General features: G+C 42.7%; 1 protein-coding gene across 1 annotated transcript; it reads right to left on the bottom strand.

Annotated features, from left to right (window-relative positions):
* Positions 1–16,693: 16,693 nt before the first annotated feature.
* Positions 16,694–62,685, bottom strand: LOC309544458 (tetraspanin-33-like). Its single transcript, XM_082243371.1, has 8 exons — positions 62,524–62,685; positions 57,594–57,651; positions 51,748–51,872; positions 32,857–32,931; positions 29,633–29,728; positions 25,388–25,516; positions 23,727–23,888; positions 16,694–16,934 (listed from the first exon to the last, which is right to left on the bottom strand). Exons 1-8 carry the CDS (start codon positions 62,578–62,580, stop codon positions 16,773–16,775), a joined length of 864 nt encoding a protein of 287 aa, XP_082099497.1. The 5' UTR covers positions 62,581–62,685; the 3' UTR covers positions 16,694–16,772.
* Between the last annotated feature and the right edge of the window lie 6,998 nt (positions 62,686–69,683).

The raw sequence follows: 69,683 nt of genomic DNA, 5'->3' as shown, positions 1-69,683 counted from the left end.
CTTACAAACAAAATGAAGGGTCTATAATTTTTATCATAGGTGGATTTTAAATGATCGTGACAGAATAGTAACCTAAAATCCAGAAAAAACACATAAAATAAATTCTATAAATTAACTTGCGGTTCAGTGACTGAAATAAATATTTGATCCCCAAGCAAAACATGACTTAGTATTTGGTTGAGAAACCCTTGTTGGTAAGCACAGACGTAAGATGTTATTATAGTTAGTGACCAGGTTGGCAACTTAAAGTTTCAGCTCCCTTCATAAATTTTCAATAGGATTAAGGTCTGGAGACTGGCTAGGCCACTCCATGACCTTAATGTGCTTCTTCTTGAGCCACTCCTTTGTTGCCTTGGCGGTATGTTTTGGGTCATTGTCATGGTGAAAGACCCATCCACGACCCATCTTCAGTGTTCTGGCTGAGGGAAAAATGTTCTCATCCAAGATTTTACAATACACGGCCCCATCCATTGGCCCCTCAATGCAGCAGAGTTGGTCTGTACCTATAGCAGAGAAGCAGCCCCAAAGCATAATGTTTCCACCCCTGTGCTTGACTGTGGGGATAGTGTTCTTAGGATCATAGTCAGCACTTTTCTTCCTACAAACAACACAAGTTCTCCTAAAGAAGGCATATGTAGTCATGCCAATGAACATCTAAATGAGAGAGGATGATTGGGAGAAAGTGCTGTGGTCAGATGAGATTAAAATTGAGATCTTTGGCAATAACTCGACTTGCCGTGTTTGGAGGAAGAAAAATGCTGACTATGACCCTAAGAACATCATCCCTACAGTATAGCACGGAGGTGGAAATATTATGCTTTGGGACTGTTTCTCCGCTAAAGGTACACACCGACTCTGCTGCATTGAGGTGCCAATGAACAGGGCCAATTCATTCTCTGGCTCGCCAATCGCATGGACAAACCAGTAGAATCACTATAGGGCGGCGGGAGGGGGGGACCGCCCGCCAGCTGTAAAAACAACCAAGCAGCTGAACAGCCACTAGGATTGTTTTTACTTTGCAGGCAAGCACCAGCAGAAAAGAATATCTGAATGATGTTTACAGCTGCAGGCATCATTCAGATATCTCCACTGAAAGCCCAGGATGTCATATGATGGTAATAAAACCCAATCTTTTATTTTATAAGTGTGTGCATATTTTTCCTTGTGAGACAGCCAGGAAGCTCCCACACCAAGGTATTTTGGTGGTGTCAGCAGGGGTGATGCTCTACCCAGGGCTCAGTGACAAACAGAGGACCCCAATTTTGTAGCACTACACAATAATGAAAAATAACAACATTGATGGATTCTCTGTGTTCTCTATGGCTCTGTCCCCTATTGACAGTGTTATACTGACAGCACTAAGCTGTATAGCCCTGACTGGTTCAAACAGTTGACCCTTTTATTCTGAGGGTAAATGCTGCTGTGCAATGTATTAGAGGAACCTTTCTAAAGATTTCAGATACATACATTAGTTGTGCTATGTTTAGATGACTAATATTTACCGGTAGATATTTCAGGCTCCGTTCACATGTCAGCGTATGGATCGCGGGCAGAACCGCTGCGGTTCTGCCCGCGATCCGGAGATTATTGCAAATCGCGGGATGCCTGTGCGTTGCCCGTTGATTTGCAATAGCCCCCCAAACGCTGAGCGATGTTGCGCGGGACGCATTACGCCCAAAAAAGTACAAGAGCTTCTTTGGAGCGCATTGCGTCCTGCGATTTTTTTTGCGCAATGTTCCCGCGATTCGGCAGGCGAAAATCGCGGTAACATCGCTCAGCGTTTGGGGGGCTATTGCAAATCAACGGGCAACGCATAGGCGTCCCGCGATTTGCAATAATCTCCGGATCGCGGGCGGAACCGCGGCGGTTCTGCCCGCGATCCATACGCTGACATGTGAACGGAGCCTTAGTGTTGCTGTTGTCACATATCTTTAATTTGTACACTAACCACACGGAATCTATTTTTGGTTTTACAGATATTGGTGGTGTTTAAAATGCATTGAAATCATTTCAGTAAATTTAAAACTGAACTAGATGACCAAAGGTGCTTTTTTAACCACTTTAGTACTGCGCTATAGCTGAAAGACAGCTACAGCAAAGCTCTCTAGTTCTGGGATGTCCTCCCAGAACTCTGCACTGTGCATCAGGCATGCTCTGTGACTGCTGTTTCCTTTGGACACAGCTGATCACAGATCACAGTAAAGGGCCAATCATAGCATCCCTTTACCATGTGATCAGCTGTGTCCAATCACAGCTGATCACATGTAAACAGACTTGCCGGTTGTCTGCAGTCCTTTCCTCATGCCCTGTGTTTGTGAAAGGAAAGGAGAGCCAATGAGCAGCAAGACTATAAGTACATTCTTTACACTGATAATTAGGGCAGTGATAATCACTGCCCTGATTATCACTGCAGCCCCTTCAGTGCCAATCAGTGCCCATCAGTGCAGCCTCATCAGCGCACTTCATTTTATAACAGAAACGAAAAAATATTTATTTTTTACAATTTTCTGTATTTTCTAGTTTTTTAAAGGAAAATAAATAACCCAGTAGTGATTATATACCACCAAAAGAAAGCCCTATCTGTCTTACAGAAATTATAAAAAATTCATGTAGGTATAATGTTGCATGACCACACAATTGTCATTCAAAGTGCGACAGAACTGAAAGCTGAAAATTGGCCTGGGCAGGAAGGGGGTGAAAGTGCCCGTTATTGAATTTGGTAATATCAGCAGGAGGCGCCAGAACCGTAAAGGTCCATAAGTATCACTGGATAGCAGTTACCGTAGTGGCAAATGAGGTTTCTTACTTTTTAACTGAGAGTGGAACATTCCTTCATTATCAGAAAATACGGAGGGTGAATGCATCTTGTACCTTATGTTAATTGCTCTTTCGACACTATCCCTTTATTTTAAATAAAACCTTAAAACCTCTACAAAATGTGTATAAAACCAATAACATCTCTATTAACCACTTTACCACTAAGCCTATTTTTGACACTTTTTGTTTACAAGTTTAAATCAGTATTTTATGCTAGAAAACTACTTAAAACCCGCAAACATTATATATATATATATATATATATATATATATATATATATATATATATTTAGCAAAGACTCTGGAGAATAAAATGGCGGTCATTGCAATATTTTTTGTCACGCGGTATTTGCGCAGCGGTCTTTCAAACGCCATTTTTTTGTAAAAATTACGAAAAATCACATTTCATTGCATTTAAAAAAAAACTAAGTAAAAAAAAACTGTAGTGAAGTTAGCCCATTTTTTTGTATATTGTGAAAGATGAAGTCATGCCGAGTAAATAGATACTCAACATGTTATGGTTTAAAATTGCGCACACCCGCGGAATGCCGACAAACTACGGTCAATAAAAATCTCCATAGGCGACGCTTTAAAATTTTTTAATGGTTACCAGTTTAGAGTTAGAGTGTAGCTCTTTTTTTAAATTATTGCTCACGTTCTGGCGATCGCGGCGATACCTCACATGTGTGGTTTGAACAGCGATTTCATTTGCGGCGCGACTTCCCTATACGTTTTCTTTCTTGCGCGAGCTAACGGCGACGGGGGCAGCTAAATTTTTTTTTTTCCTAATTTTTTATTTATTTTTTTTCATTTTAACACAGGTTTTTTCAAAAAAAGAAAATCTGATCACTTTTATTGCTGTCACAAGCAATGTAAACATCCCTTGTGACAGCAATATGCAGTGACAGGTACTCTTTATGGAGGGATCGAGGGTCTAAAAGACCCTAGACCCCTCCACTACACTTCCCTGTATTCAAAATGTTGAAAACTGCATTTTTGAATATTGCCACTTTTTGAATCTGCCGCCTTTAACAGTAACCTGGACGTGGCATCATGGACGCCGCCTCCGGGTTACGTCATCGGAGACCCGATCGAAGCCGCTGCCGGCTTTGATCGGGACTCCAGCGGGCGGACGTGCCGGCTGGGTGCTCGGGTCTCCCGGTGGGATGGGAGACCGGGGCAAAGCCGCGGAAGTCGGCGGGAGTGGGGGGACGTCCCCTCCAGCTCGCCGGGGTAACGATCTGGCTAGAGGCATCACCCCGGTACAACCACGCAAAGTCAGCCGACCTAGGTCTACGTCGCTAGACGTTAAGTGGTTAAACATCTAATAGGCAAAGCCTAGTTGAAATACACAAAATGTAACCATCTCTCAATTAATTATAGCTGAGATTTGGCATATGCAACCCTTACATGGCTTATACCAGTAGGATGAATGTGTTATGTGATTGAATTGCTTCTTCGGGACCCCCTCCTATATGTATATATATATATATATATATATATATATATATATATATATATATATATATATATATATGTATATATATATATATATATGTATATATATATATATATATATATATATGTATATATATATATATATATATGTATATATATATATATACAGTATGTTAGAAAAATGAGTACACCCCTCACATTTTTGTAAATATTTCATTATATCTTTTCATGTGACAATACTGAAGAAATTACACTTTGCTACAATGTAAAGTAGTGAGTGTACAGCTTGTATAACAGTGTAAATTTGCTGTCCCCTCAAAATAACTCAACACACAGCCATTAATGTCTAAACTGCTGACAACAAAAGTGAGTACAGCCTAAGTGAAGGTGTCCAAATTGGGCCCAATTAGCCGCTTTTCCTCCCATTTTTCCTCCCCGGTGTCATGTGACTTGTTAGTAATACAAGGTCTCAGGTGTGAATGGGGAACAGGTGTGTTAAATTTGGTGTTCACTCTCTCCTTCTGGCCACTGGAAGTTCAACATGGCACTTCATGGCAAAGAACTCTCTGAGGATCTAAAAAAAAGAATTGTTGCTCTACATAAAGATGGCCTAGGCATTAAGAAGATTGCCAAGACCCTGAAACTGAGCTGCAGCACGGTGGCCAAGACCATACAGCGGTTAACCAGGACAGGTTCCACTCAGAACAGGCCTCACTATGGTTGACCAAAGAGGCTGAGTGCACGTGCACGTGCTCAGCATCATATCCAGAGGCTGTTTTTGGGAAATAAACATATGAGTGCTGCCAACATTGATGCTGAGGTTGAAGGGGTGAGGGGTCAGCCTGTCAGTGCTCAGACCACACGCTGAATCAAATTGGTGTACATGGCTGTCGTCCCAGAAGGAAGCCTCTTCTAAAGATGATGCACAAGAAAGCCCGCAAACAGTTTGCTGAAGACAAGCAGACTAAGGACATGGATTACTGGAACCATGTCCTGTGGTCTGATGAGACCAAGACAAACTTATTTGGTTCAGATGATGTCAAGTGTGTGTGGCAGCAACCAGGTGACGAGTACAAAGATAATAGTGTCTTGCCTACAGTCAAGCATGGTGGTGGGAGTGTCATGGTCTGGGGCTGCATGAGTGCTGCCAGCACTGGGGAGCTACAGTTCATTGAGGGAACCATGAATGCCAACATGTACTGTGACATACTGAAGCAGAGCATGATCCTCTCCCTTCAGAGACTGGGCCGCAGGGCAATATTTCGACAAGATAATGACCCCAAACACACCTCCGAGACAACCACTGCCTTGCTAAAGAAGCTGACGGTAAAGGTTGACTGGCCAAGCATGTCTCCAGATCTAAACCCTATTTAGCATCTGTGGGGCATCCTCAAGCAGAAGGTGGAGGAGCGCAAGGTCTCTAACATCCCCCAGCTCCTTGATGTCGTCATGGAGGAGTGAAAGAGGACTCCAGTGGCAACCTATGAAGCTCTGGTGAACTCCATGCCCAACAGGGTTAAGGCAGTGCTGGAAAATAATGGTGGCCACACAAAATATTGACACTTTGGGACCAATTTGGACATTTTCACTTAGGGGTGTACTCACTTTTATTGCCAGCAGTTTAGACATAAATGGCTGTGTGTTGAGTTTTTTTGAGGGGACAGCAAAATTACACTGTTATACAAGCTGTACTCTCACTACTTTACATTGTAGCAAAGTGTCATTTCTTCAGTGTTGTCACATGAAAAGATATAATAAATATATATTTCACATATTTCCAAAAATGTGAGGGGTGTACTCACTTTTGTGAGATGCTGTATATGAACATCGGATGGTCCATTTAATAGTCAAATGGTTACTTCTGCATTAGAAGACAGATTGCCGTTAAAGCCAACACATGTTTAGTTGGTTGTCCCATTGGACTGGTGAGGCACCGCTGCACAGGGGATGGGAGAAGGTCTGAAGTAAGCAGATACTTCTCAGACAAAACTTCTCAGACAAAACTTTCACATAACTAAGTCTGTAGTATGTTGTCACTGGAGACATTGCCTTATCAATTTAAAGGAGAGAGAATATAACAGAGGCCTGCATAGATTTTTAGTTTATAAAAGCCTACAGTGGGGCAAACTTAACAAAAACCCATTGGGCACAGTTCTAAAATGGGTAACAGGGAAAGCGCAGATGTGCTCATTAGCATCCAATCAGTTTATATAAAATGAATTACAATTCAAAAATTTAAAGCAAACATATACTCATTACTAGGCAATATTACTGTTTGCTCTATTAACTACATTTTATTTTTTACTTTTTATGCCTTGGGCATATATTGCCTCAAAATAATAAAATAATAAAATACGGAAAATTTGCTAAGCATTTGCTAAACAAAGCCAAAAAAAAAACATATACTGTATATACTGTATATATCTTATATCAGAAGTTAAAAAAATGTTTTCTTGTACACACATTTACATTTTGTCACACAAATACATATAATACAAAAATCATTCATTAATCATTTACTTAATAATTAGTCCTTACCTGGCTGGTTGTGTAGAAAAATAAGAACAGATCTTGCCAAAAAAATAACTTCACTTCAATTCCATGCTACCCACCTGTATATGAATTTTATATACGTTTCACCAATGATTATACAGTGACAGAACTTTAAAGGAAAAAAGTTCTATGTAAATAATCCTTCTGAAAGTAACAGAGTGGAGCTGTTGATGGTGTACTGTTAACTGCAATGAAACAGTGAGCCGCTTTTGTCTACAGGAGAGTACAATGCTAGACACGCAATGTGTGTGACAGTACACCATCTCTATAACAACATGTGTTTTCTCTAAGGGACTGTTTAAATGAGCCTTTAGGGAGCTTCCGCCGATGATCTCAGTTCACATGCTTCTGTACACATACTTTGATAATGGTAAGCTTTGTAGGGAGGCAGGTTGGACCAGTTCTGATCTGGTCCGTTCATTATTGACCATGGTTTCCCTATTACCTAACTGACATCCTTCTTGCACTTGCTCTCCTTTAAAAGTCTGCGTAAATAATTGTTAGAAAGCCTAAATGTACCGTCACTGTCTCTTAAAGTGGTCCTAAAGGTAAAATAAAAAGATGACATATATGATAGTCTGCCATTAGCATTAACAAATCAGTCTTTGTTTTTCTGAGACCTCTTGTAACTTAGTTTTTTACCTGTTCATCCAGCCTGGTATTTTTCAACCTTCTTTAACAAACTAAGCTGTGTAATATCATTGACAGGGTTGAAACAAACCAATTCACACTGACAGGTGCACTTACAATGGTCAGCTTTTAATTACAATTAGCATACCTTATCCCAAAAGAAAAAAAAAAAGTGTTAAGGCTCGTACACACTTGACGAAAATCGGACGAAATATCCTCCGATTTTTCTCTCTCATGCTCAGCGGTCATAGCTGCTTTTAGTTAACAGTGCATAATGTTCACGAAATTTCTCGTATGATTTTTTTTTTTTTTTTGGGACATTTGTTCCTAGACTTCCGGGTCGTCAGCAACTTCAGATCATGCGTGGTCTTTCGTATCCGATTTTTTGCAGACGTACTGCATACACGTTAAACGAAAATTGGTCGTCCGGGGACTGACGATAAAAATGTTGGTGTTTGTCCCTCTGTTTTTTTTTCGTTGAAAATGTCGGCATCGGCTGCTGAAAGTTGTGTACACACTAGCCGAAAATCGTACGATTTTACCTCGGACGTTAATTTTTGGCAGATTTTCTACAAGTGTGTACCCCACTTTAGGCAGAGTCACGCCCTAATTAGTTGGTCACTTATGTAAAGTACACCAAACCTACTAGTTCATCTAACACTACCCACTCGAGACATTGCTGCTACCCAAGGGTGACTCTTTTGCTCTTCCATAGACAGAAGAGACACCATAAATCAGGAAGTTTGGTATTAAGCGGATTACCAGGTGAAAATAAAGAGAAAAAAAAGTGCCTAAAAAAAGGAAATCTAATGCAACCACCACATTTAAGAATTGGTAAGCTGCAATATATTACATTTTTGTTGTTTTGGATTTAGTACTGCTTTAATAATTACAATAATAATTTCACTTTTGCAATATGAGTGACTTCACAAGACAAATAACAATCATCAACTTTCTTACATTGAGTATATTATAAAGATACGATAAGAAGGTGTTCCAGTTATTTTTCTTTTCATCAGAATTGCAGGGATATACGTTTTAATTACTTTTTAAAGTGTTTTTTTTTTTTTTTTTGTTTGTTTGAATACAATGAAATCTATGAATCTAATGTTCCTTTTCATAGAAACATACACATGCAGTAGGTCCATTTCTGGCTGGAATCCAGTCATGAATTCTTGTGTTTGCATGAGGAAACTAGAGCAAACTACACTTTATTAGAACAATCTGTACACTTGCTTATTCATGCAGGTACCTAATCTGTTAATCATGACAGCAGCACAATCCAAAAAAATCATACTGATATAGGTCAGAAGCTTCAGTTATTGTTCAAACACCAGAATGAGGACATTTTTGATCTCAGTTATTTTGACTGTGGCATTATTGTTGGCACCAGATGGGCTGGGTTTAGTAGTTCTGTAACTGCTGATCTCTTTGCATTTTCATGTACAACAATCTTGTTTTTTGCACCGTTCTCTGTATGCTACGAAATCCAGGGAGTGGAAGTTCTGAGGTTGGAGAAGACTTGTAGATGACTAAAATGAAAATGGCCAGACTGGTTTGAGCTGACAGAATGGCTTCAGTAACTCAAAAAAAAACACGTTTTACAATTGCGGTGAGCAGAAAAGCATCACAGAATGCAGAACACGCTGAACCTTGAGGTAGATGGGCTACAACAGCAGAAACCCACATTGGGTTTCATTACTGTCAGCCAAGGACTAAAAGCTGAAGAGGGCACAGGCTGACCAGAACTGGACAGTTGACTAAAACACAATGTAGCCTAATCTGATGAGTCTGACTGAATTTCTTCTGAGGCAAACAGTAGGACAGTTACCAGATCTGATTTCAGTATAACATCTTTGGGATATGGCAAAATGTAAAATTCACTGCATGAGTGTACAGCTAGCAAACCTGCTAGCTATACATTTAGCTGTGTGATACAGTCTTTTTAACATGGACCAGAATCTCAAAGGAATGTTTATGGAAAGTGGAATCCATGTCATAAAGAACTGAGGCTGTTTTACCAGAAAAGTGAGGCCCTACATAGAATATCTAGTATTCTTAATAAATTGCTTGGTAAGTGTTATTCCACAATGAAACAAAAAAAGGTGAGTTACATAGTTACATAGTTAGTGAGGTTGAAAAAAGACATCAGTCCATCCAGTTCGACCTATGATGTGTGTTTGCTTTTAACCGTACATTGTATACCCCTGTATGTTGTGGTCTCTAAGGTGCCCATCTAATAGTTTTTTGAAACTATCAATGCTCCCTGCTGATACGACTGCTTGTGGAAGAGAATTCCACATCCTTACCGCTCTTACAGTGAAGAACCCCTTACACACTTTAAGGTTAAACCGCCTTTCCTCTAGTTTTAGTGAGTGGCCACGTGTCTTATTGTATCTCCTTTCTCTGAATAGTTTGTTCCTTATGCTAGGGTCACCAGTACAGTATTTGTACATTGATATCATATCCCCCCTCAATCGTCTCTTCTCCAGAGAGAATAGGTTCAGTGCTTGTAGTCTTTCCTCATAGCTGATGTCCTCCATTACCCTAATTATTTTTGTTGCCCTTCTCTGGACTCTTTCCAGTTCCAGCACATCCTTCCTGAGGACCGGTGCCCAGAACTGGACAGCATACTCCAGATGTGGCCGGACCAGAGTCTTGTAGAGCGGGAGAATAATCTCTTTATTTCTGGAGTGAATCCCCTTTTTTTATACATCCCAGTATTCTGTTGGCTTTGCTTGCAGCGGCTTGGCATTGCATGCCACTGCCAAGCCTGTTGTCTACCAGTACCCCCAAGTCTTTGTTAATAATACAGTTTTCATTAGTAAAGTCTTGTATGTGGTCCCTTAACATCCCCTCCAAAATCTTGCAGACTACAGATGTTAGGCTGACCGGCCTATAGTTACCCGGGATACATCTCGGGCCCTTTTTAAATATTGGTACCACGTTGGCTTTTTTCCAATCAGCTGGCACCATACCCGTCTGTAAACTATCCTTAAAGATCAAGAATAATGGTCTGGCAATCACCTGGCTGAGCTCTTTAAGAACCCTCGGGTGCAAGCCATCCGGTCCCGGTGATTTATTTATGTTAAGTTTCTCTAGTTTAGTTTTAAGTCTATCTTCAGTTAGCCATGGCGGCACTTCCTGAGGTGTGTTGTTTAGTTCGGCCTTACAAGCAAGGTTCGTGTAGCCCCCCGATTCTTTTGTGAAGACTGAAGAGAAGAAATTATTTAACATTTCCGCCTTTTCTCTGTCCTCAGTGGCCATATTTCCTTTGTCATCCTCTATGGGGCCAATGTGTTCTGGCCTCGCTTTCTTACTGTTTATATACTTAAAGAACTTCTTGGGGTTCTTTTTACTCTCCTCCGCTATATGTCTCTCGTGTTCTATTTAGCCGCCCTGATTTCGTTTTTACATTTCTTATTACACTCTTTGTAATGCTTAAATGCTGCCAATGACCCCTCAGTCTTGTATTTTTTGAAGGCCTTTTCTTTAGCACTAATATGCATTTTTATGTTGGAGTTTAGCCACCCAGGGTTTAATTTTGCTCTTTTAAATTTATTTCCCTTTGTAATCCACTGGTCAATCCCCTTGTTAAGTATGCTCTTGAAGCACTTCCATTTTTCCTCCGTGTTCTTTGTTCCCAGGGTTCTATCCCAATTGATATTTTCTAGCAGCGAGCGCAGTTTTGGGAAATTGGCTCTTTTGAAATACAGTGTCCTTATATTACCCCTGTGCTTCCTATTACTGTAATTAATACTGAAACTTATTGACCTATGGTCACTGTTTCCTAAGTTGCCCCGTATTTCTATATCTGTGAGCAGGTCTGTATTGTTGGTAATCAGTAGGTCAAGTATCGCATTGTTTCTTGTCGGTGCATTCACCATCTGACCCATAAAATTGTCCTGCAAAACATTTAGGAACTGCCTAGCCTTGGCTGAGTGTGTGGTTCCTTCTGCCCAGTCTATATCAGGATAATTAAAGTCCCCCATTATAATGACATTTCCCATCCTTGCTGCCAATCCTATCTGTAAAATGAGGTCCGCCTCCCCTTCCTCCCTCTGGTTGGGGGGCCTATAGCATACGCCCAATATTACCTTCCCCACCGTGCCTTCCCTTTGAAGCTCTACCCATAGGGATTCTGCCTCGTCCTTAGCTCCATTATTAAAATCATCCCTCATATTTATCTGTATACTGTTCTTAATATACAGACATACCCCTCCCCCTTTTTTACCTTCTTTATCTCTGCGATAAAGGGAATACCCCTGCATGGTCGCCATCCAGTCATGTGAGCTGTCAAACCAAGTCTTCTGTTATCCCCACAAAATCTAAGTCCTCCTCAAACATCAGTAGCTCCAGCTCTCCCATCTTTTTGGCCAGGGCTTCTGGCATTGGTAAACAAACCTCATAATTTTGACCGGTTACATATATCCTCATCTGATGATTTTAGGCTGCTCTCTTGATTTTTCCCCATACCCACCCTGGGTTTAGGAGCTCCGAACACCCTACCGCTAATGCTCCCATTTCTGCCCTCTGAATCTTGCTTTCCACTGGCTAATTCTACATCTGTACCCTCCCCCCGTCACCTAGTTTAAAAGCCCCTCTAACTTATCGGCCATCCTCTCACCCAGTACGGCTGCACCCTCCCCATTTAGGTGCAATCCGTCCCTACCAAAGAGCCGGTGGCCGACTGAGAAGTCGGCCCAGTTCTCCAGGAACCCGAAACCCTCCTTACTACACCAGCTCCTCAGCCACTTGTTAACTTCCCTAATCTCCCGCTGCCTCTCTGGTGTGGCTCGAGGTACAGGTAGTATTTCAGAAAATACTACCTTGGAGGTCCTACTCCTCAACTTAGCTCCTAAGTCCCTGAAATCGTTTAGGACTCTCCATCTTCCTCTGCCTATGTCATTGGTACCCATGTGTACCATGACAGCTGGGTCTTCCCCAGCCCCACCCAATAATCTGTCCACCCGATCCGCGAAGTGCCGAACCCGAGCGCCCGGCAAACAACAGACTGTTCGGCGCACACGCTCTTTGGGACAGATTACACTGTCTGTCCTTCTAATAATTGAGTCCCCTACCACCAGCACCTGTCTTTCCTTTCCCTTTCTCCCAGCCTCACTGGAGGAGTTCTTCCCCTGGCAGCGTGATTCTGCACTGATGGACCGGCAGGTGGTGCTGTGAAGCAGAGCAGAGGAGCAGAAAGCGCGGGATCAAGGGCTGCGTGCGTGTGCTAGAACCCCCCCCTCGAAATAAAGCGTGCGGCGAGCGGTGCGGTAACCCCCCTCCCTTGCTGCAGCGGCGGCATCCGGTGCTTGAAACCCCCCCCCAAGTAAAAGCGGGCGGCGAGCGGTGCGGTAACCCCCCCCTCCCTTGTTGCGGGCGGCTGTAAATCCTCCCTTGCGGCGAGTGGTGCGGGAACCCCCCTCCCCCCCCCACAGAGAGGGAGCAGAGGAGACTAGCAAAAGCTGACCAGCTGACCAGGAAGTGAGAGAGGGAGGCGGGTGCAGAGAGGAAGGCTGACCAACTGAGGGAGGAGGGAGGAATCACCGTCAGGAACTGCAAGTGACAGGCTTAAAGGGACACACACTAGGTAAGTAAGACTGGTGACTGAGATTGAACACTGACTGAGGGTGTAGTGTAGTACCTGAGTATCTGTGAGTACCTATTACTACCTGAGTGTTGGGAGTACCTATTACTACCTGAGTATCTGGGAGTACCTATTACTACCTGAGTGTCTGGGAGTACCTATTACTACCTGAGTATCTGGGAGTACCTATTACTACCTGAGTGTCTGGGAGTACCTATTACTACCTGAGTGTCTGGGAGTACCTATTACTACCTGAGTGTTGGGAGTACCTATTACTACCTGAGTATCTGGGAGTACCTATTACTACCTGAGTATCTGGGAGTACCTATTATTACCTGAGTATCTGGGAGTACCTATTACTACCTGAATATCTGGGAGAACCTATTACTACCTGAGTATCTGGGAGTACCTATTACTACCTGAGTGTCTGGGAGTACCTATTACTACCTGAGTGTCTGGAAAACCCTATTACTACCTGAGTGTCTGGGAGTACCTATTACTACCTGAGTGTTGGGAGTACCTATTACTACCTGAGTGTCTGGGAGTACCTATTACTACCTGAGTGTCTGGGAGTACCTATTACTACCTGAGTATCTGGGAGTACCTATTACTACCTGAGTGTCTGGGAGTACCTATTACTACCTGAGTGTCTGGGAGTACCTATTACTACCTGAGTATCTGGGAGTACCTATTACTAACTGAGTGTCTGGGAGTACCTATTACTACCTGAGTGTCTGGGAGTACCTATTACTACCTGAGTGTCTGGGAGTACCAATTACTGCCTGAGTGTCTGGGAGTACCTATTACTACCTGAGGGCCTGTGAGTATCTATTACTACCTGTGCGACTGACCGGGCTGTGTGTCTGAGTGTTGTGCGACTGGGAGTGTTGTGCGACTGGGAGTGTTGTGCGACTGACCGGGCTGTGAGATTGTGAGTGTTGTGCAACTGAGTGTCAAGTGAGGGTAGCGGAGTACCAGAGGGTGAGAAGGTAGAGTTAGGAAGCCAGGAAATAGCCACATAGGATAGACTTAAATCACTGAATCCCCATTAGATTAGATTAGTAGGTACAATGCCCGGCGGGTGTGGAGATGCGACTCAGTGTACATCTTGTGATATGTATGCGTTCCTCGGTCATGCGATCGAGGGCGAATACAAATGCGCAAAATGTAAGCAAGTTGCTTCCCTGGAAGCTCAGGTCCTGAATCTAGGGAAGCAGCTGGCAACACTGAGACGAATGTCCATACCGGAGGAGAGCCAGGATCGTACCAGTCAGGTGCAGGCAGGGGTCTGCACAGAGGTGGGCGGAGTATTGGAGGTGCAGGCATCAGAGCAGAATAGAGGGGTGACAGTTAGGAGGGGTAGAAGGGGACAAGGCAAGGAGGCTGATCCTGGGCTGGAGCACCCCAATAGATATGCCCCGTTGTGTGATGTTGGGAAACCAGTCAGCGACCAGCATTGCTGGAGCAGAGCAGAGTGAGTGAGTCTCTAGTTAATCCCCCCACACACTAGCCAGGTGCTTGCCCAGCTCGCATGCTGTATATATCATAAGGAAATAATTCCAGATGGTTGCACTTCCAAAAATCCTTTTATTGAAACTTCATATGACAAGTGGGTGACAGATGGAGCAGAGGACAAAGATGTAGACGTGTTTTGCGCAAATGTTAGCGCTTAGTCATTAAGTGTTTATTCTACATTTAACATTATTGATGGGAATGGAAGCTAGGGCCCAGTGCTAACTACTTAGGCACACGCTTTTCAAAATTGAAAATTGAAATTTTAAAACCTTTTTTAATGGTAAATATACATTTTAACATTGGTTTTAAATATTTATAAACTCACTTTAGGCTATTTCTATTTTTCTTTTTTGTCATATTATAACAAAGTTAAGAAAATTATCCATTATTATCTATCTTGTAGATCAGGGTTTCTCAACCAGGGTTCCATGGAACCCAAGGCTTCCTCCAGAGGTTGCTGGGGGTTCCTTGAGCAATGAGCAATTTCTGCCTCTCAGATAAGTTCCCACTGACACCATTCAGCGTTTTAGCTATCTGTAGGGGATAATTCTTCCCAAAAACCACAAGTTTAAGGACCATTCTTCCCACTGACCATCGCACTAATGTATCATGAGTTCTAGATATAGCATTTTTAGCAGGGGGTTCCCTGAAACCAGAAATTTATTTCAAGGGTTCCTCGGTGTTGAAAAGGTTGAGAAAGATTGTTCTATATGGATTGCAACAGTTTATAAATATAACTTAAAATTTCAAAAACCTTACTAAGAAATACAAAAAAAAAAGAGCTGTGTTTGACCACTCCTCTTTCGCATGTACTACTATTCCTTCGCATGTCCCGTACAATGGTAGAATTGACACAGCACAACTTCCCCAGCTTCAATTGATTGTAAAACAGACCTATCACAAACTTATTATGGGTCTGGTTTAGATCGACAAATTTGCAAATAAGAAGTCTCCCTCTTGTAAAATCGTGACATAATTGCAAATGTAGATATTGATAGAAATCACGTTTTTGCTTAGACTGGAGATTTAATGTACATAGGGTTATTGTTCATCAGCTTCTAATTCACAGTATTTTTTTCACGCTCTGTAAAACAGAGAAACAGAAACAAAGCTTTAGTTAACCACTTGACGACCGCCCGCCGCAGATTCACTGCGGCAGGCAGCAGCTCCTTGGCGAACCGACGTAGCTTTACGTTGCTCGCTCTCAGGAGGCTAGGGGGCGAGCGCGCACAGCTGGTGGCACGCTCCTGCCCCCGCTCATTAACCGGGGAGCCAGTACATGTGTCAGGTGGCTCCGATTGCCACCTGACACCGGCGAACGCTTCCCGCTGACAGAGAAGGACGGACTGCTGTTGTAAACACAGCTGTCCGTCCTTTTCCCTGCAATGATCACAGAGGCTATGTGATCCTGCTATATAGGATCGCATTTCTCTGTGATCATCTCACAAGCCCAACCCCCCCACAGTTAGAATCACTCCCCTAGGCTTACATTTAAGCCCTTGATCATCAATAGTATTAACCCCTTCCCTGCCAATGGCATTATTACAGTAACAATGCATATTTTTAGCACTGATTACTGTACTAATGTCACTGGTACCCCCAAAAGTGTCAAAAATGTCAGTTAGGGGTCCGATCTGTCCGCCACAATGTCGCAGTCCCGCAAAAAATCGCAGATCGCCGCCATTAGTAGTAAAGAAAAAAAAAAAAAAAACACTAAAAATGACATAAATCTTTCCCTTAGTTAGTAGACACAATAACTTTTGTGCAAACCAATCAAAGTATGCTTATTGCGATTATTTTTACCAAAAATATGTAGCAGAAAACAAATTGGCCTAAAATGTTAAAAGATTTTGATTTTGACATTTTTTTTTTTAGGGGGGGAAATGTTATATAGCAGAATGTGAAAAATATTGTTTTTATTTTCAAAATTATCGCTATTTTTTTTGTTTATAGCGCCACCAAAAGAAAGCTCCATTTGTGGGGAAAAAAAGGACGTCAATTGTATTTGGGTACAGTGTCGCACATTCGCGCAACTGTCTGTTAAAGTAACGCAGTGCCGAATCGCAAAATAGGGCCTGGTCATTAAGCAGGAAAATCTTCCGGTCTTAAAGTGGTTAAATAAAGACATCTTGTTTTAAATAGTTACAGGGTCCTGTTTATAAATAGGTCATGATTGAAAAATATGTTCTTGTTGACCATGCTACCCTGGTTATTCACAGTCCATCTGTATTTGCTCCATCTGTGGAACAAACTTTTCTTCTCTGGTTTTCTGTGTCATTTCACTAGATATCTCAGTTGCCATGCTTTTCTTTCTTTCCATTATGAAACTGATCTGGTAGATCTGCACAAAAGCCAGACAAGTCGCCAGAATCTAGGAAGGAAGATAAATAATTTGTAAAGGCAGTACCAGTTTAACAGCATTTTAGTGAGATTTGCTAAATGTAAATACAGTAAACCCCCCTCCATTACGGGAATTACGTTCCGGACCCAGCAGCGAAAAGTGAAAATCCGCGAAATAGAAAAACCCTATTAAAATGCATTGTAGGCATGTTTTTTTACTGTCACTGTACGTGTAAAAGCATTTTAAGGTCTTTAACCACTTTAACACTAGCCACTGTGCTGCTACTGCGGCACAGTGGCTCATTATCGTCTAGCGACGTAGACCTACGTCGCTAGACTCCTCCCCTGTAGGCGGCGCTCCCGCTGTTTTCATTCACAGCGGGAGTCGGGCCAGGGGAAGAGCGGCGGCGATCGCCGCTGCTCTGCCCCGATCGTCGGGGAATCCAGTTTGGAGATCCGCCCGCCTGTGTAAACAGAGCGGGCGGATCTCCTCAGTGACAGGGAGTGACAGATCGGAGTGTTCAGCATAGCTGGACATCGGATCTGTCCCTGTCTCACACAGTCACCTCCCCCCCCCACACGTCAGTAAGCACCAGGCATACATTAACCCCTCCCTCTCCAATAGAGTTAACCCCTTCCCTGCCAGTGTCATTTTTACAGTAACAGTGCATATTTATAGCACTGATTACTGCAGTAATGTCACTGGTACCCCCAAAAGTGTCAAAAATGTCAGTCAAGGGTCCGATCTGTCCGCCGCAATGTCGCAGTCCCGCAAAAAAAAATCGCAGATCGCCGCCATTACGCGTTAAAAAAAAACACCAAAAATGACAGAAATCTTTCCCTTAGTTAGTAAACGCAATAACTTTTGCGCAAACCAATCAAAATACGCTTATTGCAATTTTTTTTACCAAACATGGGTAGCAGAAAAAAAATTGGCCAAAAATTTAAAAAAATTTTTACATCTTTTTTGGGGGGAATTTCATATAAAAAAATGTTAAAAATATTGTTATTTTTTCAAAATAAATGCTCTTTTTTTGTTTATAGCGCAAAAAGTAACAATTGCACAGGTGATCAAACACCACCAAAAGAAAGCTCTGTTTGTGGGAAAAAAAGGACGTAAATTTCGTTTGGGTACGGCGTCGCATGACCGCGCAATTGTCAGTTAAAGTCGCACAGCGCCGAATCGCAAAAAGTGGCCCAGACGTAAGACAGCAAAATGCTCTAGTGGTAAAGTGGTTAAACACACTTTTAAAACAATAGAAACTCATTTAAACACATAAAAGATACTGAGAGACATAGCAAGAGCTATGGAAAACACTAAAATATTTCATTTTTAATGATTTATATAGTAAAATAACATTACAAAAAAAATGCAATATACCGGGACTGCAAAAACTGAACCGCGATGGAGCGGGGGTTTACTGTATTCACCAAATAAAATAGGTTTTGCAGCACATTTATTTAACTTTTACTAAAAAAAGATGTATTAGCAAGGCACGGACAAACGCAAACACTGCATAGCAAGTACCACAATTTGCACTAAGTGGGATTGTAGAATCCTGCACTCCACCCAATCAAAGGCCCATACCTCTTATGCTTTTATCTACGGATGTGGAGAAGGACTTTGATCAGTTGGACTGGCAATTCCTGCAATCTATTTTCACTCACATTGGCTTGGGACACCGTATGATGGCATGGATCTCTGCCCTATACTATTTTCCCATGGCTGCAATGAGGGTAAAAAATACCAGATCTGACTATTTTCCTTTATCTAATGGTACCAAGCAAATGTGCCCCTTTTTCCCCTCTAATCTTTATTTTGATCCTTGAACCCTTTTTATGTAAGGTAAGATCTGATCCAGCGTATAGAAAGCTTCTAATTTCAACCACGGAACACAAGATCGCCGTGTATGCTGATGATCTTCTCTTCTTCCTCACAGATCCTGAATCCCGCTTCCTGCCCTACTAGATCTCTTTAAACAGTACAGAGATCTGTCCAATTTTAAAATTAACTATTCAAAAGCCGAGGCCCTGATTGTTACAATTTTTTTGATAGGTTAACCAGATTGAAAAAAATCTCCCCCTGAAGTATTTGAGAACTAAAATGAATTCTGTAACATCTCCAAAATAAGCCCTTTTCTAACCGTTGAAACCACTAACCAACCATATCACTCCCTTACAATTCTAAATAGTACCATGCTAATTATAAGTGTTAGAGCAAATAAAAAAAAAAAAAAAAATATATATATATATATATATATATATATATATATATATATATATAATTTGATGTATACTAATAAAACCACAGTGCTCAATACATGAAAATCCACTAGCAGTATATATATAAAATATATATATATATATATATATATATATATATATATATATATTCAGATCTGTGCAAAAAAAAAAAATAGTCCATGCAATAAGGAAAAAAAAAAAAAATATGTAAAAACAACTAAAGTGATAGTAAAACAATGGTGAATGCAATCTCCCATTAACTGCTGTGCTCAACCAGTGCTTCTTGCTCCAAATTGATGTCTAAAACGAGTGTTCCACTTTCCATTAGTGTTCAAATTCAATCACCATGCCACCGCTATGTACCCTCCCCCCTTCCTAGGAATAATCTCACCTGAGGGATTGTGATCTCTACACTTAAGGCCCCTTTCACACATGCTGTCCGTTTGTCCGTTTTTCATCCATCCGTTGACGGATGAAAAACGGACATCAATGCATCTCTATGTAAAAACGGATGATAACAGATGATCATCTGTTAACATCCGTTTCCATCCGCTTCCGTCAATGTCCGTTTTTTTGAATGGATGAATGCCCTATTTTTCATCTGTCAAGAAAAAACGATCGGACGAAAAACGGATGACAACGGATGAAAACGGATGACAACGGATGAAAAACGGATAACAACGGATGAAAAACGGATAACCACTGACGAAAAACGGATGAAAAACGGATGACAACTGACGAAAAACGGATGAAAAATGGATGAAAAACTAATGAAAAACTGATACATTTTGACATGACTGAACTGATGAACTGAACGGACCGTATGTGTGAAAGGGGCCTAACTGAGATCAATGCACACCTTTTAACCTTCACTGGCTTTGAAATCCCCTGCCGTTACTTCCCTTACACATGGCTCCTGATGATCCGTGATATCCAAAGTGCATGTAGAAAAAACAACTAATAGTGCTTATTGCCTCCAAACAGACTTCAATTTATTAAATAAATGCAGGCTACTCACATTGCTTAGGTGCTTCCAGCACAACAAACTAAAACAAGTGCTGTTTAAAATCAGTGTTTTGAATATGCCGCTCACTTCTCACAAGCCTCGCAGACAATAATCAGATGTACAGCCCCACGCTCACTGTCCTGGCCCCTCCCCTACGCGTGTCGACCCAGGGTTACAACCACTTTAAAAATGTTCTCCAGTTGACATTGGTAGATCTTGGTAAAGATCCCATGGGCTGTTTGCTGCACGTTAATAAGGTACCATTGCACCACTATAGGAATTCACTGACTGCCCAAATGCTGAATGTGGCCCAGGCTTGCATTCCAGATCTGTGGAAGCAAACCACTCTACTGACCGTAAGCTACTGGTTTGCCAGTCTGAATGACATCAGATCCATGGAGAGTTAGATGTTTACATTACATAATAGAGAACATATATTTGGGGACACCTGGCTCCCATGAACGGCCTACACCTGTTCTTTTCAGTATTTAGACATTGACCCTGAATGTTTGGGTGAACTGATCCCACTGACCTGTTAGGACCCGATCCCTGATGCACTTTCTTCTTGCAGGCTTTGTGAGGGGGGTTAGGTAGTGGGAGAGTTTTTCCTTTTCAGCCCCTTTCAATCCCCTCGCTCACCCCTTCTCCCCCCTTTTTTCTCTTCTCCTTTACTTTTACCCCAATTACCTTTAGGATCCCCATTTCCTGATTCCTCCTGCCCCCCCCCCCCCGATATTTGTGTATTGGGAAATTGAAAAACTGTGTGTCTTGTGTTAATTTTGATAATTACTTTTCAGCTGTTTGCAGTCTTTCTACAACAAGCTAGGTATTTTTCCCACATGAGGATGTTGTGTGTATTTCTATTGCGAATTCCAGTCTATTCATTTGGATGTTATAAATTTCTGTAAGCTCATTTGTAAAATCAGTTTAAATTTTGCTTGGTTTTTGCATAATGTTTTTAATAAAGAATTTTAAAAATACAGCATCCTAACACAGTATAGTATATCTATTATCCAAAAAGTATTGAAAGCAGAAGCCCCAGCAATCAAAATACAATTGCAGGCAGATCAGAGGAGGACTGGGAATCTTTGGCTGGGGGGGGGGGGGGGAACACAACCAACTGGCTTCTTCATTACAAGGATAGATTTGTGTGGGCTTAGAAAAGTATACCATGCAAATGTGCCGTTGTTTCTTATTGATTGGTGGGCATAATGAATGATGGGTGCTTCTAAACTGCATTGTGAAAATTTGATAAAGAATGATGCAGTGCTAAAAAAAAAATTATTCTTCCTACTTCTAACATAAACAAATGCAAAATAAAAAATCTCAGTCACCTTAACCCAGTGGTGACCTAAAACTCCACATATTCAAAGTGTAATATATGACGGCGAATAACATCAAACAATAATGCACAGTAACAAATATTGCAATATTTGTCCTTGAAGTGGCCAAACAGCCAGACTTCGATGTTAAAGTGTACTGTCCACCTCCACGTGGAATAGTGCAGTTAGTCAGAACTTTTGCAAAGTGTTTGCCTATGATGAAGTTTGTATAATGTAACACTGGAAGGCTGGGCTGACGCTGCATATCTGATTTCTGCTGTATCACACAGTTCTCTTTGAGTTCAAGCCTGAGCAGTGATTACAGGTAAAGTGGGTCTTCACCCTAGAAATAAAAAATTAAAAGTCAGCAGCTACAAATACCGTAGCTGCTGATTTTTAATTATAGGACACTAAGGGCTCGTTCACACGTGTTTTAATACCACGTGTTTACGCTGCATTTATTCGGCATTATTAAAGACTTATACCCACCTGTCAATGTCTGCCATTAATATTACAATGGCATCACACAGTGCTGTTCACATAGGTGCAGTAGCATTGCGTTGTGACGTATTGTGTTAAAAACTAAGAAGCATGTTGCTTTCATGAGGCATCAGTTCTTGTCAATCACTTCTATTGATTTCAATGCCGATGCTCTATAACTGCACCTTAACAGTAGAGCATTTAAGGTGTGTTAGCGAAGCATTTTAAAATGTTAGCTGAGCGTTGGGAGGGGGGCAGGGGAGGTTCCTGTATATCCCAGAACGCACTAGGAAATGTTAAAACAAAACACTGACATGGATCTTCTAGAGTGGCATGAGGATGCTGTCTATGTGAGCAATGCAACCAAGAAATAGCTAGCAAGGAGTCCAAGAGCCCCAAAACACAGAGAGCAGTATCTCCCAAAACAGTCTTGCTTTATTCCATGATTGGTAAAAGCCAACATGGAACAACACCGATGGTTACCAGTAGATGACCAGCCGCAACCCTTGAGTATTCAGGATATACCAGGGGACCGGGATGTCAATGTGGTCCAAGTGATCCATGTTGGAGCAAATCCGCCTGCCGCAGCAAGGAAACGGAGGGATGCCTGTCACCGGAAGTCTGTGAACGCAGACACATAACATTGGAAAACACCAGGAATTCAAGCCGATTGCCAGGGTAACATGTTTCAGGGCATATGGGTTTTTACTGCGATTTTGGCTTTGTTTCAAATCTGTTTATTGTACATTTATGGTGCGTTTTTGGGTTGTCTGCAAAAATACAAAACGCAGTGCAGTTTTACCACGATCTTACTGTGATTCCCATTCATTTCAATAATGAGCTGCGTTTTTGGTGCTGTTTTCAAAACTGCACAGAAGATGCAGCATGCAGAACTTTTTAAAACATACTGCACCCATAATGCAGTGATGTGAAGAGTTCCAAAGTATTTAAATGAAAATGTTTTTCTTGCAAGGTAAAAACGCAGGAAAAACATATCAGTGTAAAAGGGCCCTAATATTCGCCTTCTCAGGTCATGGGCTTGGATAGGAGTAATCCATACTTCTCTTAAGAGGCCTTGATTACTAACGTGGTTACATATTTAGTTTACAAGTGGTCAAGTCCATAGTACCAAATGACTGGTAGTATATGGGTTCACAAAATGGGTAACTGTTCAAACCTACTGTATCTTAGGAATTTACAGTTCAGGATTTTGTTCCCAGCAAAAGGTACCAGAAGTGTGGGGTGTGCTGCAGTACCTCCTTTAATGCCATAACTGCCATTCTTCTGCTAGGGCCACAGGCCCTATCATGTGTGCCCCTCTGTGCAGGAACACAAACTCCACTTCATATTCTACATTTTCATCTTTCTGTAGACTCAGACCCTGAACTCACTCCTCCAACAGCATATATAGACCAAAATGGAACGTTCACACCAATGGGTGGCTTGAATCCAAAGAGGGCAGTCACCTCTGCTTACACAATGTGTAATGTGTTTATTGAGGCCAAAAATGTAATCGAATAGTAAATATAATAGGTGACAGGGAAAGGCAAATGGCAAATTGAAATAATTAAAATGTTTACATTTTGCTATATATACTTTTGGTTCGTGCAAAGGTTGGTCTGTGTCTTAGTGACTTTTAGTACTATTTCATCTTTACAACAAATTAGGAAATGCGTTCTTAAAATATTAACAACTGCACAAGAATACCAGAGCGAGTTTTCATTCAATACTTCCCTAATTCTTCAGATGGTAAAGTTAAAAAAAAAAATACCTCTAGAAGGATGAGTCCCATTGCAATGCCTCCCAGGAACAGCAAATTTCCTCTACCCCAGATCACAATCTTATCCAGGCACCCATCCACGAAGATCTGGTGTTCCACATGCCACCTCTTGAGATTCTGTGTCCCATATCCACACATTGTATTTATGACAGTCTGTAAAAATATTCATCAAGTTATTAAATTATTGTGTGCATAGCTATACAAATTTCCAACACTTTGTTGTTGTGTTTTGGAAAACTACTATCATGACTAACTGAAGAATGACAAAAACTGTTCTTAATTACAATACCATCTTAAAAGGACAGTGAGGACTGAGGCTAACATAATGAAATGTTTCCAGAGATATGCTATCACTTTCTTGTTGTTTTCCTTTGGGCTGTCCCTAGAACTTATTGAGCATTTCAGCTACAATATTTCATAAAAGTGAGTACACCGCTCACATTTTTGTAAATATTTTATTATATCTTGTCATGTTACAAGACTGAAAAAATTACACTTTGCTACAATGTAAAGTAGTGAGTGAACAGCTTGTATAATAATGTAAATTAGCTGTCCCCTCAAAATAACTCAACACACAGCCATCAATGTCTAAACCGCTGGCAACAAAAGTGAGTACACCCCTGAGTGAAAATGTCCAAATTGGGCCCAAAGTGGCAATATTTTGTGTGACTGCCATTATTTTCCAGCACTCCCTTAACCCTCTTGGGCATGGAGTTCACCAGAGCTTCACAGGTTGTCACTGGAGTCCTCTTCCACTCCTCCATGATGACATCACTGAGCTGGTCGATGTTAGAGACCTTGAGCTCCTCCACCTTCTATTTTCAGGATGCCCCACAGATGCTCAATAGGGTTTATGTCCGGAGACATGCTTGGCCAGTCCATCACCTTTACCCTCAGCTTCTTTAGCAAGGCAGTGGTCATCTTGGAGGCGTGTTTGGTGTCATTATGTTGGAATACTGCCCTGCAGCCCAGTCTCCGAAGGGAGGGGATCATGCTCTGCTTCAGTATGTCACAGTACATGTTGGCATTCATGATTCCCTCAATGAACTGTAGCTTTCCAGTGCTGCAGCACTCATGCAGCCCCAGACCATGACACTACAACCACCATGCTTGACTGTAGGCAAGACACACTTGTCTTTGTACTCCTTACCTTGTTGCCACCACACACGGTCTCATTAGACCACAGGACATGGTTCCATAAATCCAAGTCCTTAGTCTGCTTGTTTTTAGCAAACTGTTTGCGGCTTTCTTGTGCATCATCTTAAGAAGAGGCTTCCTTCTGGGATGACAGCCATGCACACCCATTTGATAGTTACATTAAAATGTAAAGACAACTAATGTTTACTGTGTTGACATTTTTACTGTTGTGCTAAGCGGAGCTGAGTAAAAACTTAGCATTGATGTACATAGGAGTATAAATTATGTTAGTAATGTTTGCATTGAAAAAAGGGTGAATCCTGCGCTATGGGATAATGAGAAAAATCTAAGATGCCGCTGTTCAAAATCTAGAGATTTCGTAATGGTCAATAAAATAGTACACAGCGCAAAAAAGGTATACTATATAAAGTGCTAATTGATTATTTGCATTAACCTTTTTATTGATATACATAAGAGTCTAAATAATGTTAGCAAAGGTTTGTTTCTTCAATTACCTGTCCTTCTTCTCTGATGCAGCAAGAGTATGGAACTCCACATCTTTCCAGACTTGGGTTGGTGTCTATACAGTAGAAGTATATGTTCAGTGACCAGTCTTTGTAGCTATTCACTCCACAGCATTCAAACTGTAACACAAACAATAAAATGTACAACTTAGATAATCATTGTGTTCATTTAATGTCTTTTTGTGTCTTTGTCTGAGGTATGCAAAACTGTCATGTAAAAATTATACTATATACCCGCCTTTCTCAACCTTTTCAACATAGAGGAACCTTTGAAATATCTTTCCAGTCTCAGGGAACCCCTGATAAAAAATAACTATACCTACAACATTGATACATTAGTGTGATGATCAGTTGGAAGAATGCTCCTTACACTTGTGGTCATTGGGAAGAATTACCCTGTTAAAAATAGCTAAAATTACCAATCAATCAATCAACCAATCATTAATAATCAATCATTGATCAATGGTGTCAGTAGGAACTTATCTGAGAGGCAGAAATAGTTCATTGCTAAAGGAACCCCTAGGAACATCTGGTGGAACCCTAGAATCTATGGAACCCTGGTTAAGAAACCCTGCTATATACACTGTATATGTACCAATTATTGCAGACACACAATGAGGCTCACAGGTTGCGTAGTATATATTCACTACACTATGGCTATGAAGGTAACAGCTAAGATTCTCACATATATTTCAGCATATTTATGTGGGGTTTATCATCTTAACACAATTATGTATACAATTAAAGCGGAGTTCAAGCCTTTTTTGTATTTATTAAAAGTCAGCAGCTACAAAAAGTGTATCTGCTGACTTTTAATAAACACACACTCACCTGTCCCAGGATCCAATGATGCGGCCGCCCGAAGCCTCGCTCCTCCCCGTCTACTCTCAGGGGTGCATCACTAGTGTGGGCACCCGGCTGTGACAGCTTGCGGCTTCACAGCCGGGTGCGCACTGCATATGTGCAAGTCGTACTGCGCATCCTGAATGACCGGGCAAACTTCTGGGACCTCTCACGTCATGCCAAATGTGGCATGTCAGGGGGTCAGGAGTACTTAAAGCGGAAGTTCCACGTTTGGGTGGAACTCCTCTTTAAGTTTATGTAAACCTAAAATGTATTTTTCAGCATCTTTGGCATCATACCTCGCTGTACACAGTTTTTTTAGGCAAATCATTTTTTGTGATTCTCTGACAAAGTATCTTACTTGAAGATCCTGCGCTTGCTTCCTGCAGACCTGATAGGCGTATGCCAACAGAAAACAACAGCCAACTGAAAGGAATGGGCATGGCAGGCTGGCAAAGCTGCTGCTAATTGTGAGCCAGTGGCTTAGTATTATCAGCCTTACAACAGGAATTGCTTTCACTGGCAGAATCTCTAGGTAAGAAATCTTGGAAAAGTATTACAATCAATATTTGCCTAAACAAGCTGTATACACTTTAAAACCTAAGTTAACTTAACAAAAAACATCATACTAATATTATTAATAATAATAACAATAATAATGATAATAATAAATTTGCACAAAGGATAGCACTTACCAAGTGATGTGTCCAGAGTGTTGCTGTGTCCTGCTTTAGCAGAAAGCTTCCTCCTGCCCTAAAGCCTGCACTCACCCCTAGCACTATAATCTGCGGCAGGAATGAATAAAAATGAATGAAACGTGATCTTTAAATGGAAGGGGGCAGACCTTTCACTCATACGTCCATCTTTGATTCATAGATTATGTTTTATTCATAGAAGCTGTAGTACCGGTTTCTATGAATGGAGAAGCTCAACGGAAAGGGTGGGTATGGTCGGGCACACTTGATGAATGCCCGTCACAGCTCCCTCAGTTCTACTAACCCTCACTGCACCCAAAGATTATGGCGATGGGAGTGGGGGGAGCATCAGAGGAGGAAGATTTCTGCTAAACCAGTCCAAACCAAGGGACGCATCGCATTGAATATCCCTTGTGAAGATTTTTTCTTATTTTAAAACTTAAGATTTAGGCTATTTAAAAACGTATGGAATCTAGTGTTTGAATTTTGTATTAGGTCAGTTTATATGCAACGTGACCCGAGTAAGGGGGGTCCCTACATGTAAAAGAAAGTTATTGTGATAAATAAAGATAGCATAAGGAAAAAAAAATGTCATTGTGACAGTGGTTATATGTAAAAATGTTCCATAGACATAAACCTACCCTTAGTAGGTTTTACATTGGAAACCATAGGTAGGCAACCAATTAAGTCAAACCCAATGTGGTCATTTATTTAAAAACCAAGGAACCAGATAAAGAAATTAAAGAACAACAAAAAAAAAAATCTTAAACCATGGTCTAGTAATGCAGATTATTACTAGCAACCCTGAGACAGGTGCATTATGTACTTAAAGTGGAGTTCCACCCAAAAGTGGAACTTCCGCTTTAAGGCCTCCAGACACCCTGACATGCCGCACTGGGCATGTCATTTTTTTTGGGGGGGGGGCGAGTACCTAGATTCGACAGGTACCTGCTCCCATTTCTACTCTGGCCGCCGAGGTGGCTCGAGCGGAAGTTCTCCTCTCCCCCTGCCTCCCTGCAATCTTCTGGGAGACGTCACAGGTCCCAGAAGATTGCCCGCCCACTCAGGACGTGCAGCGCGACTCGTGCATGCGCAGTGCGCACCCGTGTGGGCACTGTCACAACTGGGTGCCCACACTTGTGATGCCGGCACCGTGGGGAGAAGAGGGAGAGAACTGAAGCTCCCGCTTGCCACATCGCTGGATTGTGGGACAGGTGAGTGTGTGTTTATTAAAAGTCAGCAGATACACTTTTTGTAGCTGCTGACTTTTAATAAACACAAAAACGGCTGGAACTCCGCTTTGCTGTTAAAAAGTTTGTATTTATCTAAACTAAAGGGCATATGGCTTTCATGAAGTTTTATATATTTACGTAGGCAGAGAGATATATATTTTTTTATATTGATTTTCTTTAAAGGGTTTGTTCACCTTGCCAATAAAACTGCCTATGCAGATAAGGGGAGTCTGAAGATAAAAACAAAATGTGCAGCTTTGACTAAAGTTGAATAATGTCCTTGCTACAGCTGTAGGCCATTGGCGTACTCCATGAAGTCTTACCTGAAAACTCCCAAGATGTTTCTAGGATGTTCCTAAGCAAGGTTCAGCCATTAATGTTCACCTTGGCCATCAAAGGAGTGAGCTCTCAAACTCTGAGCTTAGAGCTACCGCATCATGGGAGTAAAAGACCATGTAAGGGGCTTGAATCAGAGAAGAGATTATGGGACAGTAGTCAGGATCTTTGATATACCCTTAAAACTAGAATAAAAACTTATATAAATGCTTCTAATTTATAAAAAATACAAGGACTCAAGACTTGGCTTAAAAATTGGCCGCGGCCGTTTATTTGCTGGTTAAGCTTCAATAAATAATCAATAAAATTTTTATTAAAATCCAGACAACCCAGCCATTACAGCTCAGGCTGCATCAATAAATAAAGCAATTTTTCTTCAAAACAAACTCCCATACTCAATAACAAACTTGTCCACCCTTGCATAGTTGCAAGAGTGACGTTCCACATAACAAACAGCCGCGACATAAGGGGAGGGGGGGTTGGGAAACTCCAATGCTGAGTGCTGTGAGGTGAATGAGCCCCTCAGGTAATGCCAGCTCCTTATATAACCTATTGGAACGTTCTAGAAATTCCTGAGGTGCCTTCCCACTTTCCTCACTAACTGACCTATCACCTGACAGACTGCCTAAACTCCACCCTTTACTACAATATCTCTATGCAGGTTCCCTGAGGTAAATTCTACCTGCTATCTTCCCGCCTAAAACTGACTGGAAATATTCTGACCTGCCACTTATCCCATGAGAAAAAGGGGGGGCATATGAAATGCCCCTTTTTCTTTCATTCCTGTGATGGTGGAGGTGAGCAGTAACGATTAGGCCTTGCTTAGCAATGTTCTGGGAGTTTTCAGGTCAGGTTTCATGAGGTACATAAATGGTTTACACTTATAGCAAGGGCATTATTCATTTTTGGTCAAAGTTGCACATGTTTTCATCTACAGACACCCCTAACCTGCATAGGCAGTTTTTGGTACACTAACCCTTTAACAGTGATATGGAGCACAAGGCATCCATCTAGAAGTTCTCTCATTAGATCACTGGCATGTTAAATCCATAGCTCTGACAGTATCAAAAGATGTTTTGGTCATTTCAATACATTGGAAATTGTTTTCTGTCATTAAACCAAAATCTCACCTTTTTCTGAATATAATCAATAAAGTTTTCTAAATCTGCATCTTCCCGATAACGGATGATTGCCTTGGACATTACATTAGAGGCTTTTTCTAAAACCTGTAACAACAGAAACAATTAACCATTGCTTAGATGGAACATATTATCTTATTACCACCTTCATGACCAGGGTCAATACAAACTTTTACGCCCAGACCCAATTTCGCAAGTTTGACTTGTGTTAGGAAAATTATACATATGATTGCAACTACTTTGTGTATCCAGGTGGATTATACCTTGTTTTTTTCCAGGACAAATTGGGCTTTCATTTGGTAGTAAATAGTACCTGATATCTCTTAATTTTTGTTTTTATTATCAAAGAAAAACTGTCCCAAAATAGTAAAACAAAAAAAACTTTTTTTGACATTTAGCATATTCTTTTTGCTATTACCATAACTTACCACCAAAGAACAACCCAAAATCAATTTTCCTGCTTCCAACGATCGCAGTGATACCACATATGTGTATATTATTTGTTGTATGTACCAGTAGTAGAGCCCAGAAACAATAGTACGCATTTAGCTTTTTTTTAATCCTGACTAAAATATACTGACTCTGAGCTTTGACCCAGATCTTTGATCTTGACCTTTGACCCTAACACTAACCTAGATCAAACCCTGATCTGCTTTTTTTTATAAATTTTATTTTTTATTTTTAATCCACACACACTTTTGTTTGCTTACATTTTTCTCCTCTGATAAAGAGAGAAAGATACAATATCTCTGTCTCTCCATTCAGAGGGAACAAAAAACAGGGGCGGCTGCACAGTGACTGATCACTGTGATAGCCAATCAGTGGCTATCACAGCAATCAGGTGATCAAGAACCGGGACTCCTAGGTTCTGAATGTTAGAAGGAGACCTGGAACTCTCGGTAAGAGCCTGTTCTCTGTGCTGGGAGCACTCAATTGAGCGTCCCCCAGTACAAACACAGGAACATATATTGGGTGCCCAGGTTTAAGAGCCCATTCGCACTAGGGCGACTTATGAGGCGACTTGTGTCGCCCCAGGTCGCCCCAGGTCGCTTGACATAACAAAAGCCATGTTAATCAATCAGTGCCGTCTTAATTGGCACTACTGAAGTCGCTCCGACTTCAGAAAAGGGTCCTGTACTACTTTGAGGCGACCTCTGATCCGACTTGTCCCATATACTTCAATGGGAGTCGCCTCCTTATCTTAATTGAAGCGACTTGTGATCCGACTTGTGATCCGACTTTCCATAAAAATGGTATTCAACAAGAAAAAAAAGAGTATTTTTCTTGTAATTTTTATTAGAACATTAATACGGCTTCTCTCCACCTGGCTTTTTTTCTTGCAGGCATTTATCGGGCATTTTTTGAGGCAGGCATGACTTTTTTTGGATTTAGTGTCTGGGGTATCTAAAAAGTGTACCTGTGAAGTTTCAGCTCTGTAGCATGTCCAGAACCCACACTGAACCCACACTGCTGTATTAATAATTATAAGAAAAATGCTTTTTTTTTGAGCTGAAACTTCACAGGGACACTTTTTAGACCCCCCAGACACTAAATCCCAAAAAAGTCATGCCTGCCTCCAAAAATGCCGATAAATGCCTGCAAGAAAAAACGCTGGGTGCAGAGAAGCTGTATTCATGTTCTAATAAAAATTATAAGAAAAATGCTAATTTTTGGGGGGTTCTGGACATGCTACAGAGATGAAGCTTCACAGGTACACTTTTTGGACCCACCAGACGCTAAATGCAAAAAATGTCATGCCTGCCTCCAAAAATGCCCGATAAATGCCTTCAATAAAAAAGGCAAGGTGTAAAAAAGCAGCCACACTGCTGTATTAATATTTATAAGAAAAATACTAATTTTTTTGGGGTTCTGGACATGCTACAGAGCTAAAACTTCACAGGTACACTTTTTAGACCCCCCCAGACACTAAATCCAAAAAAAGTCATGCCTGCCTCCAAAAATGTCCGATAAATGCCTGCAAGAAAAAAAGCCAGGTAGAGAGAAGCCATATGAATGTTCTAATAAAAATTATAAGAAAAATGCAAAATTTTTTGGGGTTCTGGACATGCTACAGAGATTAAACTTCAGAGGTACACTTTTTGGACCCCCCAGACACTAAATGCAAAAAAAGTCATGCCTGCCTCCAAAAATGCCCGATAAATGCCTGCAAGAAAAAAGGCAAGGTGTACAGAATCCGCCACACTGCTGTATTAATAATTATAAGAAAAATGCTAATTTTTTGGGGGTTCTGGACATGCTACAGAGCTGAAACTTCACAGGTACACTTTTTCGACCCCCCAGACACTAAAGACATGCCTGCCTCCAAAGACGCCCAAAAAATGCCCGATAAATGCCAGCAAAAAAAAAAAGGAAAGGGAAATTAGGTCACAACACATCATATTCTGATTGGCCAAATACAAAGTCCTACAAAGTCGTCTCGCGTAAGTCGCACCGAAGTCGCGCTAAAAGTCGCACTAGAAGTCGCGCTAGAAGTCGCGCTAGAAGTCGCCCCTTATGAGGCGACTTTAGTGGTCGCGGCAGTGTGAACCGGCTCTAAAGCCCACACATATGTGTTACTGTGTAGTAAAGGGGTTAAAATAAGCAACAGTGATATCTTGTTACACATGCATTGTTTGGTTTTAAATCATTTTGTCCTTGCCTCAATCTGTAGCAAGGAAATGCTCTGTATAGCTAGTCCCAACCCCTTTTCAGTGTATATTTAGTTTGTGTTCTGAGCACATGTAATTGCTGGAAGTATACATATTATGATTTGTTTACCTACTTAATGTTCATTTGTGAAGATCTGCACAAGTATTGGATCAAAGCTTTCTATGATCTGTAAGATGGCATTTGGATCAAACCACTGTCTGCTAATTCTACTGAGACTGTAAGTTATAGCTTGCCACAGCTGGATCTGTTCTAGAAATCACACTTCCTGTGTTTAGATTGGATATGCAGAACAAGTACGATTTTTAAAAAGCACTATATGTATAATTTGTTACATTTCACTGCACAAGAATAGACGGAATACACCACTAGTAATGGCAGTAGTTACCATCAAATTAATCTCTCAGATAGTACTTCATGAGCAGGTTCATTACTGAATCCCAATCTTTGCTAAGCTTAAATCCTTTGATTCTGGTTTGTGTGATTCTATACAATTCTTGAGTATATGCGTTGTCTAGTCACAATTAGGACAAAAATACAATACTTACCATTCCTGAGAATAAAAAGCCAAGAACAGCTGCGATAAGTTGAAGAATTAAGACCAGCAGAAGCATAGCAGCAAACTGAAAAATATAAGCAAAAATCAAAACATAAAGAGTGACCTAGTAAGTTTTTGTATTGATTTAGAAGCAAGAAGGATTTTTAACATTGTACATGCATATAGACAAGGTGGGAAAGAGGTAGAAGTAATATAATGCTAGTAAAACTAATTTATTTTGTTACCAGGGTTTCTAAATAAGTAAACAGAAGTGAGTGGTGTAGCATCAAGGATATGAGTAGCCATGGCCTCAAGCCAGACCAAAGACACATAGTTTGTTGACTGGTGTTTTCCACACGGGATGAACGTTAATCACCTCTAGGACACAGAGAAAACAGTTGTTTTGCGTGTGCTTCATTCACACTGCAGCCCAGCCCAGAGGAGGAGTGGTGCATTGAGCTGTGGTAAAATGCAGACATGCTGGTGGGCACTGCAATACAGCTCAATGCACTGCACTGCTGTGCGGAAACATGGATGAAGTGTCACTTTAGGTCAGTGTGAACTTTATGAGCAGTGTGAACGGGTCCTTACACTTGGCATATAGCAATGGTGAAATACATGTTGAAGGATTGCTTCATAGTAGTTTGTCACATTCAAGTAGACTTGTTCTGTAATGTTGAAGAGCTATCATTGTTTTTGAGTTTTCAGTTCAAATCAGTGTTAGGAACATACTCATTCATGTGGCCAGTGCTGTATCTTGGCCTAGGCCAACAAAGCCTAGGCCTAGGGAAGCACTTTGCAGGGGGGGCAGCAAAAAAGCTGCACCCCGCACGAAAAAAAAGTCTTCTCCCGGCTCCCACATGAAAATGGTTTCCACTGGCTTGCGCTACATTTTTAGTATAGGGCCAGTCGAATAGGGCCGGAGGGCAGGGTCCAGGAAGAAAATCAGTCTGGCATCCCTATAAAGCGGTCACACTGCTACCTGCTGGTATGATAATACCGGCCGGTGAGGACATTCGGACAGACTGCAGGCCGCCGACCACACTTAATACAACTGGCCTGACGGCCGCCAATGCTAATAAGTGTGGCACTGCAGCCTTAATGCTCCTAAGGCTGTACTAATGGGCACTGATAAGCTGCACTGATGGGGCTGCACTGATATGCTGCCCTGATGAGCACTGATATGTGGCACTAATAGGCTTCTTTGATGGCCACTGATGATGTGGCACTGATGGTCACTGATGAAGCAGCACTGATAAGCTGCACTGATGGGGCTGCATTGATGGGCACTGATATGATGCACTGATAGGCTGCACTAATGGGCACTGATCCGGCTGTGCTGATGGCCACTGATGAGGCTGCACTTATATGCTGCACTGATGGGCAGTAATGAGGCTGCACCGATGGACACTTATAAGGCGGATCTGATGAGGCTGAACTTATGGGAACTGATGAGGCTACTCTGATGGGCACTGATAGACTGTGGTTGTGGTCTGTGGATTACAGATGACAGGGTGGGTCATAAACAGGAAGGGGTGTGGCCTTTACAGGAAGGGGTGGGATTTAAATTAGGGGGTGCACAAGTTTAGTCAGGCCTAGGGCAGCACAAAACCTAAATACACCACTGCATGTGGACCACATAGGCAACTAAGTCACCTTAACCCAAACACCATGCAACTACACTTTCAAACAAATGCAAGGTAAAGCAAGACCAACAGACCTTTGAAAAGGGAGGGGGTAAGCAAAACGCATGAAATAATATATGTGGTGTCAAAAAAACACATCCTTAGCTTAGTAACCAACAGATAGGTCTGGCGCTAGAAGTATTGCTCTCACTATAACATTCATGATACCATATGTATGGTGTGGACAATGTTTACATATGCATGTGAAGGGGAAACAGGGTGTTTTAAAAAAACATTTTCATTAACCAGTTCTGGACCGGAAAGGATTTGCCCCCTTAATGACCAGGCCATTTTTTGAGATTCGGCACTGCGTTATTTTAAGGAAAAATTGCGCGGTCAAAAATAAATGAATGTCCCACAAATAGAGCTTTCTTTTAGTGGTATTTGATCACCTGTATGATTTATTTTCTTTTTTTTTGCGCTATAAACAATAAAAAAGCGAGAATTCTGAAAAAAAAAAAAAAACAATATTTTTCACATTCTGCTATATAACTTTCCCAAAAAAAAAGTCCCGTGGATCGGCATCCCCACTGCCCACTGCCTAGTGGGGGCGCAACCGAGCCAGCCTGCCGCAGTAAAACTGCCATGTTTTGTGTTCCAAATTCCGTGTTCCGAATTCCAGGTTCCATGTTCCGAATTCCAAATTCCGTGTTCCGTGTTCTGAATTCCAAATTCCGTGTTTCGTGTTCCGAATTCCAAATTACTCGTTCCGAATTCCAAATTCCAAATTCCAAGTTCTGTGTTCCGTTTTCCGTGTTCCGAATTCCAAATTCTGTGTTCCGTGTTCCGAATTCCAAATTCTCTTTTCCGAATTCTAAATTTCAAATTCCGTGTTCCGAATTCCAAATTCCGTGTTCCGTGTTCCGAATTCTGTGTTCCAAATTCCAAGTTCCAAATTCTGTTTTCCGTGTTCCAAATTCCGTGTTCCGAATTCCAAATTCCGTGTTCCGAATTCCAAATTCCGTGTTCCGTGTTCCGAATTCCAAATTCCGTGTTCCGAATTCCAAATTCTGTGTTCCATGTTCCGAATTCCAAATTACAAATTCCGTGTTCCGAATTCCAAATTCCGTGTTCCGAATTCCAAATTCTGTGTTCCGTGTTCCGAATTCCAAATTCCATTTTCCGTGTTCCAAATTCCGTGTTCCGTGTTCCGAATTCCAAATTCCATGTTCTGTGTTCCAAATTCCGTGTTCCGAATTCCAAATTCCAAATTCCGTGTTCTGTGTTCCGTGTTCCGAATTTCAAATTCTGTGTTCCGTGTTCTGAATTCCAAATTCCGTGTTCCATGTTCCGTGTTCCGAAATCCAAATTCCGTGTTCCATTTTCCGAATTCCAAATTCCAAATTCCAGATTTCAATTTCCGTGTTCCATGTTCCGAATTCCAAACTCCGTGTTCCGAATTCCAAATTCCGTGTTCCGAATTCCAAATTCCATGTTCCGTGTTCCGAATTCCAAGTTCCGAATTCCAAATTCCGTGTTCCATGTTCCGAATTCCAAATTCCAAATTCCAGATTTCAATTTCTGTGTTCCGTGTTCCAAATTCCAAATTCCGTGTTCCGTGTTCCGAATTCCAAATTCCATGTTCCGTGTTCCGAATTCCAAGTTCCGTGTTCCGAATTCCAAGTTCCGTGTTCCGCGTTCCGTGTTCCGAATTCCAAATTCCGTGTTCCGAATTCCGTGTTCCATGTTCCGTGTTCTGAATTCCGAATTCCAAATTCCATGTTCCGTGTTCCGAATTCCAAATTCCGTGTTCTGTGTTCCGAATTCCAAATTCCGTGTTTTCCGAATTCCAAATTCCGTGTTCCAAATTCCATGTTCCGTGTTCCATGTTCCGTGTTCCGAATTCCAATTTCCAAATTCTGTGTTCCAAATTCCAAATTATGTGTTCAGAATACCAAATCCCGTGTTTCGTGTTCCAAATTCCGTGTTCTGTGTTCCATGTTCCAAATTCTGTGTTTTGTGTTCCAAATTCTGTGATCCGAATTCCAGGATCCGTGTTCCGAATCCCAAATTCCGAGTTCCGAATTCCAAATTCCGTTTTTTCCAAATTCCGCGTTCAAAATTTAAAATTCCGTGTTCCATGTTCCGAATTCCAAATTCCGTGTTCCGAATTCCAAATTCCGTGTTCTGTGTTCCGAATTCCAAATTCCATGTTCCGTGTTCCGAATTCCAAGTTCCGTGTTCCGAATTCCAAATTCCGTGTTCCGCGTTCCGAATTCCAAATTCCGTGTTCCGAATTCCGTGTTCCATGTTCCGTGTTCTGAATTCCGAATTCCAAATTCCATGTTCTGTGTTCCGAATTCCAAATTCCGTGTTCTGTGTTCCGAATTCCAAATTCCGTGTTTTCCAAATTCCAAATTCCGTGTTCCAAATTCCATGTTCCGTGTTCCGAATTCCAAATGCCGTGTTCCGTGTTCCGAATTCCAAATTCCGTGTTCCAAATTCCATGTTCCGTGTTCCGAATTCCAAATTCCGTGTTCTGTGTTCCATGTTCCATGTTCCGTGTTCCGAATTCCAAATTCCAGATTCCAAATTCCGTGTTGCGTGTTCCGAATTCCAAATTCCGTGTTCCGTGTTACGAATTCCAAATTCCGTGTTCCGAATTCCAAGTTTCGTGTTCCGTGTTCCGAATTCCAAAATCCTTGTTCTGTGTTCCGTCTTCCGAATTCCAAATTCCGTGTTCCGCGTTCCGAATTCCAAATTTCGTGTTCCGAATTCCAAATTCCGTGTTCCATGTTCCGTGTTCCGAATTCCAATTTCCAAATTCTGTGTTCCATGTTCCAAATTCCAAATTCCGTGTTCTGTGTTCCGAATTCCGAATTATGTGTTCAGAATACCAAATCCCGTGTTTCGTGTTCCAAATTCCGTGTTCTGTGTTCCATGTTCCAAATTCTGTGTTTTGTGTTCCAAATTCTGTGATCCGAATTCCAGGATCCGTGTTCCGAATTCCAAATTCCGTGTTCCGAATTCCAAATTTCTTTTTTTCCGAATTCCAAATTCCGAGTTCCGAATTCCAAATTCCGTTTTTTCCAAATTCCGTGTTCCAAATTCCAAATTCCGTGTTCCATGTTCCGAATTCCAAATTCCGTGTTCCCAATTCCAAATTCCGTGTTCTGTGTTCCGAATTCCAAATTATGTGTTCAGAATACAAAATTCCATGTTTCGTGTTCCAAATTCCGTGTTCTGTGTTCCGTGTTCCAAATTCTGTGTTTTTTGTGTTCCAAATTCCGTGATCCGAATTCCAGGATCCGTGTTCCGAATTCCAAATTCCGTGTTCCGAATTCCGTGTTCCGAATTCCAAATTTCTTTTTTTCCGAATTCCAAATTCCGAATTCCAAATTCCGTTTTTTCCAAATTCCGTGTTCCAAATTCCAAATTCCGTGTTCCAAGTTCCGAATTCCTAATTCCGTGTTCCCAATTCCAAATTCCGTGTTCCGTGTTCTAAATTCCAAATTCCGTGTTCTGTGTTCCATATTCCGTGTTCCGAATTCCAAATTCCAGATTCCAAATTCCGTGTTCCGTGTTCCGAGTTCAGAATTCCAAATTCCGTGTTCCGTGTTACGAATTCCAAATTCCGTGTTCCGAATTCCAAGTTTCGTGTTCCGTGTTCCGAATCCCAAATTCCTTGTTCTGTGTTCCGTGTTCCGAATTCCAAATTCCGTGTTCCGTGTTCCACGTTCTGAATTCCAAATTTCGTGTTCCGAATTCCAAATTCCGTGTTCCATGTTCCGTGTTCCGAATTCCAATTTCCAAATTCTGTGTTCCATGTTCCATGTTCCAAATTCCGTGTTCTGTGTTCCGAATTCCAAATTCTGTGTTCAGAATACCAAATTCCGTGTTCCGTGTTTCGTGTTCCAAATTCCGTGTTCTGTGTTCCGTGTTCCAAATTCCGTGTTTTGTGTTCCAAATTCCGTGATCCGAATTCCAGGTTCCGTGTTCCGTATTCCAAATTCTGTGTTCTGTGTTCCGAATTCCGTGTTCCGAATTCCAGATTTATTTTTTCCGAATTCCGAGTTCCGAATTCCAAATTCCGTTTTTTCCAAATTCCGTGTTCCAAATTCCGTGTTCCGAATTCCAAATTCCGTGTTCCGAATTCCAAATTCCGTGTTCCGTGTTCCGAATTCCAAATTACGTTTTTCCGAATTCCAAATTCTGTGTTCCGAATTCCAAATTCGGTGTCCCGAATTCCAAATTCCGTGTTCCATTTTCCGAATTCCAGGTTCCGTGTTTCGAATTCCAAATTCCATGTTCCAAATTCCATGTTCGGTGTTCTTAATTCCAAATTCTGTGTTCTGTGTTCCGTGTTCCAAATTCCACATTCCACATTTCCGTGTTCTGTGTTCCGTGTTCCGAATTCCGTGTTCCGAATTGCAAATTCCGTGTTCTGTGTTCCGTGTTAAATGTTCCAAATTCCAAATTCCGTATTCCGAATTCCAAAATTCCGTGTTCCAAATTCCGTGTTCCGAATTCCAAATTCCGTGTTCCAAATTCCGTGTTCTGTGTTCCGAATTCCATGTTCAGTGTTCCGAATTCCATGTTCCGAATTCCAAGTTCCGTGTTCCGAATTCCAAATTCCGTGTTCCAAATCCCAGATTACAAATTCTGTGTTACGTGTTCCGAATTCCAAATTCTTTGTTCCGTGCTCCATGTTCCAAATTCCAAGTTCTGTGTTCCGAATTCCACGTTCCGTGTTCCGAATTCCAAATTCCGTGTTCCGTGTTCCGAATTCCAAATTTTGTGTTCCCAATTCCAAATTACGTGTTCCGTGTTCCGAATTCCAAATTCCGTTTTTCAGAATTCCAAATTCCGTGTTCTGTGTTCCAAATTCTGTGTTCTGAATTCTAAGTTCCAAATTCCGTGTTCCGTGTTCCGAATTCCATGTTCCGAATTCCAAATTCCGTGTTGCGTTTTCCGAATTCCAGGTTCCGTGTTCCGAATTCCATATTCCGTGTTCCGAATTCCAAATTCCGTGTTCCATTTTCCGAATTCCAGGTTCCGTGTTTCGAATTCCAAATTCCATGTTCCAAATTCCATGTTCCGTGTTCTTAATTCCAAATTCTGTGTTCTGTGTTCCGTGTTCCAAATTCCACATTCTACATTTCCGTGTTCTGTGTTCCGTGTTCCGAATTCCGTGTTCCGAATTGCAAATTCCGTGTTCTGTGTTCCGTGTTAAATGTTCCAAATTCCAAATTCCGTATTCCAAATTCCAAAATTCCGTGTTCCAAATTCCGTGTTCCGAATTCCAAATTCCGTGTTCCAAATTCTGTGTTCTGTGTTCCGAATTCCATGTTCAGTGTTCTGAATTCCATGTTCCGTGTTCCGAATTCCAATTTCCGTGTTCCGAATTCCAAATTCCGTGTTCCAAATTCCAGATTACAAATTCTGTGTTACGTGTTCCGAATTCCAAATTCTGTGTTCCGTGCTCCATGTTCCAAATTCCAAGTTCTGTGTTCCGAATTCCACGTTCCGTGTTCCGAATTCCAAATTCCGTGTTCCGTGTTCCGAATTCCAAATTTCGTGTTCCCAATTCCAAATTCCGTGTTCCGAATTCCAAATTCCGTTTTTCCGAATTCCAAATTCCGTGTTCTGTGTTCCAAATTCTGTGTTCCGAATTATAAGTTCCAAATTCCGTGTTCCGTGTTCCGAATTCCATGTTCCGAATTCCAAATTCCATGTTGCGTTTTCCGAATTCCAGGTTCCGTGTTCCGAATTCCATATTCCGTGTTCCGAATTCCAAATTCCGTGTTCCATTTTCCGAATTCCAGGTTCCGTGTTTCGAATTCCAAATTCCGTGTTCCAAATCCCAGATTACAAATTCTGTGTTACGTGTTCCGAATTCCAAATTCTTTGTTCCGTGCTCCATGTTCCAAATTCCAAGTTCTGTGTTCCGAATTCCACGTTCCGTGTTCCGAATTCCAAATTCCGTGTTCCGTGTTCCGAATTCCAAATTTTGTGTTCCCAATTCCAAATTACGTGTTCCGTGTTCCGAATTCCAAATTCCGTTTTTCAGAATTCCAAATTCCGTGTTCTGTGTTCCAAATTCTGTGTTCTGAATTCTAAGTTCCAAATTCCGTGTTCCGTGTTCCGAATTCCATGTTCCGAATTCCAAATTCCGTGTTGCGTTTTCCAAATTCCATGTTCCGTGTTCTGAATTCCATATTCCGTGTTCCGAATTCCAAATTCCGTGTTCCATTTTCCGAATTCCAGGTTCCGTGTTTCGAATTCCAAATTCCATGTTCCAAATTCCATGTTCCGTGTTCTTAATTCCAAATTCTGTGTTCTGTGTTCCGTGTTCCAAATTCCACATTCTACATTTCCGTGTTCTGTGTTCCGTGTTCCGAATTCCGTGTTCCGAATTGCAAATTCCGTGTTCTGTGTTCCGTGTTAAATGTTCCAAATTCCAAATTCCGTATTCCAAATTCCAAAATTCTGTGTTCCAAATTCCGTGTTCCAAATTCCGTGTTCCAAATTCCGTGTTCTGTGTTCCGAATTCCATGTTCAGTGTTCTGAATTCCATGTTCCGTGTTCCGAATTCCAAGTTCCGTGTTCCGAATTCCAAATTCCGTGTTCCAAATTCCAGATTACAAATTCTGTGTTACGTGTTCCGAATTCCAAATTCTGTGTTCCGTGCTCCATGTTCCAAATTCCAAGTTCTGTGTTCCGAATTCCACGTTCCGTGTTCCGAATTCCAAATTCCGTGTTCCGTGTTCCGAATTCCAAATTTCGTGTTCCCAATTCCAAATTCCGTGTTCCGAATTCCAAATTCCGTTTTTCCGAATTCCAAATTCCGTGTTCTGTGTTCCAAATTCTGTGTTCCGAATTATAAGTTCCAAATTCCGTGTTCCGTGTTCCGAATTCCATGTTCCGAATTCCAAATTCCATGTTGCGTTTTCCGAATTCCAGGTTCCGTGTTCCGAATTCCATATTCCGTGTTCCGAATTCCAAATTCCGTGTTCCATTTTCCGAATTCCAGGTTCCGTGTTTCGAATTCCAAATTCCATGTTCCAAATTCCATGTTCCATGTTCTTAATTCCAAATTCTGTGTTCTGTGTTCCGTGTTCCAAATTCCACATTCTACATTTCCGTGTTCTGTGTTCCGTGTTCCGAATTCCGTGTTCCGAATTGCAAATTCCGTGTTCTGTGTTCCGTGTTAAATGTTCCAAATTCCAAATTCCGTATTCCGTATTCTAAAATTCCGTGTTCCAAATTCCGTGTTCCGAATTCCAAATTCCGTGTTCCAAATTCTGTGTTCTGTGTTCCGAATTCCATGTTCAGTGTTCCGAATTCCATGTTCCGTGTTCTGAATTCCATGTTCCGTGTTCCGAATTCCAAATTCCGTGTTCCAAATTCCAGATTACAAATTCCGTGTTACGTGTTCCGAATTCCAAATTCTGTGTTCCGTGCTCCATGTTCCGAATTCCAAGTTCTGGGTTCCGAATTCCACGTTCCGTGTTCCGAATTCCAAATTCTGTGTTCCGTGTTCCGAATTCCAAATTCCGTGTTCCCAATTCCAAATTCCGTGTTCCGTGTTCCGAATTCCAAATTACGTTTTTCTGAATTCCAAATTCCGTGTTCTGTGTTCCAAATTCTGTGTTCCGAATTCCAAGTTCCAAATTCCGTGTTCCGTGTTCCGAATTCCATGTTCCGAATTCCAAATTCCGTGTTCCGTTTTCCGAATTCCAGGTTCCGTGTTCCGAATTCCATATTCCGTGTTCCGAATTCCAAATTCCGTGTCCCGAATTCCAAATTCCGTGTTCCATTTTCCGAATTCCAGGTTCCGTGTTTCGAATTCCAAATTCCATGTTCCAAATTCCAAATTCCATGTTCCGTGTTCTTAATTCCAAATTCTGTGTTCTGTGTTCCGTGTTCCAAATTCCACATTCTACATTTCCGTGTTCTGTGTTCCGTGTTCCGAATTCCGTGTTCCGAATTGCAAATTCCGTGTTCTGTGTTCCGTGTTAAATGTTCCAAATTCCAAATTCCGTATTCCGAATTCCAAAATTCTGTGTTCCAAATTCCGTGTTCCGAATTCCAAATTCCGTGTTCCAAATTCCGTGTTCCGAATTCTATGTTCAGTGTTCCGAATTCCATGTTCCGTGTTCCGAATCCCAAATTCCGTGTTCCAAATTCCAGATTACAAATTCCATGTTACGTGTTCCGAATTCCAAATTCTGAGTTCCGTGCTCCATGTTCCGAATTCCAAGTTCTGTGTTCCGAATTCCACGTTCCGTGTTCCGAATTCCAAATTCCGTGTTCCGTGTTCCGAATTCCAAATTCTGTGTTCCGTATTCCGAATTCCAAATTCCGTGTTCCGAATTCTGTGTTCTCTGTTCCATGTTCCGTGTTCCGAATTCCAAATTCTGTGTTCCGAATTCCAAATTCTGTGTTCCGAATTCCAAGTTCCGTGTTCCGAATTCCGTGTTCCGCGTTCCGCGTTCAGTGTTCCGAATTCCAAGTTCCGTGTTCCGAATTCCGTGTTCCAAATTCCAAATTCCGTGTTCCATGTTCCGAATTCCAAATTCCGTGTTCTGTGTTCCGAATTCCAAATTCTGTGTTCCGAATTCCAAGTTCCTTTTTCTGTGTTTCGTGTTCCAAATTCTGTGTTCTGTGTTCCGTGTTCCAAATTCCGTGTTCTGTGTTCCGTGCTCCAAATTCCATGTTTTGTGTTCCAAATTCCGTGTTCTGAATTCCGTGTTTCGTGTTCCGAATTCCAAATTCCGTGTTCCGTGTTCTGAATTCCGTGTTTCGTGTTCCGAATTCCAAATTCCAAGTTCCGTTTTCCGTGTTCCGTGTTCCGAATTCCAAATTCTGTGTTCCGTGTTCCAAATTCCAAATTCCGTGTTCCGAGTTCCGAGTTCCGAATTCCAAATTCCGTGTTCCGTGTTCCAAATTCCAAATTCCAAATTCTCTGTTCCGAATTCCAAATTTCAAATTCCGTATTCCGAATTCCGAATTCCAAATTCTGTGTTCCGTGTTCCGAATTCCGTGTTCTGTGTTCCGAATTCCAAGTTCCAAATTCCGTGTTCCGAATTCCAAATTCAGTGTTCCAAATTCCGTGTTCCGAATTCCAAATTCTGTGTTCCGTGTTCCGAATTCCAAATTCCGTTTTCCGTGTTCCAAATTCCGTGTTCCGTGTTCCGAATTCCAAATTCCATGTTCTGTGTTCCAAATTCCGTGTTCCGAATTCCAAATTCCAAATTCCGTGTTCTGTGTTCCGTGTTCCGAATTCCAAATTCTGTGTTCCGAATTCCAAATTCCAAATTCCGTGTTCTGTGTTCCGTGTTCCGAATTCCAAATTCTGTGTTCCGTGTTCCGAATTCCAAATTCCGTGTTCCAAATTCAAAATTCCTCTCTGAATCCGTGGAAGAATGGTGTTAACCATGGTATTATTGGGTGACTATGTGGGAGGGAAACTTGCTATCCCACGGATAATGATTAAGACTACTGTTTTTGTGTATGCCTTTTGATACCTTTCTAATTGAGATATGTACTATCTATTCTGACACTGTTTGTGAACTTGTGTTGAATAATAAAACTTTAAAAAAAAAAAAAAAATATATATATATATATATATATATATATATACTGTATATAGATATATATATCTATATATATATTATTTTTATTTATTTATTTTTTTACACCATCTCTTTCATTTTTTTTATCAACTTTATTGCTATCACAAGGGATTAACAATATCCCTTTTAATAGCATGGGCAGTGACAGCTACTCTTTATTGAGAGTTACTCTTTTAGTAATGGCCTGTTTACATTAGACCGGAAGTGACACAATACACATCTCTTCCTGTTTCTTAGACCATAGAGGTGATCTGGGAAGTTCTGGTCCTCAGCCATCTCTGTTTTAAGCCAGTGGGGGGACGGGAAAGCCCGGGAAGGTGGCGAAAGATGGTTGGAGGGGGGGACCCCATTCCACCACATGTAAAAGCAATCCAGTGTCTTTCTAGCCGCTAGGATTGCTTTTACGTTTTACAGCCTTGCTCGACTTTAAAAAAAGTTACTGTAGCCATGACTGCAGCTGCAGCCATGGCCCTGGTATTACTGCTTAAACCAGAGGACGTATGGGTACATACTTTTAGGGGAAGGGGTTAAAAAAAAAACATAGCCCTATCTAAAAGCTCTTTTAACCTACCTGTAGCCATGGGCAAGTGACAATCTATCCCCAAGACTTCTCCTCTACTTTTTGCTTTCTGGTTTAGGTCCTTCTTCAGGTGCCCACATCAGCACCTGCCTGACATGGACACTTCCTGTTGGATAGGCTGAAGCAGGGTCTTTTCAAAGTCAAACAATCTCTGGAGGGGGGCATCAAAGTGCTGGAACAGTGTTCCCCCTACGGGAAACAGCGGCCGTGTGAGACTTGTATAGGTATCTTAGGTGAGTATATCTCACTTCACAAAATAAGAGAGGAAAGAAGACTGACAGCATGGGTTAGAGGTGGGTAGGAGGGAGGTCTAGGAAAAAATATTTTTGCCCTCAATGGGGATTTGGGATCACTGAGTTTTCTATGTGGGTATAAATGCAGAGTTAGGCCACAGCGGGGGGTGGGGGGTGGCATATCTTAACTATACAAGTCCAGTTGAATGTGAATACTACTATTAGTTATACAATGACTCAGATAAATCAAAACCTTCACAGACAAACAAAAAGACATGGGCAAAAATATTTTTCTTACATGAACTGCTATACTATTGATGAGCTCTTGCTTTGGTAAACTCAAAAAATAAGGATCTTTATTTAAGCAAATAGGCAAATTATTTCATCTGGAATGAGCCACATCTATGGATACTTAAAATGTAATTTTGGCCTTACCCAAATCAGACAATTAATTGGCTTTCGTAAAAAAGCACCAACATTTCTAAAAAGCATTGACATTATGACATGTTCCAGGTATCTAAAATCTGAATTATCAAGGGAAAACTGGCCAAAAATAGTAAAAAAATCATTTATGCTATTATCATAGTTTACCCCCAAAGAACAACCCAAAAAAAGCTCTCCTGCTCTTGATGATTGCAGCGATACCACCAATGTGAATGTTAATTGTTGCTTGTACCCGTAGTACAGCCTAGAAACAATGGTGTGATTTTTTTTTTATCCCGCCTAAAACACGCTGACACTAGTTGACACTGATACTAATTAAAAAATAAAATAAAATGATTTTATACAAAATAAGCTGACCATGGCCTTTGACCCCAACCATGACCCTAACACTAACCCTGACAAACGTTGATCTTGTTATTTTTTTTTCTTAGTTTTTTAATTATTCTTTATTATTATAATTTTTTTTTTTTTTACACACTTTGGTTTGTTTACGTTTACATTACAATGTATCTTCCTCTTCATTTAGAAAAGGAAGTAAGGCCTCTTGCACACACAGGGCTTTTAGGAGCTCCAAGTGGCATAGGTGTTTTTGAGCTGCAAAAAAAACCCAGGACCAGTGCGTTATGGAGCTGCAGCGTCAAGCTGTAAAAACGTCTGACGCTGCTAATGGCTGATTAACGTTGCTTAACATTGCTTATACAGCATTAAGCCACATTTATAAGTTTTTTTTGAAAATCAATGTTTCCCTATGGGATCCCATTGACTTGAATGGAAGTCGCATCACAAGTCGGATCAGGATGATCCGACTTGTGGTGTGACTTGCGCTCTCAGAATCTTGAGGGGGAACTCCACGCCAGAATGGGAAGAAAAACGGCGTGGGGTCCCCCCCCAGGTTCCAAACCTGGTATGCATTATGAGGGGAGCCCCACGCCGAAAAAAAAAATGGAGTGGGGCCCCCCCCAAAAAACATACCAGACCCTTATCCGTGCATGCAGCCCGGCACGTGTCATGTGACTCGTTAGTGTTACAAGGCCTCAGGTGTGAATGGGGAGCAAGTGTGTTAAATTTGGTGTTATCGCTCTCACTCTCTCATACTGATCACTGGAAGTTCAACATGTCACCACATGGCAAAGAACTCTCTGAGGATCTGAAAAAAAGAATTGTTGCTCTACATAAAGATGGCCTAGGCTATAAGAAGATTGCCAAGACCCTGAAACTGAGCTGCAGCATTGTGGCCAAGACCATACAGCAGTTTAACAGGACAGGTTCCACTAAGAACAAGCCTCACCATGGTCAACCAAAGAAGTTGAGTGCATGTGCTCAGCGTCATATCCAGAGGTTGTCTTTGGGAAATAGATGTATGAGTGCTGCCAGCATTGCTGCAAAAGTTAAAATGGTGGAGGGTCAGCCTGTCAGTGGTCAGACCATACACCGCACACTGCATCAAATTGGTCTGCATGGCTGTTGTCCCAGAAGGAAGCCTCTTCTAAAGACGATGCACAAGAAAGCCTGCAAACAGTTTGCTGAAGACAAGCAGACTAAGGACATGGATTACTGGAACCATGTCCTGTTGTCTGATGAGACCAAAATAAACTTATTTGGTTCAGATGTTGTCAAGCGTGTGTGGTGGCAACCAAGTGAGGAGGACAAAGACAAGTGTGTCTTGCCTACAGTCAAGCATGGTGGTGGGAGTGTCATGGCCTGGGGCTGCATGAGTGCTGCTAGCACTGGGGAGCTGCAGTTCATTGAGGGAACCATGATTGCCAACATGTACTGTGACATACTGAAGCAGAGAATGATCCTCTCCCTTCGGAGACTGGGCTGCAGGGCAGTATTCCAACATGATAATGACCCCAAAAACACCTCAAAGACGACCACTGCCTTGCTAAAGAAGCTGAGGGTAAAGGTGATGGACTGGCAAAGCATGTCTCCAGACCTAAACCCTATTGTGCATCTGTGGGGCATTCTCAAACGGGAGGTGGAGGCGCAAGGTCTCTAACATCCACCAGCTCCGTGATGTCGTCATGGAGGAGTGGATGAGGACTCCAATGACAACCTGTGAAGCTCTGGTGAACTCCATGCCCAAGAGAGTTAAGGCAGTGCTGGAAAATAATGGTGGCTACATAAAATGTTGACACTTTGGGCCCAATTTGGACATTTTAACTTAGGGGTGTACTCACATTTGTTACCAGCGGTTTAGACATTATTGGTCGTGTTGAGTCATTTTTAGGGGACTGCAAAATTGCACTGTTATACAAGCTGTACACTTACTATTTACATTGTAGCAAATTGTCATTTCTTCAGTTTTGTCACATGAAAATATATAATAAAATATTTACAAAAATGTGAGGGGGTGTACTCACGTTTATGAGATACTGTATATAGGCATGGGTCTGTAAACTAGATGACTCTCCTGGATGGCATCCTGTGCATAGGCACAGATTAATTCATGTTTCTTTACGTCAATAATGTGCACATGCTCATGCACATGCACACGCACATATTCATTCGCATTGGCGCGCATTTTTCGCTCGCATTGGTTTCAACCGGGCTATTTGAACTGAGCCTGTGCTTAAGTGCTGTCTTGTTTACAGCATTCCCGTGCATATTTGCAACCTGTTACTCTGCATCTGATTACTGTTACCGACCCAGCTTGTCTTGAGTACTCCTGAACTCCATCTGCACTGACCCCAGCCTGCCTCTGACCCCGCTTCTGCCTGTGCCCCTTGTTGCTGCTCCACTAATCTGTTACTGACTCTGTCTGTATCCTAAATTCACTCCTGCCTATGAATCTGCACTTGTTTCGTCGGCCTGTGTATTACCTGGTTCATCTGACTCTGCCTCTGTCCCCATCACTGTTGGACTGGCTGCTGTGAGCCTCCGCCTATTTTCCTCTAGCGCCTGCTCACCACCTGTCTGCTAACAGCATGTACCTGTCTGCTGTTGCCAGTGCCAGCCTGCTCCCATCTTCTGCTCACTGGTGTCCATCCAACACTCCCGCTCCGCTGTGCTTTACTGATGGTCTTCCCCTGCTTGACCCAGAGAGTCCATCCAGCCTTGCTGTTAGCAAGACCAATAGGCACTCATGCCCATCTGTACTTCTGTGTAACTTGTCTGCTCTATCAGGGGCCCCTGAGTCAGAGGTGTAAGAGAGGTTTTCCCCATCATGTCAGGCTCCTCTACCAGGTACGTGGTGCAGGTTTATTTATTTAAAACACATACAGAGAGAAGACGAGGCACAATAGTGCATACAGAGACATATGTTCAGATCTCAATGCAACATGAAAACATGAAATAAGAAAAGGAAGCAAGGGGTGTATCTAGTACCTCCTCTGAGATACTATACCAAATGCAGTAATTGGTTTAAAGCAGTGGCACTAAGACTGTTATGGGAGTGTTGCAAGGATATACTGTAATCAATAAACAACTTTGCAAGAGGATTTTAGTTGAGTTGCTCTGTCCAGGCTCATGACACCCAAGGGGAAGCGGAAGAAAGAAACATTAGAGCGATTGTGTAAAACTTTTGCACAGTACTGTATATCTACAAAACACATTCTCGTTAAATTTTTTAGAAATTTTCATAACACTATATTTTATGTTCAGTAGTCCTTTAAAAAACGAATAATCAAAAGCAATCAAGGAAAAAGCAATCTCCTTTCAGATATTCTTCATAAAATCAGTTGTTTAAAGTGCAGAGCAATTTTCTGCCTGATGGGCGGGAAAAATAGCAGAAACTTGTTTTGTAGGTTCTGATGGGGATTGCAGGTATTTTATTTCCATGGTAACAAATTTACTGCCAACAAGTCAACGTGCATAATGACATAGCTATAAATATATAAGCAACAAAGTTGGAAAGAATATTACACAATTCCTAGCATGGAAGGAAAAAACTGTAATTCACTCATAGAAATAGGTAATGTCCAATGTAATACAAATCGATAAAAAAGTCTATATGTGAATATCATCAGTTTATCCTATCAATGTTTATTAAGGCCAAAAAGTCTGTTAAGGCCAAAAAGAAAAAGTCTGTCTGCTTTTATTTCCTTTGTCTTCCTGCTGCAGTGATCACCAGCACAGGAATTGAAAGGAAATCCCACCAATAGGGACAAAACTGGCAAATAAAAAAATGATACAATTCCAAACCCCTGCCCACTTAATCCAAAACCAAGAAAAGCATTGGTTAGATTTTAATATGGTCATTACACATACCTTCTTTTCTTACTGCTTTGCAGTCTACACAATGACTGCTTCTGTCTCTCAAGCCAAGCCTAATATATTGCCTTGCCCGAGTGAAAGCTTCAGACTTTTCTTGTTGCCAATTCTAGGCACCTAGAGAATGTTGAGAAAACACACAAAAAGAGAGGGCGCACCAGCCTAGTACATTATCTTTAAAACCATTTATTCAAAATAATGTAAATACATCTTCTCATAGAAGGCAAGACTGACGAAGCGTATAAAAGTAGGAAGAAGCGGAAGAGGGTACAGCCCTTGAAATGTGTAAGCCATATGGATCCTAAGTGATGTCCTCCTAAGCCCAGAAGCAAGCAGAGTGATCAAACTGATTGTGTTATTTTGATACGCTTTGTCAGTCTTGACGTCTGTGAGTAGATACATACTAAATGGTTTTAGGGATAATGCACTAGACTGGTGCACCCTCTCTTTTTGTGTTTTCTCAGTTGTTTTTAGGCCATCCCCAGTTTGGAGGGAACAGCAAGGCACTGTGCTTTTCTATCTGCAATTGGATGTGCAATGGGTACTGGCATTGGACCGCCACACTTATGTGCAGGAGGTGTTACGTTTGATTTGCCTGGAGAATGTTGACTAGTTTTCTGCATGGTGCCCTGGGTCAGTGACACCCAGCGCCATTCCTGGTTATCTCCTGCCCAACTGTGCCTGTATAGTTCTGCTTTAAAAGTCATTCTGCAGAGCCTATGCCAGTAGAGGGACATGTAGAGCTTTTCTGCTTATTTCTTAGATAAGTAGTCATATAAACCAATTATCACTTTAATTTATCTAATTATCACTTGTATGTGAAGGAGCATTCTATTTTCCACTGACTCAATGTAAAAGGTATTCTTCTCATTAAACTTTAAAATAGGGGGGGTACTATAATGACTACCAATGTAAGGAGCATTCTTCCCCTTGGCCATCATTGTAAGAGAGCACTCTTTCCATTGACTACCAGTGTAAGGATGCCCTTCTGTCATGAAATAGTCAATATAGATGGACACCTCTTTGTTGTTCACCAATGTAGGTTGTCACTTCTTCTCTCACCATCAACATAACGAAAATACTGAATTGTAAGTTTGCACGTCTCTACTGACCACTAATATAATGGGGCATTTACATTAACCACCAATGTACCAGGGGCATTTATTTTGAATACCATTGCACTTAAAATTGGTGGAAGTGTAGGCCACTTACCACCGCTAAAGGAGTTTGTTATTAGGGATGCAAAATGCTAGCTGACGCAGGAGTTTCATTGGAAAGAAGAGGGTAATCACAATTTTATTATGGGACACAATTAATGATTTATAGTTTTGCCCCAGCTTTCTCTAACTCTATGCTAGGCACCATTGTGCTTGTCAGGTCTGGTAGGAGGATGGGCAGGATATTTATTTATTAGCATAAAGTGCAGGCACCAAAAGATCCAAAAGATACCTGCAGCAGCTTTTGCGATTCTATTTATGCAAAGCGTTGATGCTTCAGGTAGGAGCTTGCTGCTAAGTGATTTATAATCATTTTCATTGGCCTATCACTATAAACGGTTGCCTCAGTGGCCAACAGGATTGTGTAGGTCACAGGGATCCTCAAACTACGGCCCTCCAGCTGTTGTGGATCTACACATCCCATGAGGCATTGTAAAACTCTGACATTCACAGACATAACTAGGCATGATGGGAATTGTAATTCCTGAACATCTGGAGGGCCATAGTTTGAAAACCCTTGGTGTAGGAGGTGGTCATGCTTCAGTACTATAGAGAAATGCTAAAACTTTGTCCAATGGGAATGGTACAGAATTCAGTATTCATAATAACAAAGTCTCTTAAGCCAATAAAGTTAATTGTGCTCCATCAAACACTGATAACATTTACAAGTGTTAATCCTAATAAAAAAACAAAATGTTAAACAGCAAACAGATAAAATGTGCTGGCGAAAACCAATAATTACTTTAAAATTTGCCATGAAAACTCAAAATATGTACTCACTGAAAATATAACATAGTCTTATTATTACCCCAAAATGGCATAGCCTGGATAAAGTGAGCTTTGTTTCTGTACAGTGTCAGGGGAAATCTAAATGGATCTCAGCTGTTGATTTGTAATAAATAAGAAAAATCTTTTGACACTCTTAACATGTTCAGCTCTGTCCCATACTTACGATTTTTAGTAAAATATGCAAATCCCTCAGTGCTCCCATACATCCCAGAAAGGTAATGGCAAACATCAGCATTCCCACCACAATGAATATTATGGCCGGATCTGTTGCTAGGGTGTCCACAACACCTGTCAAATGATACAAAACTCAGTTCCAAATTCAGACACTTTACAACATTGTTTTGCACTGGCCCTATCTATGTTAGCATGCAACATGTTGATGACAAACCATCATTAACTCCCAACTATAGCAAAGTCAGTTTTTTGCATAGTTTATTGATTGGACTTTTGAATTAGTAGGCTATGCTAAACAGGTAAATTAGACTTATTTATTATAATTAGGTAGCTTCATTCATGAATGTCTCCTCAGCTGTTCTAAAATAGCACTCCAACAGAATAAAACCTGCCCCTGATCAGTGCATCTGTTTTGATAGAAATGAAGGTAATCTGTCTCATCTCTAGTGTTAAATCTGTTGCAGACCGATGCAAATTGTTAACGTTTTCTGCCTAGGATTTCAGGTGCAGGGGGTGCTAATACACAAAAAAGTTGCAAAGACTTTGTTAACTGACAGGCAGCCTGATTTGCATCTACATTTGTTGATAATTTGCTTGATAAATGAGCCTTGGGTTAACACATGTACCGACAATGTGAAAGGGCAATTTCATCCTACACTGTATTGCTTTCAAACAATGCAATGAAGCTAACTAAATGAAGATATAGTAAGCAATAAAAAAGTGACACATCAGTGATCCATTTGTGTTGTTTTTTTGTTGAGTGTGTCACTTACTGCCCTGCATAGATCTACCCAATGACATTGCTTCCTCTGCAGATTTAGAATCTTCCCTTTCTCCAACCCAAACCCAAACTCCAGATAAACTAAGGTATTGCTCACCAGCTGTTTAAAAAGTGCTTCTGAGATTACCCTTTGCAGATGGCTGCCATCAAAGCGATTTTTTTTTTTTTTTTATAAATTCAATGTTTATTAGGAAGAAGAAATAGCAAGGCATACAGAATAGGCAAAAAAAAGGAAACCAATGGAGTCAGTCCATATACAAAATCATATACAGAGAACAGACAACTTCAGGGAATAACATAATATAGAGCGCATTACCCATAATGTTGGAGAGAATTGCTAGGGGAAGTCCGACCCCCGGAGGGATCCCGCCCCCATCCGGCATCTTCACATGGCCGGAGTGGTGTGAGGGAGAGACCCCCCCGGGCCGACCAAGCTCCTCCCCCAGTCAGCTAGTATGAGCCCATGCATGTATGCCCATGGGGAGTGATAAAAACCAGAGAGACAGATAATGAACGGCAGTCCCCGCCACTTCCCCCTCCCATCTTTTGTGTAGAGGTGGGGAAGGAGTCCACCATCAAGAGAGGGGAAGAAGAAAAGAAAGAAGAAGAGAAAAAAAAAAAAAAAGGGGGGAGGGAAGGAAAAAAGCGAGGAGGTAATGGGGGGGGGAAAGGGGGAAAGAGATAGCCACCCGGGCCGCAGGAGCCGCACTAGGCCACCAAATCTCTGTATTCTGCTGAAAAACTGAACTCATGCCAGTAATACCATCTTTTGAGAAACCCCTCCCTAGTGCCCCGCTCGGCAGCCACAAGATCTTCCATTTCATTGATGCTGGCCACCTTCCACAGCCACATAGCCACTGTAGGAGGCTGCGACTGTTTCCAGAGAAGAGAGGGATACAGCTCTTGGCCGCCGTGAAAAGGAGCGGCAGGATTGATTTTCTGTAGGAAGCTCGTGGGAATTCATTGTGGTGAAGGAGAAAGAGGGCAGGGCACAGAGTGAGAGCGTGGTCCGTAAACTTTTGCGTAATGCGTAGCACCTCCGCCCAGAAGGGCTGCAGACGGCTGCAAGCCCAGAAGATGTGGAGAAGGGAGCCAACCTCCTCCCCACATCTCCAACAAAGCTCAATGCAGGAAGGGAACATTTTGCTCAATCAGGCCGGGGTGTAGTACCACCTGGTCAAAAACTTATACCCCGCCTCTTGGTACTTAGAACAGGTGGAAGTTTTGTAGGTAAAAAAGAAGATACGATCAACCTGGTGGTCCGAAAAAGAGAGACCCAAGTCGCGCTCCCAACGGGTGATATACAGGGGTCTGTAGGAGGGATCAGGTCCCGTCAGTAAACGATAGATCAAGGATATGGTGTGTCGTAGTGGTGAGTCCGAGACACACAGTTCTTCGAAAGGCATGAGGCGTTGGGTAAATGAGGTCGCTGGTGGTAGGGACTGCAGAAAGTGAGCTAACTGTACTTTTTGCCAGAAGGACAAAGCTGCATAAGAGCCGTCGGAGAAGAGGGATTGTCGAGAAACCCATTTCCCGCCAACGATGAAGTGTCTGGCCTGGTGGAAGCCTCTCGATTTCAGGGTGCGGAAACCTTGATCCCGCAGGCCCGGGGAGAAATCCTGATTATCAATTACCGGGAACAAAGGGGAAGGTAGAGAGGCTATCAGACCCTCTCCACATATCCTACGACTTAACTTCAGGGTAGCCCCCACAGTCGGGTGGTCGGACACATATTTCGGTAAATTGGAAGTGCCCCACAGGAGGGATTCCGGGGGAGAAGCCCCCAAGCTCCGCTCAATGCTGATCCATTGTTTAAGGTGGCCATGTACATGCCAGTCCACGAGCCTGGTGAGGTGACAGGCAGCGTAATATAAGGTCGCATCTGGGAAGGCCATACCACCGCTGAGCTTGGGCATACGGAGGACCTTTAGCGCTAGGCAGGGGGGGCCCTCACCCAAAGAAATCGGCGGAAGACTTCATTTATTTTACGCAAGAAGGCTGGAGGAACAGCAATCGGGAGGGCCTGCAGCACATACAGCAGACGAGGCATAACATTCATCTTGATGATGTTACAACGCCCAAACCAGGAAAACATCCCCCTCTGCCATTCCTCCAGGTCCTTCCGAATACGGGAGAGGAGAGGAGGGAAGTTGCATTCAAAGACGCGGTCGGGGCAATTGGGGAGGAAAATCCCTAAGTATTTGATTTGGGAGGAACTCCACTTAAAAGGGAAGTCCCGTTTGAGGAGGGTCATCAAAGCCGAAGTCATCACAACAGGTAGGGCCTCAGATTTCTGGTGATTTATCTTATAGGAGGATAAGGCTTCGAATAAACGGAACTCCTTCATGAGATTCGGCAAGGATAAAAGCGGTTTGGTAAAAAAAAAGAGAAGGTCATCGGCGTACGCCGCAACCTTCGGTGTGAGCTGCGAGGAGACACTCAACCCCGCGATGTCCGCATTAGCCCTAATAGAGCGCAGAAAGGGTTCCAGCGTAAGGACGAAAATCAGGGGAGACAAGGGGCACCCCTGCCGCGTCCCATTCGAGATCTCAAGTGGGTTGGATAACAGGCCATTGGTCGTAACACACGCCGACGGGCGGGAGTAGATCGCCCGGATCCATGACATCATGCGCTGTCCTAGTCCAATATGCTCCATGGTGCTGATAAGGAAATCCCAATTCACCCGGTCGAACGCCTTTTCGGCGTCCGTCGAGAGAAGCAGCATAGGAGTCCTCCGCGCGCACGCCAGATGCAGTAGGTCCAGGGCCTTGCGATTTTTGTTTTTTAAAGTGTTACTTAACCCAGGACCCTGCATTCACTATATCTGGTCTCCCACAGTACACAGAACAAATGCAATTATTTTAGTAATTATAAACTGTTAAATACCTTTTCTCATCAGCAGTATATAGCAGTCTTGTGACTTCTATCAGTGTCTGCTTAAAGCTTGTGGGAGGAGTTTTCATACTGCACTGAGCTGTCCTGTCAGGATGCAAGACCCCCGACCCTCTGTCTGGACATTGCTAATTGGCCCTGTGCTGATCACATGCACTCTCCCTAGAAAAAACTCTCTAGCAATACACACCAAACTGAGCATGTGCAGACTGACTCCAGTAACTCTATCTTATCTGAACATGTTATGGGGACAATGCAAGAAGGGGAGGATCTGTGCATACAGGATCAAACAACCTTTTTACACAATGCAGAGGATTAACCCCTTAGGTTCCACAGTAAGTATTACAAGCATGCTTCACTGTATATACAGACTGATTTTACTGTTGTGGGTTTAGTAACACTTTAATGTTGTCCCAATGGCAATACAATACCTTAAAGAAGTTGTAAAGGCAAAAGGTTTTTTATCCTAATGCATTCTATGCATTAGAATAAAAAGCTATCTGTGTGTAGCAGCCTCCCAAGTACCCCCTAATACTTACATGAGCCCCATCTCTGTCCAGTGATGTCCATGAGTCCCTCGGCCATCTGGGAGTCTCCCTCCTGATTGGCTGAGACACAGCCAGGGTGCCATTGGCTCCCATGGCTGTCAATAAAAGTCAGTTAACCAATCAGGAGAGAGAGAGGGCAGGGCCGAATGGCAGCTCCATGTCTGAATGGACACACGTAACTGCAGCTTGACTTGGGGTGCCCCCATAGCAAGCTGTGTGCTGTGGGTGCACTCGACAGGGGGGGGGGGGAGGCCAGGAGCCCTGAAGAGGGAACCGAAAAGGGGAGGATCCAAGCTGCCCTGTGCAAAATCAACTGTTTATTATTTATAACATGTTTGTTATTTAAACCCCCCCCCCCCCCCCCCAAAAACGAGACTACGATCACTTAAAAGCGTGTCTATGGTCAAAATGTAAAATCATATGTCCATTTCCACATTGCAATTTAGTTATCTCTAGCCAACTCCCATTGTTTTGCACAATCTTAAAGTTTGTAAATTTACTTTGTGAAGATCCCCACACATTTACATCCTTGAATTATGTGTCACCCATTCACTATGCCCTATGAATGGGCACTGTTATGTCCCAGAATTCATAGAGCCAGCCTTCTAAACTATAAAGGTGCTGAGAGGAGGAGATTCAGGAGGTGGAGTCAGTACAGAAACCACTGCTTGCAGGCAGCAAAGTACCATGGGATATGTAGTCCTTAGAAATTAAATAGTAGAGGAGAAGCTGCAAAGCATGCAGGGAATCCAGGAAGTTGTTGGAAAAGATGGCCAGCAGACAGGGAGAACTCACAACATGAAAGGAAGCTTTATATTAGACTATCAATAATAATTATTGTTAGTATTACTATTGCAGATGGATGAAAGTATATGCTGTGATCATAGCCATTTACGCTCAGTTTGAATTAAAAAGCTATTTTTTTAATTGTACCCCTGACCTTTAATGGAATAAAGTTGGCTCTGGGCCTCCTAGCAGTGGTGTGGTGCTTCAATTTAAAACTTTTGAATTAAAAAGAAAATGATTTCTTATGCTGGACTGAAAGAGTACTAGCAAAACTGCTGTTTTAGTGGGAATAATATAAGGATTAGGGGCTGCAGGTAAACATATCTTCTGGCTTCCCCTCCACCTTTTTATGGTTGCATGTGCCTGCTCTAAAGCTATACAGGCACTGCCATTAACTTATCGCTAATCACTGAGAGTTTACTGAGCAGTATATAGTAAATGTGCATGTTTTTTCAAAGTTTAAAGGTAAAAAGGCACTAGCAGAAAAAAAAATACAAAGTAGGTCTCAATTCCTGGGATTAATGAATTTTACATTACCCATAATCTTTTAGGAAATTTCTTAAAGCAGAGCTCCACCCAAAAGGCGAAGTTCTGCTTTAAGCACAGCCCCCCCCCTTCCCTTGCTACACTTGGCATGTCATTTTTTTTTGGGGGGGTGAAGCAGGTACCTAGATTTAACTTTTATTAAAAGTCAGCAGCTACACTCTAAATACATCTAACATGATAAAGTAGATTAACACTTGAATAAATATGGATGTTTTTGATTTGTTATTACATACATCACGTATGTAAAGCATATGCATATATACATAGAACTGAATAACATACCTGTCTCTTTGCATAGCTTAGCATAAAGTCCAACAGCAATCATGAGACCACTAGCCACCTGAAAAAGTGACACAATGTTAATGGCATTCTTGATTAATTTCTAGGTAAAAAATGTAGAATACAACAAGAGAAGGGCGCACCGACCTTGGGAATTACCATTTTGGCTCTGAGGAAGAGGGTCCTCCCTCGAAATGCGTAAGCCACATCAGGTTTTGAGGACACCATCAAGCTATCCAGCAGTTGAGAAGTGTCCTGGAAGTGAGCGGTGCCCATTTCCTATATGCTTGTTCATATGCTACGTTTGTGAGTATATTGTAAGCTACCCTTCTTTGATTTTAATAAACTTTTAAGTGGTAATGCACAAGGCCGGTGCGCCCTTCTCTTGTTGTTTTCTTGTAGTGCCTTTTGGATACCCTTGGTCCTGAGGGGGGCAGCAAGACCACTTCATTTGTGTCATAAAACCGCCTAGAAGATTCACCTTTCCGCATACCACTTGAGCGCAGGAGAGATATTGTTGTTTTTTAAAAAATGTAGAATACCCAACGAAGACAACAACGAAAGGTAGGTAGGTATAAGCAATGTAACTAGGACATATCCACAATGACTTATTTGAAAAGCCAAGCACACGTTCTCATTCAGATGTAACTCCTGCCACCCACCGACTTTCTGCTCATCCATGCCGCCTATGTCATTGCCTCCTCATAGTGATCCTCTCTCACTCCTCTGGCCGATTCCACTGCTTATCAGTATGTCTCTCCACTCAGTCAGCTCCCGCTGTCAGCCAAGGACACTGCCGCTTACTAATTCCCTTTCCCTGCAGCTGCACTATGTAACAGGGATGGGTTGTTAGGATGTTGGGCCCCTCAACATTGACAGGGCCCTGGGCAGGTGCCCCCTTTTGCCCCGCCTTGAAGACGGCCCTGTGAGCAGGGCCCTCTGATTCCTCCTGTATTGAATTGTATTGTAACTGTACTGTCTGCCCTGATGTTGTAAAGTGCTGTGCAAACTGTTGGCACTATATAAATCCTGTATTATAATAATAATAATAATCATAATAATAAGCAGAGGAGGGGGAAGCGGGTGCATTAGTAATACTGGTAGACAACTGATGTGCTGAGCCTCGGAGGATGTAGGTGTAACAGTTTTTTTTCAGCCAGTCCACTATCTGTTGTGTGTGCTGTGACTGTGTTGTTCAGCCACTTTGGGAAGAGAATGCCTTATCTCCAGTTTTTGCAGCTTTACCATTGCTATATCATGCAGCCTTTCCCCTGTCCCTTCTTACTACTGCAATTTGTAGCAACTCTGCCTCTCATTTTGAACCTGCCTCGGTATGAAGACATCTCCATCAACTGTTCAGCAACAAGTGTATGCTGTACACCTCAAACTCAAAAAAGCCCTAGCATAAGAAAATAAAATAGAATATCCCTTCCAATATCCCTTCTCTTAAAAAAAAAATATATATATATATACCCTAAAAAAAAAAAACTGTTCAAAATAAGAATGCCAGCATTTTTGTTTATTTTTTACCCTAGAAGAATATAGAATAGAAACATGTTATATGGAAGAAAAAGGCCTAATAAATCACAAAAGAAAACAAGGTTGTAAAAGGTGGGTGCAGAGACAAGCAAGAAAGTACACATGCTGCTAATACAGAAGAAAGAGTCCTGAGAAGGACAGAAGGGTCTATGGAACTGTGAACACAGCTGGTTACACATGGGTAAGGAGCCCACCACACTACAATCCACTGTAAAGAAGTAGCACATTATAGCAACGCATCTCTCCATATGCTTTCTTTCACAGATTTGTTAGCTTTACCTAACCAACCAGTTCCAACACACAGTGACAATATGGCTGCTGGGAGCCTAACCTTTTAAGTGAGAGGATTTTGCAGTACATTTTGGGTTCAGGCACAAATTTTCAGAGTTTCGTTAAACTGCGAAACTGAGATCTGCCATTAACCTAAATAGGTTGTAAAGGTACTTTTTTTCTTAAAACACCAAACGTTGTATACTTACCTCCTTTGAGCAATGGTATTGCACAGAGTAGCCCCGAACCTCTTCTTCTGGGATCCCCTACCAGTGCTCCAGGCTCCTCTTCTTCTGTGTGTTCAACTCCACCCTGAGCCAGACTGTGTGGGTCTATTGACACACATAGCATGACCTGATCCTGCCCCCCCCCCCCTCCCTGCTCCCTCTTCGCTGAAGTCGATTGACAGCAGCAGAATCCAATGGGGTTGATTTACTAAAACTAGAGCATGCAAAATCTGGTGAAGCTCTGCTGAGAAACCATTGAGCTTCAAGTTTTTTTTTTTTTTTCTTTAACAAAGCTTAAAGTTAGAAGCTGATTGGCTACCATGCACAGCTTCACCACATTTTGTACTCTCCAGTTTTAGTAAGTCAACCCCAATGGCTCCATATTCTGTGAAAAGAGAGAGAACAGCACTGCTGATCTCAGGCAAAGCGTTGGATCAAGATCGGGTTCAGGTGAGTGTGTAAAGGAGGGCTGGGGGAGTTGAAATTGAAAGATTTGTTTACCACAGCAATTGGCTAGGCACCTCACTTGAAAGATCTGGTGCTGCAATCTTGTTACCATTCTATTAACCACTTTAATACAGGGCACTTCCCTCCCTTCCTGCCCAGGCCAATTTTCCCCTTTTAGCGCTGTTGCATTTTGAATGACAATTGCGCGGTCATGCAACACTGTACCTACACCAAATTTATGTCATTTTCCCCCCACAAATAGAGCTTTCTTTTGGTGGTATTTGATCACCTGTGGGTTTTTTCCTTTTTGCTAAACAAATAAAAAAAGACCGAAAAGTTTGAAAAAAAAAAAAAGTTTTTTTGTTTATGTTATACAATTTTGTAAATAAATAAGTTTTTTCCTGCACTGATGAGCACTGATGAGACTGAACTGACAGGCACTGATGAGGAGGCACTGATGGGGTGGCACTGATGGGGTGGCACTGATAGGCGGCACTGATAGGCGGCACTGATAGGCACTGATATGTGGCACTGATAGGTAGCACAGATATGCAGCATTGGTGGGCGGCACTGCTGGGCACTGATAGGCGGCATTGATGGACACTGATAGGTGGCACTGATGGGCACTGATAGGTGGCACTGACGGGCACTAATGGGCACTGATAGGCGGCACTGGTAGGCACTTATGGGCACTGATGGAGCGGCACTGATCGGCACTGACGGGCGGCACTGATGGGCACTGATAGGCGGCACTGGTGGGCAATAATGGGCACTGGTGGGCGACACTAAAGGATGGCAATGATGGGCACTTGTGGGCAGCACTGATAGGGAGGACACTGGTGGGCAGCACTGATGGGGAGGGCAATGGGGGGCTCCCTGAGCCCTGATTGCCATCCCTGGTGGCCGTAGTGGGCATCCCTGGGGTCATGGTGGGCATCCCTGGGGTCATAGTGGGCATCCCTGGTGGATCTAGTGGCATCCCCCCCCCCGAGGGTCTGCACTGGTAATCAATGATCTGATTACCAGTGCCGACCCCCCCCCCCCCCCCCTCTGTCAGGGGAGCCGCCGATCAGCGCTCCTTTACTCATGCCTGTCAGGCACGAACTAAGGAAAGCCGATCAATGGCTGTTCCTGTTTTACTATGTGACCAGCAGTGATTGGACACGGCTGATCACATGGTAAAGAGCCTCCGTCAGAGGCTCTTTACCGAGATCGGAGATGCAGGGTGTCAGACTGACACCTTGCATCACCGATCGCCGCTCTGCGCGCCCCCGGGGGGCGCCCAGAGCTGTGTTATCCTGCCGCCGTCATATGACGTCCGGTCAGGATAACACAACCACATTCCCGCCGTCCTTTTGTAATAGGGCGGGCGGGAAGTGGTTAATGGGTTATTACTAGTACATAGTTCATTTTTTATGATACCAATAATGTCACCGATGGAATATTTTTTTAACAGTACTTAGTCCTGGTTCATGCCGGTGCGATGTGGGAAACCCTGCAATTCAATGCCAGTTCCCGCATCGCACCAGAATCGCACAGGGGTTCACACTGAGATCTGTGAACCGCTGGGGGTATCAATGTAAAGTTAATGACAACCCCAGATTGGTTTCCAGATCCCATTGCGAACTGTGAAATGGTGCAGGAATGGGATCGCATAGGTGAGAACACCCATGCAATCCGATTCCAGTGTGGACCAAAAAAAGGGCCCTGCATCATTTTGGTGCGAATGCGATAAGATTTCAGCCAAACAGTTTGTATGGCTGAAATTGCATCACACAGAAATCTCATGTGATCTGCACAACAATTTGGTGCGAATCACATGTGATGTCTGGCATTGCACTAGTTTGAACTGTCTCTGATAGACATTAGCATATAAATATACATTTTTTTTTTTTTTCTTGTATTTACTTTTATAAATAAAAACATCATAGACATGTAAATCTATATTCACTTTCAGAAATGCTGCAAAGTGTTATGCAAATAATAGTAAACATGAGTAATATGTAAACTGTAGTAAAGTAACCAGTCATATGGAGTTAGGAAGTATGCATATTGAGTGCCATGTACAGGAAAAGTAGCCATAGACAGAGGATATTTGACTGATCAAGCCATTTTGCCTGACACCCTTGGATAACCAATCTTGAGGGTTACAGGTCCTGTTGGCCCATTTCAGCTAAATGCTAGTCTTATTCCTTAAGGACAGTGCTAAAGGTTTCATTTCTGTACTCCACCGTCCCATCCCCGTATGTAGAAACAGAAAAACTGAGAACATTTTCAACTTCTTTCAACAGTAAGGTTGTGCCGGTATGTCTTTCTGCTCCCTAACATCTGCGGCCACCCCTACTTATTCCATTTCCTTATTCATCAATGGAAATCACATTATCCCTCGCCCCAGAACAAAACAACTAGTTATGTTCTTAGGTATGTTAGAAATAAAGTTGTGTACTCACCCAAAAAATATAGCAGGACACAAACAACGAATACTTAACAATCTGGCTGGTTCTCATTTCCCTTCTAATAGTTGATTGCTAGCCTCCAGACTGAGAGTTTACCCTGGGCTGGATTGCGGTTGTAGAGAGAGACATGTGTGCTACTGTAAGAGAAGGATAGGAGTGAGCAAATGTACAGACGTGCAGGGTCATGTCATATATGCAGTATTCAGCTGACTATTCTACATGACCTGTTTCTCATATCCTCAGTTGTAATGCTGCCAACATTTCTTAATTCCTTGTTTACAGCCTTCGTAAAACCTCATAATGAATGTCTAATAAAAAGTGCAATGTTGTAAAAGCATTGCACTGATAACACATAAAGTGTATGCCACTTATGGTCTAAATCAGTGGTCTCCAAACTGCAGTCTAGGGGCTGGATGTTGCCCTTTGCTAGCCTTTATCCAGCCCTTGGGGCACAATTCCTCCCACTGATATTAACAACGGGGCATAATTCCTGCCACTGACACCAATAATGGTACACTATTCCTCCCAATAACACCAAGGATTTGCCATAATTCCTCCTACTGACACCAATGATGGGGTACTATTCCTCTTACTGACACCAACGACGGGGCACTATTCTTCTCATCAACACAAATGATGGAGCACTATTCCTCTAACTGACACCAATGACAGGGCACTTATTTCTCCCATTGACACCAATGATGGCACACTGTTCCTCCCAATAACACGAACGATGAGACACTATTCCTATCAATAACACCAACACTGGGACACTATTCCTACCAATAACACCAACGATGAGACACAATTCCTCCCAATAACTCCAATCATGGGACACTATTCCTCCCAATAACACCAACGATGAGACACTATTCCTCCCAATAACACCAACGATGAGACACTATTCCTTCCAATAACACCAACGATGAGACACTATTCCTCCCAAAAACACCAATGCTGGGACACTATTCCTCCCAATAAAACCAACGATGAGACACTATTCCTCCCAATAACACCAACGATGACACTATTCCTCCCAATAACACCAATGCTGGCACACTATTCCTCCCAATAACACCAACGATGAGACACTATTCCTCCCAATAACACCAACGATGAGACACTATTCCTCCGAATAACTCCAACGAGACACTATTCCTCCCAATAACACCAATAATGGGACACTATTCCTCCCAATAACACCAACAATGAGACACTATTCCTCCCAATAACACCAACGATGAGACACTATTCCTCCCAATAACACCAACGATGACACTATTTCTCCCAATAACACCAATGCTGGGACACTATTCCTCCCAATAACACCAACGATGAGACACTATTGATCTTTTATTGAAAAGAATCAAGCAACATATTTTATACAAAAGTAAAAAAACATAACTATAGTACAATATTCCAACAGAAAACAAAGGAAAACACATCCATGTGCAGAATATATACAATATATACATAATCCACTTCCAACATTTTTAGAAAACTATTTACGTAAAGCAGCAGAGAGGGCCTAAGAGGCACAACCCATCACCTATGTATGCAGCCATTTATCAAAAACTGAGCATTAAGAAAAAAAACCTAGGGTGATAAGAGACAGAAAGCCACACCCTGGAAAGAGACTCCTGGCAGTCAGGGAGGCTTGAAACCCCTCCACGCCTTCAGCCAAGCCCTCTGACCCCACTTGTCTCTCTCAAGCGCCCGAATCTTCCCCACCTCATGCAGAATGTCACACACCACCACCTGAACAGGAAGGATTTTACGCCGAAGGGTGACCTGACACCGTGCGTTCCAGGTGTAATAACGGACTACTAAACTAACTAAAAAAAGTGTATCCAAACAAAAGCCCCCACCAGTATTGAATGCTCCGTACACCCACTCAGCATAACCCAGCCTGGAGAGGAAAGGAACACCGAGGGCCCGCCCAACCTGTTTGTATACCTCTATGTTAAAAGGGCAACGAAGCAGAAAATGGTCCATAGTCTCCTCCTCACCTGTACATTCCTCCCGAGGACAACCACGATCCATCCCACTGCGGAATTTCAAATTGCCCCGAACATAGAGCCTCCCGTGGAAGCACAACCAGGCCAGATCCCTGAATTTAAGGGGGACTCTAGCCAAATTAATCAGTCTTAACCCTTCCCTCAAAATTGGGCCTGGGCAATCCCTTAAGGCCAGTGGGTCATGAAAGACTTCGCTCAAGACTCGGCTCATAAGGACTTTCCTCGGAGCGGATCTGAGATCTTCAGCCGACAGTCGCCACTGCCGCAGTAACTTCAGACACGGAGCGACATAGGCTGGGAGCTGACCACGATGACCCCTGAGATTCTTCACTTGGCCACCTTCTTCCCAAAGTCGCAGAAAAGGCCTAAACCAAGATCTAAACATGCCTGCCCATCCAGGAGGTTCCACTGTAAGCATACTACCAATGTTAAACTTGAGAAATAGCAGTGAAAAGAAAAGAACGGGGTTGACCATACCTAAGCCACCCTCCCTCCTGGATAGATAGGTGACATTCCTCTTGATGGGGTTCAGTCTGTTCCCCCACAGCATCTGGAAGAACACACTATAGATCCTAGCATAGAGAGACACTGGCAAGATGCAGACAGGGCTGACATACAAGAAGATCGGTATCAGGTAAGTCTTAATCAGATCAACCCTTTCCCTCAGAGATAACTTCCATCTCTTCCAGTTGACCACCTTAGTATTGGCAACTTCCAGCCTGCCTTCCCAGTTTTTGAGGCCATAATCGCCAGGTCCAAATTCAATGCCTAATATCTTAATATTTTCCTGGGGCACTGGAAAGGTGTCCGGGAGATCAAACCCCTCACCTTCCTTTCCCATCCAAAAAACTTCACTCTTTTCCTGATTGATCTTGGAGCCTGATGCTTCAGAGTACCGTGATGTCAGAGAGACCACCTCCTCCGCTTCATCTGTCCCAGTGACAATCACTGACACATCATCCGCATAGGCAACAACCCTCAAAGGCGGCTCACCCGGGATTCCCACTGGTACCCCACACAACATGCTGCTCTCTAGCCTCCTGATGAAGGGGTCGATTGCAAACACATAGAGCAGGGGACTCAGGGGACAACCCTGGCGCACCCCAGAACCAACCTCAAAGGACTGTCCAACCCAACCATTAACAAGAGGGAAGCTTTCTGCCCCCTTATACAAGACTTTTAACCAATCGACAAAACCACCCGGCAGACCGTACTTACTAAAGAGCAACCACAGGTACTCATGGTTGACACGATCGAAAGCCTTTGCCTGATCCAATGCCAGTAAATACTTTCCCCAGCCTGCAGCCCTGCACTGCTCCAAGGCCTCCCGGACAGCTAAAACCGCTGTGAAGGTGCTCCTACCCTGGATCGAACAGTGCTGATGGCGAGAAAGCAAAGACTCTGCTACTGCCGATAGGCGCCAGAAAAGTATCTTCGCCAGCACCTTTCTATCGACATTGAGAAGGCTGATGGGGCGCCAATTCTCAATCATCGAAGGATCTTTACCTTTTGAAAGAAGAATCACAGCTGAGAGTCTCATGGAAGGGGGAAGCACCCCCTCAGCAAGACAACTGTTAAAAATCTCTACCAAATGTGGGGCCAGAATAGACTTAAAGGCTTTGTAAAACTCAGCCGTCAGACCATCCGGTCCAGGTGACTTTTTGATGGCAAGCTGTTCAATTGCCCTCGTCACCTCTTCAACTGTGATCTCTTCTGTCAAATTCATCAAGAGGACATCTCCACAATTTAGACCTGGAGTAGAGTCCAAAAAGCTTTCCATCTTGTCTCGGTCAAGCTCTTTCCTCCCAAGAAGTTCAGCATAAAAAGACCTCACGACCTCCAGGATCCCTGACCTGGACTTTGTCAAGGAACCTGTACTATCCTTAAGGCCAACGACCATCTTAACAGCTACACCCTGTTTGCAGTTCTGGTAAGGGTCAGGCGAGTGGTATTTCCCATAGTCCCTCTCCAGAACCAAAGAGGTATGCCGGTCATATTGACACTTCCTGAGGAGGATTTTCACTTCAGAGATTGCCCCAGGATCTCCTCCTCTCGAGACAAGAATATCCAGCTTCCTCCGCAAACGTTGGTAGGTCATGTATCTATTAAACTGCTTTTTATTGGCTAGGCCCCTGAAGAATCCAGCAATCCTCTTTTTGGTCAGCTCCCACCACTCAGCCTTGCTGCTACAAAAGTCCAGGATGGTCACCTGTGCCTGAAAGAATTCCTCAAAGGATTGTCTAACATGTTCTTCCTCAAGGAGAGTCGAATTTAATCTCCAGATGCCTTTGCCCCTCTGAGGGAAGTCTGAAGCATTCAAGACCACAGATAGCATACAGTGATCAGAGAACTCCACTGCCTGAACCACTGGGGGTGAGAAAGCAGAGGCCTCCTTCAAAAAAAACCTATCTATCCTACTCTGACTATTACCTCGATGAAAGGTGAACCCTGTGTCATCCGGAAGGTGCTTAATGTGCACATCCACAAGACCAGCATCCCTAACCATACTATTTAAAAAAACGCTATCATATCCCAGCCGGTCATTGAAGTCCTTCCTGTCCTTGGGCCTAGTCACAGTATTAAAGTCACCTCCAAAAACCACTTGCCGGGATGTAAAAAGAAATGGCTTGATCCTTGTAAAAAGGCATTTCCTGTCCCACTTTGTGTGTGGCCCATAAATATTAATTAGGCGCAGGTCCTGCCCTCCCACATGGACGTCTAAGACCATACATCTCCCAATCTCCACCTCAATAACCCGCCGGACAGTTACCATGCCGGTTTTAAACAACACCGCCACCCCGCCGTAAGGCTCGGCCGCAAGAGACCAGTAAGATGGACCATACCTCCACTCTCTCTTGGCCATATGAATATCTGCCAAGGAGGTGAGCCTAGTCTCCTGCAAAAATAAAATTTCAGCATCTAATTGGCTGAACAAAAAGAAGGCCATAGAACGAGCTCTTACCGACTTAATGCTGGCAACATTTATTGTCACCACTTTTAACGGAGGGGGAACCGCCATTTGGGTTATTGGGTGGATTGCTTCTTAGCTCCCCTCTGCTGCTCATCACCAGAAGCCTCTCTCTTTCTTGAGGCCTCCTCCAATTCCATTTCTGAATCAGAATTTTGCTCAGAAGAAGCTCCAGATGTGGAGATATCCCATGCAGAAGTCCTAGAACGGTTGGGGACAGACACTGGGGCATCCTGTCCCTGTTCCGTCCTCACCGCCTGTCTCTTCCGCCTCACAACCCTCCTTCTCTCCTCCAGGTACTGCAGGTCAGATTCAGAGATGTTATCTCTTGTTTTCTTCTTTTTTGAAGTCTTCACAGAAGACTTCTTTACAGAGGAAACTGCAGCACCCTTTTTGGTACCCTCTACCACTCCTGGTGGGGGGGGACCTTCCCTTAAGTCAGACCTAGGAGGGGATGACTCATGGGGCAAGACTGACTCGGGGGGCACAGACTTAGAAGGTTCTGACACAAGAGGAGCGGGTACAGTAGGCTGGGGGGACACAGAGACAGTCACAGAAGGAATACCTACAGACACAGGAGGGTTGGCCACAGAAACTGGGGAGGGATCCTGAACAGGACCTGGGGGGTCAGTCACCGCTGAGGAGGATGGTACACCAGGGGCCTCATCCTCCATCCCGTCCAGCCTCAACAGTTCATCTACTACCTCCTTCTCCATGTTGTGCCAGGCCTCCGGACATCGGCTGTAGGGGTGGCCAAGGCGCAGGCACAGGTTGCACCTTATCGCCTGGGTACAGTCCCTGGCCACATGACCCTGTCCCCGACATACTGAACATATTAAGGCTGAACAGGAGGAGCTAAAATGCCCCTTTTCTCCACAGCGGTGACATAGCTTTGGCTGACCAGGATAAAAAATAGTCATCCTATCCCTCCCTATGAAAGCCGAGGAGGGCAGGTGACGGACAACATTCCCATCCCTGGCCAACCTAACCGTTACTGACCAACCCCCGGTCCAGATGTCACGTTCATCAAGGATTTTTTCTAGCCTTGTCAAAACCTCACCATAGTTCCTTAACCAGACCTCTAGGTCCCGAGCAGGAACACTCTCATTATTGAGGATGATGGTTATTTTTTTAACCGTTGATCTCTGCGAAACAGCAACTGGTGCCAGATCTTCCCATTCGGGTCTTGACCTGCACCGAGCTTCATATCGTTCCCAGAACAGGTCAAGACCCTCCGGCCTGGTGAAGCTGATTGTGTACTCCCGGCTCCCAGCTACATGTATTAGGGCATAAAGGTCATTCGCCCCAAAGCCCATCTCCAAAATCATATCCACCACCACACGCCGTGCTGGAGAGACTGCACCACCTTCCCATTTAAGTATAACGACATTACGTCTTGGACCCCCAGCAGAAGCCAGAGACCCAAGACCAGAACCAGGGGTGCTCAAAGTGGCAGTTTGTGGTGTAAATCTCTGCCTGGAAGCAGGGTTCCTCATTGGCTGCAGCCCTGGCTTAATAATATTACCAGGAGCAGAGCGTACCACCTGAGCAAAAGAAGGCTTATCAGGGCCAAGACCCCACACCGATGTAACTTTAGCTGGTACATTATTATTATTATCCTTATTATTAACTGCTTGTACTGAGCCAGCAGGATTGTCTATTACACAAACATTAGTAGGATTATTCAGAACACCTGTGTTGGGAGTAATGTCAGAACAATCAGTATTCACTATCACAGTTTCTGCTGTAGTACCACAGGTGTCCTGATGCTGCAGTATAGAGACAGCAGCTGTGACTGGACAAACAGCCTTTGACTCAGCAAAAGGGGGGTTAACTGGTTGTTCTGGCTCTTGTAGTTCCTTTGCTGCAATGTCATTTTTTAAACGCAATTTTTCCTCAGTGGAAACATCAGCAGCTGAAGTATTGCTGGATATAATATTACCAGCCTGGGTGTCATTGGGCAAAACATCAGTATTAGCCAAGGTGTTAAATGGCACAAAAATAGTTTTATCAGTCACTTGTGACTTGCTAGGTTTTACCTTATCAGGCACATTGTCAGGAAAGTTCTCCTCACCAAACACCAGCTGATCCGCCCGTAATGGAGACTCCACTGCCTGGATCACTGTCAGCATGCCTCCTGAGCCCTGAGAAGGCAACGGGTTGCTTAC

Source organism: Pelophylax lessonae, assembly GCF_965119305.1.
Source record: "Pelophylax lessonae genome assembly, chromosome: 1".
Classification (NCBI taxonomy): Eukaryota; Metazoa; Chordata; class Amphibia; order Anura; family Ranidae; genus Pelophylax; species Pelophylax lessonae.
The sequence above is the reverse complement of the archived record's forward strand: the minus strand, read 5'-3'. Positions and strand labels throughout refer to the sequence as shown.

Excerpts from the sequence above, each read along its gene's own strand:
- LOC309544458 (XM_082243371.1), bottom strand. The coding sequence starts at position 62,580 with ATGAGAACCAGCCAGATTGTTAAGTATTCGTTGTTTGTGTCCTGCTAT. Across the intron at positions 51,873-57,593 it reads TAAGCTATGCAAAGAGACAG|GTGTTGTGGACACCCTAGCA; the intron begins GTATGTTATTCA and ends ATCATTTGACAG. Across the intron at positions 16,935-23,726 it reads TGGGACTCATCCTTCTAGAG|ATTCTGGCGACTTGTCTGGC; the intron begins GTATTTTTTTTT and ends CTTCCTTCCTAG.